General features: G+C 47.6%; 1 long non-coding RNA gene across 9 annotated transcripts; it reads left to right on the top strand.

Moving 5' to 3' along the window:
* Positions 1-7,392: 7,392 nt before the first annotated feature.
* On the top strand, positions 7,393-45,095 carry LOC113879560. Of its 9 annotated transcripts, none has more exons than XR_003507383.1 (4): positions 7,393-7,558; positions 39,966-40,078; positions 43,999-44,144; positions 44,562-45,095. It is a non-coding gene; the product is annotated as an uncharacterized LOC113879560 (long non-coding RNA). The 9 variants fall into 9 exon arrangements; XR_003507381.1 differs by having other exon boundaries at positions 43,995-44,144; XR_003507380.1 differs by lacking the exon at positions 39,966-40,078 and having other exon boundaries at positions 7,396-7,558.
* Positions 45,096-63,195: the final 18,100 nt, after the last annotated feature.

Below are 63,195 nucleotides of genomic sequence, written 5' to 3'. Positions count from 1 at the left end.
TCACCCTTTCTCTTTATCCCTCTCTCCTTGCCTTGACACTAAGAAGGGAAGCCGGCTTGTTTAATAACCACAGTAATACAGTGGTTTCCAGACAAAGACAAAATTCTATTCTTTATAACCACAACATGATGAGAATAGGGGACTCCTCCTTTCTCTATCTCTCTCTTACTCCCTCTCTCTCACTCACACTTCTGCTTCTTTCAATAAGCAGTTTAGGAAACAATCTGCATTGAACAGAAACTGCTTCCTTCTTGAAAATGACACCTTTTCCACCTCCCTGGCTCTCTCTGGGCCAATCCCCTTGACTGCCTGGTGGCAGTCTGCCTGTCCTTGGTCCTGGCAGGGGTTGGGGGTGCCTATGGAGACCTGGAGCATCATTAGAAAGTGGGAGGTCCAGTTCACCTGTACCAGGCAGCCGAGGCAGGGCTGCTGGCAAGTTCCAGAGGGGAGCTTGCTAATTTATTAGATAGTTCTTACTTCCCCTTAGCATCTTCTCTTTGCAGACACCCCAGGTTCTGAAAAGGAGGGGGGTGTCTGAGGTTTTGTGTCTGTCCACCCAGCCCAGCCCACCGCCGCCCACTTCCTCTTCTGCTTTCTAGGCTGGGCAGCTCTTGGCCAGCTTCATGACTGATTTGAAACCCCTGTGGCTCTTGGGATTGTGCAGGTCAGTCCGTGAACGGCCATTTCCACCGGGATGGGGCATCCAGAACCTCCCCGCTTCTCCAAAAGAAAGGCTCTGAACCCAGGGAAGGGATGGGACGGGATGTCATTAGCCTCCCTCCAGAAGCCTTCCTCTTCCTCCCGGGGTGGAGAGGGACCTTTGCCTGGACTCAGCAATGTGGCCTGGCTGCGCCTGGGCCTCCGCTTCCACCCTGCCTTGTGCCCACCCCCATGCCGTGGCCCTAATTGTGAGGAAGGTCTGGGAAGCATTTTCTCTGTGCTAATTTTATATTTCCCCTTTCCCCCTCACAACATTAAACATAATTTTGTGCTGTCAGTGTCACTAAGATTGCGGTTTGTTGACGTCTCTACTTGGAAACACGACCCCTCCGCCTCCAACGGGGAGTCCTCCCTGCGTAGCCTCTGGGAGGCCGCTTCTCCATCGAGGCTTTCAGGGTTTCTGGAACACCCTGAGAGAGAGAGAGAGAGAGAGAGACTGCAATAAAGGCCATAAGGGTCCCTACCAGAACCCCGCAATCATTTCAAATCCCCTCTCCCTGTGACAGCAGGAGCCAATGTGTTTTTGATGTGCGTTTGGTTGTTGGCTTGTTTGTTTAATAAAATCCCTGTGTGTGTGTGTTTTACTGTCTCAGTGTCTGTGACGTGTAACCACAGCCACTCTACTTTAAAAATTTCCCTTTGAATTTCTTTTCTGTTGGTCTGTTTTAGTCTGTCCTCTGCAACTTCTTTCTGTTCTCCATCCCTGCCCCCTCCCTCCCCAATATACTTCCTTGGTCTCAGCAATAATCCTCTGGCCCACCGGCCACGTTCCTGGAGATAAAAATCCATTTATCCCTTGTGTTGCTTCACCGAGGCCCAGTTATCCAGGGTTTTTGGAGACAGAAGGGAGCAAGAGAGAGGAAGACACTTCTTACTTTGCAGGCCCTGCTCCTTTCTTTTATGTGCCAGCCTGGAGGGGCTTGGGACTTAGCAGATGCACCTACGGTCTGCAGGTCTGCCCTTCATGCCTGGCCGTGGTTCTGGTGGCTTCTCCTCTGTTTTCCTTTTCTTTGGAGGAGCTGCTAGCTACTCTGCCCTCTCCACAACAGTGTTTCCGCGCCTGTGTGCACCAAGGCTGGTGGGTTTCAGGGCGATTATCTCATTGCGCTGGTGCAGAGTGAAGCGCCTTGCAGCCCCTGGGTCAGGCATTCAGCAGAGGGCCCATGTCACAGACCCAACCCAAAGGTTAATTTTCCCTCATTAGCATGTCCATAGTTTGCTTCTAGCCCAGGAGCTCGGGCCCTCCGTGTGTCACCTCCCGGTTCCCTTCTAAAAGCCTCTGGCACCTTCGCTCTCTCTCCTGGACCTCTCTTCACAACCTCACGTTCTGCCAGGTTCCTATTGGGTTCCTGGACTTTAATCTCTGAAAACCCATCTCATGCATTTTTAGACAGTTTGCCTATTTTCATCCTAGAGCCCCTAGCTTCCACCCGCCCCTCTCTTTGCCCCCCCCCCTTTCCTCTATGCACCTCATTTACAAACGGATTCTGCTTTATTTGAATTAGTTCACTTCTCCTCTTTTACTTTCTCCCCCTCCCCTTATCCTTTCATTCAGGGCTAGTAAAAGGAAAAGATACAAAATGGCAAAGTTCAGCTGCATGTGCGTGGGGGGAGCCAACCATCCCAGCCACCTAGAAAGAATCTGAAGGTTTGTAATGACAGAGAAACAACAAAGAAAAGAGAATTGCATTTGCGGCTTAAGTGGGCAAGTGTGTTTGTGTGTCTGTATCTGTGTGTGTTTTTCAGATTTCTTTGAACTGCTTTTGTGCTGACTCGACAGAGACATTTGCTGAAGCTAGTCAGAGTATAGGAACTTTGAGTTAACCTCTTATATCAAATGAATCTTTTCATTTAGAGACCAATAAATCTCAATCTCTAGCTACCTTGTGTAGACCCAGCCTGAGCTCAATGAGACAACACTGGGGCTTATAATAAAGACCAGATAAAGTTTACCAAAAAATTTTTTTTTCCTCCCCCCTCTCCATTTTTTTTTTTTTTAAACCAGCCTGAAAAATTCCCCCATCTAACAAATAAAACTTCAGGGAAGTAGCAGCTTTTCCTCAGCAGAAGGTTGGGGATTTCTTTACCTTCTCGCAGCAAGCCTGTTGACTGAAGTGGTTTTCCAAGCTCAGACACTGAAATGATTTATAGTTTTTCAACAAGTCATTATTTTGGTGTGTTGTTTAGGTGGGGTTGAGACAATCTAATAATCAACCTAAGATGGGGGGAGGGGATTGCCAATGACCAAGAGGAGAGTTAACATCAGAAACATGAAAGCCAGTCCAGTCTCCAGGGATAGAATTTGGGAAAGAGCCTGCACACGTCTGCTCCTGGGCTATAAAGAAATACATTGTTAACAACAACAAAACAGACAATGCCCTGAGCTCTGCCTTGATTCAGAGCTGAGCTACTTTCAAGATTTTTTAGCAGCACTGTTCATTTTGATGGGGTTTCTGGGCCATTTGAAATTCAACCTTTAGCCAGCCTGCTCATGGGGTATGGTTACAGAATTCATTTTCTGATTTACTATCCCTCCTCCTGTATTTTCTTTATTTCCTGATGGCCTCCCATGGGGATAATCTTTTTTTTCCTTTTCTTTTATATTATCCAGTTTTGTTCTCCCCACAAACGATTCAGTGTTTTTCCTGTTTCTAGTGATCACTCATTTGCTTCCTTTTTCTCTTTCCTTCCTTAAGAGACAGAGGAAAATAAAGAGCATGGGAGGGGGATTTCCAAATCATTCCTAAGTGTTATTAATTACTGTTACAAGGCAGGCGATTCTTAACTAATAACAAAGTTGTAAATTACCCCTGACTTTCAAATATTTCTCATTTGTCAGCTCTGATTGATTTGATTAATATTCTGTCCTTTGGAATAATTTTAGCCGCACTTAAAATCAGCTCTACTCATGAAGCAGGGAGCAAATCATCACACTCACAGGACCTCGCCCCTCTGCTTTTACTTTTTAAGTGAAGTTTTGGTTTCCGTCCTGAGGTCCATGATTCTGACTGGAGAGCAATGATGGAAATGCTCATAGGCAGTTAAACCTGCGTATGTCCAGTGATTTATGTGTACTTTTGAAAACATTGTTGAGGAAATTAATTTTATTGAGACAACCAAACAGCTTCATTTCCTAGTTCTCCTAAACATTTTCCCCCTCCAGATTCAGGCTGAAGGAATGGGTTTCTATAGGATTCCTAAACACAGGACATTCACCCAAGCCAAGCCCAATTTCTCCTTATTTTCCTCTACATCTTTTCTCAGAAAGACCTGGTCTACCCCGTCTACCCAATCAGAGATGGGGATTGCTGCTGGGGGGAAAAGGTGTATGCTGAGCGTTGGGGGTCGAAAAGGTCAAAAGGGCTGCCCAGAAGAGAGCACCCTGAAAACCCCATCCTTTGGGAAGGGGTTTGTATTTTCCAAAAGTCCTTTTCCCTTCCATCATCATATTCAGAATGCAATTTCTGAAGCTATCAATACCCGCTGCCTCCAATACCTCCAGAGTTTTCATCTTAATTATATTATTAAGTGAAGTACTGTGCTGTCAGGGAATTGAACATGATTTATGACGTCTGCCTATTAAAGGATCGATTGTGAATATCGCTACTATCATCTATCAATATTCTTAGGCCGGGGGTATTTCTCGCTCCACGGTTGTTACTTGTAATACCAAAATGATAGACTGCAGGATAAGACTATTTCTTCTTCTCAGGACTAGCTTTCCAGGTGCGGCGGTGAGTCAGCGTGGAGAGATCGGAAGCTCAGCGCGCCCCACCACGTCTCGCACCCAGAGAGGGTTTAAAGTTTGTTTTGTTTTGTTTCTTAATGTGAATTTTCCCTCGGGTCTAGTAGAAGAAGCTAGAGTCGTTTTTTAGAGAAAGAAGTAACCTCTGCTGGTCGATATCAGGAGCCGGTGTTTCCCTGCTGCCAGGTGATTCGCAATGAGTCCAGAAGCCAAAAGAGAAAAAAAAAGAGAGAACAGGGCGCCCTTTTATAGGAGGGTGGCTGGGTGGGGGCAATCGGGGCGGGCGGGGGCAGACTGGGTATTTTGGGAGCAGGTACCCGGGTCGTGCCGATGCCCTGGGCCTCGGAGGTGTTCCGTTTCTGGGATCAGTCGGGGCTCTCTACCCCGACCACCCCGACCACCTGCTCCGCCTAGGTGGAGGCGGGTGCGAAACGTGCTCCAGCCGAGCCTGCACGCGGAAGCCTTTTGTCTGCAGAGCGCAGCGTCTGTTTTCTACCACCCTTGCGGGGCACGGCACGGGGTCACCGGCGAGTCTCAGCCCCTGGTTTGGTGGGGTGAGAAGGGGAGGCCGTGCAGGGGGAAGCCAGAGCCCTCTTTCCCGGAGCCGCCTGGGAGCGGAGGCCGGGGCGCCCCGGCGGGGTGGGGCGTGGAGAGCGGCCGGGCCTGCGCCCCGCTCCGACCCCTGGGCGCGCCTGGGGCCGCGAGGAAGGCGGAGGCCTCGGAGCCGGTGCAGCGCCCGCGGCCCCGCGAGGGAGGCGCACCTCGCTCGGAGCGCCGCCGCGCCCGGGGCCTGGGCGGCGGGAGGAGGCCTCGGGCCTGGTTGCGGGCCTAGTCTCGGCGCGACCCGCGCTCGCCCCGGGCCTCGCGAGGTCTTCGCCCTCCTCACGACCCAGTCGCCTTGCCTCCTGAATTCCAGCAGGAAGAAGTGGGCACATCAGTGGAACTCCTAGCCCTCCTTCTCTCCGGCCGGAGGTTGGGGGCCCCGCACAGTGCGTGGCCGCGCGGGGCCGGTCGGATGTGGAGGACCACAAGCAGGGCGGGAGGCCGGCTGGGCCCCGGGCCTCGCTGCCCCGCGCGACCCCTCCTCTCGGGCAGAAGACGCCTTGCGAGGCAGGAACCTCTTATCCGCCGCCACGGGCTCCCACCTCTCTGGCTACCTACCTGCTCCCTCCCTCCGGGCCCCCCTCGTCTGCGGCCTACCCCTGACCACTGCGAGGTGTCCCAGGGGAAGGACACAGTGTCTGGTACATAGTAAGCACTCAGTAAATGTTAGCTGTGGCTCTTAGCATTATCAGGCACTTCCGGTTCCTCCGTGAGCATCACCTCTCTCATACACGTTTATTCTGAATCAACCACAGTACAGCCGCGGTCCCCCAGCCCCCAACTCGTACCTAGATCCCCAACAGCTGCTTCCGGCCCCTCTGAGCCCAGAGCCACAGCCCTCCACCCCTAACACACGGGAAGAACACCCGAGGACCTCCGCCCTTCCTCCCTCTCCGAGTGTGTTTGTCCAGGTCTGAACCACCGTGAACCCAAGATACTGAGGCCCGAACCAAGTGTTACCCGGTTTCTTCTGAGCTCTGCCCGGGTCAGCGCCAGGAGATGGGAACTTCTATTAAATAAAAACTTGCTGGGAAAGGTGGGGGGGGGGGGTGCGATTTTTAAAGCAAACAAGAAAAAATGACGACCTTCAGTGTGGGGTTTGGGGGGGAGCAGGGGCAGGCCGAGACAGGAGGAGCAATAATAGCTGAGTCAGAAGCAGCGGAAGGACACCCTTTTCTTCCAGAAACACATTCTTGGGTAAGCCTTTCATCGGCCTGGGCTGAGCTGTCGGAGACCTGCCACTAAATATACATAAGACACCTTCAGGCTGGATTTCATCTTAAGACCTCAATTAAATATCACCCCGCCTTCCTGATTCTTATTATCAATAATACCTCTAATATTCTTGTTATTATTTTGCAAACGACGTTTCGGCGGCGGATGTCCCCTTGGAACTGCAGCGGGAGCCACGCCCAGGAGGGCGCTCACCTGCTGCGCGGAGCCCGGGACTTTGCCCCATCCGCGTCCCTTGCCTCTTCCCCACTCCCCCTAGGCTGATGGATATCCTTGGATGTGGAGCCCTTTAAAAATGACAAATGCCTTGTCAGTACAGACCATCCCTCCCCTCCTGCTTTCTAATCTTTTTTTTTTTTTCGGAGCAAGGATGGACCCAGACTCAAGCCTAGCGGCGCGGATTACATGGCCTGCGTTGTACCGTAAACGCCAAAACCTTGGCCTAATTTACAGCTAATAGATCTCAAGCAAGGGAGTCGGGAAGAAATCAGTGGCCTAAGGAGTTAGATTGGGGCTTTGGAGGGATCGGAAATTAGGGACTGGAAGTAGGATGTGATTCACATTATTCACCGCTCCCCCCAACACACACACACACACACACGACCAGGCGCCTCCCGGCTCGGCCTTCGCGAATGCGGCCCTTGGTTCTCCGCGGCCTGTGTCCCTGTCGCTCGCTTCCCTCCATCGGGACCACACTGAGCGTCAGGGGCGCCTGCGATGCGCTCAGACCCCTCGCCCTCCTCCCGGCTTCTCCCAGCCCCCGGGAGGAGGCGCTGGCGCCCGGGTCGGCCTCTGGTCCCTCCTCGTCGGCGTCCCCGGAGCCCCCATTCACAAAGCCGCGCTTGGAGGAGGCGACACACACACACACACACACACACACACACACACACACACACACACACACAGACACGTAGACACACAGACACACACACACACACCCCGAAGAGGGGAGCTTGATCTTGTCTCATTGGTGTCTCGGGCCTGAAAGGAAAATCGTTTGGGTAAACAGCCAAGCTTCCAGGCTTAGCGCCCGGCTCCCGCCCCCGCCCCCCGCCCCTCCGCCTCCCCCACTCCCCTTCCACCCCGCCCGCCACCCACACTCCGCTCCGCAGCCGGGCCCCGAGCGAGCTCCGCGCCGCCGGCCGGGAGTCCGGGGCTCACGAGTTCAAAGGGCCGCGGCCCCGAGGGGATGCCCTCCTCGCTGTGCCCCGGGGGGCAGAAGCGGACCGCTGGTCGGTGGGACCGGCCCGGGCCACGGTAGGAACCTCGAAACCTCCCGCTTCCCTAAGTAGAGCCGGTCTCGGGGGAGGGCGCCGGGGAGTTCCGAGCCCGGAGAGACTGTTTGGCCAAGACCGAGCAGAGGCTGAGCCCCGGGCCCGGACGGGCCGTCCCGGGCAAGTGTGCAAGTGTGTGCACGACCGCGGGCGAGGGCGGTGAGCCTCCGCAGGCCCCGTAGCGGTCCACACACTGCGGGTTGATTACCGGGTCCCCACCTCCCTCAAGCGGGGCGGCTCCTGGAAAAGCCTTTAATCTGATATTAAGGGTTTTCCGAAGTTTGATTCTTTCCGGAGGAGAGTTCTTCACTTAACTGACTGTAAACATAATTAATAGTTATTTAACATGCAAAAACAACAACAACAACCACCTTTATGGTGTTTAAAAGGATATTGCTCTCTCTAGTTCACACTCTTAAAATCTCGAAATCCGAAAATATCCTGATGAGATTATTAGACCTGATTATATGGTGACACTCCCTCCCCTTTCCTCTAATGAAATTCCTCTCCTGCCTTCCTCTCTTTTTCTCTCTTTCTCCTTCTCCAGTCTCAATCTCTCTCTAATCCAGGAGTCATTAGCAACACCCTCTGGCTACATGTTTTGCATCAGTGAAACACCGTGACATAGTTGTAATACAAACTCTGCCGCCTTGCACTGCATCTTGCGGTAGGAAGTGTAATAGCAATAAAAATCATTTTTCATCTCCAGGCATTATTCGACGTGGGGGGGGGACAGAAAATCTGAATGTGAGAAGCTGAGGGGGAGGAGAGAGAAATGAAGAGAGGGAAGATAAGGAGGGAAGGAGAAAGAAGAAAAAGCTTTCCAATTTAGAGACTTCTCAGAATTAGAGGTACATAGATTCAAGCCTATCATTTTCTCTGCTTTCTTCTCCTCTGTTTTCATCCTTGTCCCTCGGTGGACCCCTGAACCCTGATAGGAATTATCTCCTAGTTCCCAGGGTCTCTCAGCTACTCCCTTCTACCCCAACATAGCATCCCTTCTGGTGAGGAAGCCCCAGAACTCCCAGGGGCTGCGCCACCCTTTCTCAGCTGGCTGGGGTGAGGAATTCTCATTCAAGTCCTGCTAGGAAATTGGGGCCTCTTTCCCATCGGGTCTCTCAGGAATCTTTCCTGGTTTGATGGAGAAGGAACAACCACCCAGCAAGCCAACGTGGCTATTTTCCTGATGCAGCCCTATAATTTTCGAGCAAGGGCCCTCAGAGAGCCCCCTAATCTTCACTGAGGAGTGCTGGTTACAGGGAGAAGGAGCATTCCCTCCTTGCCTGCCAGCCCTTAGAGAACTCACCCTGCCAACTCAGAGAGGGCAGAGTTTCCGGGAAAGGCTCTCCATGTTGCTTTTGCTCAGGCAGGGAAATGCCAGGGCTCACCCACCACCACGAGCACAGTCTCCCCCAACCCTGTAGTCCCCAGTCCAACCATTGTTCTATGTGGGAGCCACCGAGTTCCTTTAAACAAAAACAAACTTGCAGTCAGAACTAAATTAGAGAAAGGTTCTGTACCTGCCTCAAAACAAAGAAACCACACAAATCTTCACAGGACCCTAAAGTAGATACTCTCTTTTAACAGGAAAAAAAATCTTGTTTTGTGAAATATCTTACTAATCACCCCTAAAGTAGATACTCTACTTTTAACAGGAAAAAAAATCTTGTTTTGTGAAATATCTTACTAATCACCCCTAAAGTAGATACTCTACTTTTAACAGGAAAAAATCTTGTTTTGTGAAATATTTTACTAACCACCTTGTGTCTGGGGCAGTGCGCTTTGAAACAACAAATTGAACAAATACACATATAAGTGAGTTAAATTTTCTGTGTATTTTTAGTCGTGTGAGCTTAAGAGTAGGACAAAACAGTTAAGTTACCAACCGGATAAAATAAGGTCAAACTTGCACCTTGAAGAGAATTGCTGTGTGATTTGTACTTCTTGCCTTTCCTGTTTTCACTGGCCTACAGGTGTACAAGTTAGGGGCGGCATTTTGTGGTTATTTTGTCGGCAGAACTGAAGGTTGGGGGGGGGAGGGGACAAGGTCCCAGTAGGCTGGCGACAGGCATGGCACAGCCCCTCTTTATGTTCATCTGATGAGAATGAGTGGATATGGGTGGAAATCGTAATTGGGAAGGTCTGACTTCATAAGCACCCGCCTCCTGGGAGATATTCGCAGCCGCCACAGCTGAGTGGCCCTGGAACACACGACGGCCCAAATCCGTGGCCTCCAAGAAGACACCGCTCATTTATGTTTCCTATGAAAGCAGCATCACCACTTAGATTCGGTATTGCTGTAGCTGTATATTTGCTCCTCTTTCTCCTATGATTTGCCCTTTCGCCCAGTGCAGACATTGCGGGGTATATTGGTCACAGATCGGTGGGAAGAAGGCCTGTGCGTTTCGGCTTGTCTTCAAGTTTAGATGATGCAAGGAAAACTCTTGACGGTCCAATGAGGCGGGAGGCTGCGCGGGGCGGCCGAGAAATTCCCGTTTCCGCAGCGAGGTGGCGCTCCAGGGCGCGGCAGAGCGCCCGGCCGTCCGCGCCGAGAGCCGCGGCCTCGCTCCCGCAGAGACCGCGGCCTGCGAGCGTCACTCCCGCCGCCTCCCTTTCGCCTCGGCGCCAAAAGGCGGGGAGCGATCAGACCCGCTCGGCCTGCGGGTTCTCGGGGTGAGCGGAGGCCCACGGCAGCGACCGCGAAGCTGGCGGGGTCGGGGAGCGCGGCGGGGCCCCGCCGGGGCGCGTTTAGAGCGCCGTGGTCCCGGGGGCTGCGAAGTTCGTATTCGCAGCGGGACCCGGGCGGGGCCGGCGCGGCGGCGCAGGGTCCGCTGGCCCGGTGAGCGCGCGCGGGGTCAACTCTGGCCCGGACACTGCGGAGGGTTAGGCAGCTCCTCCCCGGGCTCGGGAGCCTTCCTTCTCTTTTTCTTTTTCTTCTTCTTCATTTACACACATACATATATTTTAAGAAAAAAAAAATACAGGAAAGAAAATGTAATGCACTCCTTATTGGTTTGTCCCCAAACTAGGCAGTTTTCCAGTTTGATAGGTTTTTCTTTTTCCTTTCTTTTCCTTTTCTCTCTCTCTTTTTAAAAAAACTTTTCCCCTCTGTGGTGTTCCCCCCTCCTTTCTGTGTTCCCTTCTTCCCCCACCCCCAACCTATTAATACTTCTGAGAGCTGGTTCCTTGTGAATTGGTGGGTGAGAGAGAGATTAACACTAGCTCCAGAAGACCCAGCATTGGGCAAATGACAGCAAAATGGAAGAAGAAACTATTTCAAATTATTTAACTATTTCCATCCACACGATTTCGTTTCCACACTTGCCTTCCGTGGGTATCTCACAGCTCTAAGTCAAAGACGACGGGCAGGAAATGCCTTTCACCCTGTCACGCTCAACCTGCGGTTGTGGGGCCCATTAGAACCAGTTTGGAAACAATGTCAGAAATAATAATAGTCATAAATAGTCACGGTGAACAGAAATTCTATCCTGCGTGAACTTCCTCTGCGGTTTGCCCCCGGCTCTCTGGGACCCGGGCTCCACGCGCAAACATCAGGCTGGGCCCTCTTTTCAGCATTTTGATTCCCCGGAGCCCTGCCCCGAGCGTTGCCCCCTTACCTAGGGGCTTTGGGTACCTGGCCTAGGCCCTCGCCCCCATTGGGGAGACTGTTGAAGCTGCACGCGGTCGCCGACTTGTCGCCAGCTGCACTTCCTTTAGTCCGTATTTCCGGCTCCCTCACCCTCCCTGACATTTTCTGATATAAATGCAGGAAATTTCGGTCCGATTTAGGAATCTACAGAAATTCAGAGGGTCAGGTCATTAGAATGTTAACGTGGCGACCAAGAATTATAAACATGATCTAAAAGTCTCTTCCAATTCATTTCTTCAAGTATTTATTTGAGTTAAGCGATGAAAAGTGACAGTTGTGAAATAGACAGCTTTTAAAAGTAATGAAGTCAGATGAGGCTTTAACCTGTCGATTGCGATAAATCAACTTTGAAAATGACGAATGAATAATATTACTTGGGCGCCTAACCGCCAGCGTTTGCTGGGCAGGCTGCAGATTCTGAAATCGGCCTGTGATTGCCCTGTGAGCCGTGGCCTGGTGAGGCCCTGAGACTGAAGCTTGGCCCTTGGGTGACCCAGCAGTCCTGGCACCCGCGCTGCCTAAAGGCAACACTTTGACGGGGATGGGTTTCTCTTTCCGCTTAGACTTGGGCAGATTTCGGCCACCGCAGTTTGTCTGGGCAGGTGACTTCAGCCCTCAGCACGGTTAGAAATTCAGAGGGGCCACCACCCAGGGGACTAAACGCTATGCGTGAGAGAGATGTGTGCTCAGCCCAGCTCCCCACCCAGCTGAGGGTTCCAGCCGCGGTTCAGAAAGACCAGGGCCTGCCTGACCCCCGATATTACTAACCCTTTGGAACTGGTAGCAGAAGTTGGAAGGTGAAGAAGAGCAGAAAACTAAATTTCCCAGGGGCCCTGGGTGGGTGGCGCTGGGAGCGCTTCCGGTTCTCACTGACATCAAATGGCCTTATCTACGAGGGAACCTGGAAAAGACAGAGCCCCCCGGGACAGGCATCCAGTGGTCTTGCGATGGGGAGAAAGGTCTTAATTCTTCACCTCCCCCAGTTAGAGAGTCGGAGAGGCGGTTCTAAGGAAGGTGAACTGGTAGGGTGTTTTAAAAGAAAGTTGACACATTTTCTTGGACATCTCAAGTTCCCTACAGTTAGAACTTTGGGCCCGGGCTTGGGAGGATTGGTTCCCTTCCCAATGATTTCAACCCCCAGTCCCTATCCCCGCCCCCTTAAAGTCTGAAGGAGCATGCCAGGGGCTTCCAGCTCTCTGGGTCTGCCAGGATCTCTTTCCTCCAACAATTCTCCCGGGCGAGGAGGGCCCAGAGGTTTCCCCCGTTTCCTTTGCCCCTGTCCCCCCGGGAGAGGCGCCACTCTGAGGGAGTGCCAGCAACAGGTCCCTGCACTTTGTCCCCCGAACTCGCCTCCCCTTGCTCTCTCCATCCTCAACTTCTGGGGTCCACTGGGAAGCCTGGGAGCGCCTCTCCTTCTCTCTCGGGGTCATCGGGGGCAACTCAAGGCCAGTGAGGAGACAGCGCCGGAGTTTGCGGGCAAGTGCGGGGAGGGGCGGCTCTTAGACCTGTCTTGTGGTTCCCCGCTCCCCAGCCTACACCCAGCTCCAAATTCCAACTCTAGTCCGGAGGCTCCGACTCTAGTCTGGAGGCTCCGACTCACACGACTTTGAGGATGAGACCCAGGGGAAGGGAGAGGAAAGGGACCACGCCCTTCCCGGGGACAGTCACTAGCGACGTGGGGGCCACGCTGGGCTGGTGGCTCCACGCTGCCCACCCGAGCCTGAGACGCCCCCGCCCTCCGCCGCCAGGGGCCTGCTGTCGACCCCGTGCAGCGTCCTCTCCCCCTTCCCGTCGCTTTTCCTTCTCTGCAGACCACATCGTGGGGAAGGAGGTGCCCCAACCCGGGCGCACAAATCTCGGGCTATCCTCGCGCTTGGCCCGCCCTCCGGGTCAGCCGAGCTGGAACCCGGCGGCAGGGACCCCGCCGGCCACCGCCCCTTGCCCGCCCCGCTGGCGCCAGGGTTCCCGGCCTCCCAGGCTAGGGCTTCGGGGGCCGCGGGGGCGCCCGGCCTCGCCGGGGTGGGAGGGTGGGTAGCGGGGAGAGCAACTCCCAGTTTCCGGCCGGGCGGAGGGGGCCGCTGAGACTCCTCCTCCTCTCCGCCCCGAGGCACCGGGCCGCTGCTCGCCGCGCGTCTCCGCCCGCCCGAGCGTTTCCATAAATCAGGCCGCTGGCAGGCTGCTAATTAGCTCGGGCCGAAAAGAATAGGCAGAGGGAGAGTCCAGGAGCGCTAAGGGGGGTGCGGGTGCCAGCCCGGTAGGTGGGAGATCAGAATTTCCCCGGGACCAATCGAAGGCTCCGCGGAGCACGCCAGCAGCCCCCGCTGAGGACCCCTCACATTGCTCCTCCCGGCCCCCGCCAACCCCCTCCGCCCCCCCCGCCCCCGAGCCCAGGCCTCCAAGCTGGGCCCCCAGATCACAAGCACCCCGCACCGAGCGCATCCCCGCGTTCGACCCGGCCCGCCCACCCACGCCGCCGCCCGCTCTCCCACTCGCTGAGCCAGCCCCACGTTAATTAACTCTCCCCTCACCCCCTGCAATCTCACAAGACTTTTCACAACTCATCCCAAGTGTTTCCTCCTTAAGCCCGCAGCCTCTGGCGGGGAACAGCCGCCGGGCAAAGAGGGAGCTGGGTCTGGAAGGAGGGTCAGTCCGCCTCCAGGCTTTTGGGATGAGGGGGTGCTCCCAGGGATAGAGGATGCAGTGTGACCCTGGACTAGTTCCCCTTCCCCAGTGACAAGGCTAGGCAGGCCCTTCGAGATGAGAAATAATAACTAAAGTTGGAATATTGACGGCCGTGTAAATTCAGAGCAGAGCACGCGGCGAGAGAGAGCAACTGCTGTTTATTTTCCCTCTTTCCTCCCCCACCCGTCTCCCAGGCCTCCTGGCTCCGCTCGCCCCCGCCTCCCCCAGTCCTCCCCGCCCTCGGCCTGGAAGGGACTCTACGATGACATCAGCCTCCCCGCCCCCGGCCCCGGGACCCCGGAGCGGAGATTGACAGGTGTCGCTCGCAAGGACAATGCCTTCCAGGTGTCACCGTCGCCGTCTCAGCCCTCCCCCCCAGCCCTCTCTGCCCCCTTCACTTCCAACTCGCCTGCCCCCTCCCCCCCGCCCCCGTTTCTCCTCGGAGGGAAGCGCTCTCCTCACCCCTCCCCTAGCTCCGCGCGTCTGGGCCTTGGGGCCTCGGTCTGTACGGGCGGGGGGTGGCGGAACTCCGCCTGCTGCCTGCGGCGGGGCGGCCGGGAGATTGCCCCGAGCCCCGGAACGGGGCCAGGCTGCTAGAGGCAGCTCGGGCAAAGGCGGATCCGGCTCTGCTTTCCATCCTCATCTTCGCCCCCACCCGAGACACTCCACACGCACACGCGCACACACACACACACATAACAGACGCGAAGATAATCCTGCCATCTGGCAAATCCCAAATTTGGCGCCCGAGCTCTGAAAGCCACGGCGAAGTGGCATCCGGGAGTAGGTGGCTGGCTGAACCTGCCCTGCGCTCTGAAGCCGAAGCGAGGGCACTGAGCTCCGCGCCCGCGCCTCGGCTGGATCCCCCATCTCTGCCCTGACCCCTCGATTTCGTGAGGTTTTGCTCTTACAGTAGACAGAGGCTCTGGGAGTCGGGAATGGGGACACAGGAATTGCAGGGGGGGGGGTGCGTCCCAGTTCCCACCAACACTGCCTCAATGAGCTAAAACCCAAATTCGGCTTCATTATGTAACACCAAATGTAATTTATAGCTGGGCGGCCTGTCGGCAGCGATTTAGATCATTTGGTGATAAGGATCACACTTATTAGATTTCTTCAAAGCCAATGGGGGTTTTCTGTGTTTTTTTTTTTTTTTTTTTAAGGAGGGCATTTGTGCTAAATTGCCCAGTGCTGGTGTGATAACTGTCAAAAGTTTGACATCAAAGGAGCTAATATTATTCAGTTACTAGAGACGCTGTCTGTCTAAATAAGAATATCTTAATTACTGCATGACAAAGGTAGGAAGGGGTCGGATCTGAAAAGGGGAGGACATTCAGACACTCCTTTTGATGCGCTATCTATATTAGACCGATGCGTGGCTCTTAATCAGGCTTCCCCCCATTTCCTTTCCTCTCCCCTGTCGGTCCTCTGAACTTTATAACTATATGTAAACACGTTGTCAGTGGGGACATAATCTTCTCGGGTTCTTATTAGAAGAAATTTCCATCCTTTCCCGTTCTAGATTAGCAATGGAGTCCGCTCCATCAATGAAGGGACTAAGGTTTCGTGGACAATAATGTGGCAATTGTTGATGGTTTGTGACCCATAAAATGTGGAGGTGACTGTTCTGGCTTTGGTATGTAATTATGCAAAACACTTTCCATAAAGACTTGCCATTCGATCTAATGGCAGTCCCTGCGGTCTATTTCAAATAGGGAGGGTCTATGTACAGAGAGAGAAAAGTAACATTTGTTTTAACACAGGTTTTATGGGGGGGATGAATAAATACAAACACATCGTAACTGCCGCCCAAAGTATTTTTTCGAGTCGAATTAAAATAATTACGAGGGGGTTTAATAAGTTAATCATAGCAACACGGCCTATCCAAACAGAGGGAGGGGCGTTCAGGCTCCAGCCCACCACCTCCGCGACCTGGGACTGGGCTTGTGGGTGGCGATTCAACCTCCCGCTTACGCAGGGTAGGGTGAGTCTCAGTCCACCTGAGTGCATGGCTGGGCTTTAAAGCTCACTCTGGGGCTGAGATTGGGGGAAGGGTGGGCAACGTCCCCATCCCAAAATCTTATCCGCGGAATTATTCGACAGAGGGAAGTTTAACAAAGCAATCGTCTCCCAGGAAGCCCTCCCCCACACTCCCTCTGCCTCTAGCACCGTCGGACCCCCAAGATCTGGGGCCCACAGAGAGCCTGGTGGGAGGGGGTGCGGGGCCGGAAGGAGTGCCCGCATGACTGGGGTGAGCTGTATAAACTTGGCCCCTGGCTCAAGACGCAGCTCGGGCCCGACTCCCAGCGGTGAAAGCACCTTTCCATGCCACCTGAGGCTTTGTTTTGAGAAAGGAGAAGAAGAATCATCTAAAAAGGCTTGAAGGAGGAGAGGTGGAATGAGACACGAGATGGTCAGCGGGCCCAGCCCAGCCCTGGCTGCCGGCTACAAGGCAAACGTTTCTCTGTGACACCGCCGCCCCCCACCCGTCCCGGAGAGGTGCCCCCCAGACTCCGATCGGCTCTGCGTCCAGCTTCGCGGCCTCGCTGCCCGCCGCACAGTGACGTGGCAGTGTGAGTTCCGCAGACGCAGGCGACAGGGGATTTTTTTTTTCCAAGGGGGAAATGATGATTAAAAGATAGAATCATCTAAATATCAAAGTGACACATGGGGAGATCTGGAAAAAATATTTAAGCTAATGAAAAGCAAATAAAGAAGCAGACACTTAGGCCGGGAAATTAAATATTATGTTTAAGATGGTGCTTTTCTGCGGGCTTGAAGATTTCCGATTCATGTACACATAATAAACACTCAGGTTTGTCATCTGGAGGTGCAAATCTGAAAGATATTCCAACAAATGAAGTGCCGACATAGAGAGGAATAAAGAGATCGGCGCCTGTCAGGGGTCAGGCAGCCTGAGATTGCTTCTAGAGATCTTTTGAAAATTTCACACGATTGAAGGCTTAGGGGCTTCACTGTGCTTGCATTTCAAACTCAGATCAGTGGGATCACAATCAAAAATAGAGGTCTGGAAAAATTTGATGCAAAGATGGCCACGGGCTGCAGGGTTTCTCTCACTAGCTCACTCTTTCTCTCCACCCCCCCTCCCTTTTTTCTTCCCAAGACAGACACCCTGACATAGCTGTGATCCTTTGGATGACAGAGTTGTCAGAAAAGAAAGAGAAAATTGCATCTTGTCTCGTAACTTCTTTTCCGTCAAAAGGCATTTAGGATCCTATTTCCAATAAAAGAGAGGAAAAATGACCATTTTCTGGCAAGCATAGGACCCTAGCTCAAGAGTTTTGGATTTCATAATTAGCGATTTACTCCTAGACATGTAGGTCTGGGTCTTCTCTTCATTTATCCAGATTATTAAGATGATTTCTCATTCAGCTTGTGTCCCTACATTACAGTAAAATTTCTTCCCACTGTCAACCTTATGCAAGTTGGGGTGGATAAACATAAGTACACACTTACACATATACATGTATATTCACACAGAACTTTGTTAAACCTGGAGATTGGCCTGGCTGCTTCATATTTTGTGGGATTTCGTGCTCACTCAGATTTAATCCAACCCCTCAAGATGTCAGCATTTTCTGGTTCAGGAAAATCAATTGTCTCTCTGATTGATCCATGGCTGGTGAAGGGAGAAAATAAAGGAACAGGGACGGTGGATCCTATGAGAACAGTTCTAAGGAAGTCTGAAATGGGACCAGGCTGAGTAGAAGAAGCTGGTTCGACAGTCCCAGCTGTAGAAGACTGTGAACAAGCAGAAGTAATGCCAGTTATGCTAAAATGGGAGTCATGTAAAATGAATTTCTATTAGTTTGGCCAACTTTAGGAAGATCAAAAAAGAATGGCTGATTCATCATCAATTTGCCAGTTTTCCTATTTACCTAGCTAGCGTAGACAAACAACAAGGTACTTTTGGGAAATAATTTAAATCATGGTTGGGTTTCATTAAGTCTGAGACCAAGATGAGCAGAAGTTAGATGCCTAAGAACTTCTCTTAAGTGTATGCGTTAAGAGCAGTGACCTCACAGAGGAGGAAGAGGCCAAAGTAAAGAATGTCTCCTGTTCTCTGAATTACCAAGTCAAACGGTTTAAGAACACGTGTTCTTTAACAGGTGGGCAGAAAGGGAAAAGTGTTAAGAGTTGCTCTAACTGGTTTTACAAGTTCAAATCCTTGACTGCTCTAGCTTCTGTCCACCCGAGCAGCGGCTGCCAGCCCCTTCTAGTTGGGGAGCAGGGGCTGAACCGGGGTGGCAGCTGGGGAGGGAACCAGGCTTCAGCTGTGGCCACTGTCTCTCCTGTACCAGGCCGAGGCGGGGGGCGGCGGGGGGGGGTGGCACTCGGCTGCGGACCCCCTGGATTTGGGATTCCGGAAGAAAGGCGGGGGAAAAGTAGAGTGCCCCTCAAATCTCACATCCAGACCCTTGGCAGACACTCGGCACCTCCCGCCCCGGAGATTTGCGAGCCAGTGGCCTTATATCTACAGGGCAGCGGCTCTTCTAGATCGGCATGTCCTATATATATATATGTCTGAATCTTTTCCCAGACCCACAGGAAAGGAATAGACAGCAGCCCTGAGTATAACTTCTAAACACTTGACCAGAGATGCAAACGAAGGGGACCCTTTTCATTGCAAGAGGGCCACCCCCTGGGCTCTCAATCTGCCCTTTCTCTGTCTCCTACGAGGGACTGAGGCTCCCAGCCGGGCTTTAAAAGCGGGGGTTTTGTGCCTTGAATACGTCGGGGCCTTGTCCTGGCTTCCAGGAGAAGCGCTGGAAAAAGGGCCGGCGGGCTAACGGACAGAAAGCCAGGGAGGCTGGAGAGGACCCTCGGCCGAAAGGAAACGGCGCCGCCTCTGAGCCGGAGCCGCGCCCGGGGCCCGGCGGGGCGAGGGTTAGGCGGGGATCAAGCCCACGGCGGGCGCGCCGAGTGACCGCCATCCCCGCTGCACCTGGGCCGGAGAAGGCTAGGGGCGCCTTGACTGGGACGTCGGGGGTCTTCCCTGCAGCCTGCAGAGCTGGCAGGAGGCTCCATCAAGAAACACCACGAGGACGCGGTTTTGAGGACTTCCCGCTTTGCCCACCACAGAGCGCCTGGAAGGGAGCTGAAACTCCCGAGTGCGGGCCCCGCCAAGGACCCGCGCGGAGTGCCCCTTCAGCAGCCTATTAGACAGGGACTTAAGGGATGGAGAAGAGGGGGTCGCTCCAAACCACAGGCTGCGGGTGACTTCCAGGTCCCCACGTTCTAAGGTCTCCAGCCCTGGGAGCTATGACAGGGGAAACCCGTCCTGGTCTCGCCTTGGGGGAAAAAAAGGGGCGGCAGAGCGGAGAACTGCAAAGTGCAGGTCAGAGGCTTCAGGGAGAGGGAAAGGAACCCGCGCCTCTAGGTTTTAAAGTAAACAAAGCCGAAAACCACCCCAGAGCCCCTGGTAGCCCCTGAGCCAGATCTCGAGACGTTCAGGGTAGCGCGTGCGCCGAGCACCCTGCTCTGGGATCATCCCCAGGCAAACCCTGGGCTGGGCCCCCCGCGCTCCTCGGCCTGTCCCGCCTCGAGTGAGGAGACCCTGAGAGTGCACCCCTGTTCGCAGCTGCTGGACCCTTCCGAACAGGGTGGCCGTGGGGGGCGCTGACCAGGGCAGGGAGGGCTCGGGGCTCAGAGAGGGAGCCCAGCGGCGCTGGAGGCTGGCGCGCACGGCGGGGCCCCATTGCGACCCCTCTGCCAGGCCGCACGCTCTTGGCATTCTCCAGGAGTGAAACTCGCAAACCTTCCCGAGAGCTGGGTAGGGAAAAGGGGAGCAACCAGAGGCATCTTCTGGCTGTGTTACCACGAGCTTGGAAAACTCGGCGTTTCCACTGTTGGAAACCTCCCGTGGTGGCTGGGAGAGGCTGGCCCCGCGGGACGGGGAGAAAGCACTCGAATTCCCATGTTGCCGTCTTGGCCTTTTCTAAAAATGATTTAAAAATATATATATGAAACTAAAAACTCCAGGCGAGGCAACGCCTTTCTGCCTCTTTTGATATGACATCCACTAAATAAAATCCGCTTTTAAGCTGTCTGTACTCTAACTTCAAAGGAGCAAATGTTAATTTTACCTTTATTTAAATGGTTGCCAGGCTGCCTTGTGAGGGGTTCTCCCCCTCCTCCGGCCCTCCCTCTAGATTTTAACATATGGAGTACTGTAATGATTTAGCGCCACTCCGGAAAGCAGGCAGCTCTTCCCGCTCGCCTCCTGCCTCCCCCAACACTTTGCCTCATTTTTGTTGATATTGTTAATTTCATGGACCGCTCCTTAAAGTTTAGCCGGAAATACACGGTGCCAGGGCACAAATGGCGAGTGTGTGGGTTGTCTCCAGTGGCCTGTAAGTGGCGACACACCAGCAACAGACCCCACGTCTCCTTGGGTGCCTGCAGACCATGCCATGTGGGATTTCGTGGGCACGGCTCCTCGATCTAAAACCAGACATGAATATTTTTACTCCACACACGCACAGGTGACCACACTCCCGGCGGTTCGCCACATGCGCCTGGAACTCTGTTCCTTGAAGGCAAGGCTGCAGACCTGTAGGGAAACGCAGGGAATTTCAGGTGGTCTTTTTGATCCCACCTCCAGTTTTCAGGATCTCCTGCCAATTTCTCAGTGTGTTTCTGTCCAGATAGACTAAGCTCTTTGGAGTTAATTAACCTGTGGTCCAGCTATGATGAGTACACAGCGAAGAAAAGGCGGAAAGAGAGGATATTAGAAAGAGGAGAGGGAGATAAATAGCGTACGTTTAGCCCCATTCCTTTACACGCCTCGGCCACAGTTCGTTACCGACTTCCCAGCTGCGAGGACGCTGCGCGCCATTTACGGTAATTGAATTGCTGTTATAACACCTTTCAGGGGGACGGCAATGCGTTTCAAAAAAAAAGTTGCGCGCGGCCTGCCTGCGGCTGCCTTTCCTACTCTTGCTACCACCGGCCGCCCGCCGGGCAGAGCTGCCCCTCGGGGACTGGGGACATGGGAGATGCCTCGTAGGTGGAACAGGAGGGACCCGGGCCCTGGTGAATCCAGCCCAGGCGGGGCACCTCCCCAGTCCAGCGAATACTCTGGGGTTGCTGGGGACCCGGCGAGAGCCAGAACCCGAAGCCTCGTCTGAATAAAAGATCAGGACAGGACCTGGAACTGTAGAAACTGGGAAAAGCAACATGCAATCCAGAGTAATCCGAGCGTCACCAAGGCCTCTGCCTTCACTCTTCCACTGGATTCGGATTCTCTCGCGCTGCCTGCAGCCAAGGGTGGTTCAGACAGCACTCCCTTGGCCTGTGCCCTTCCCCCAGCCTTGGTCTGGCGTCTCTGGGTACCTGCTGCCCTGAGAAAGAGGAAAGTTTCCTGCCCAGGGCTAGGCACCCGAGTTTGGGGACCCGTGCTGAGATGCCCCATCGTGTGTTCCCCCCACCCCTACTCCAAGGACCTCCCCAGCCTCTGATTTTGGCCATGTGGGGCTGCAGCAAAGCCTGGGAGGCCCCAGGATTCATCACCTCCCTCTAGTCTCTTGGTAACAGCCCTGGCCTCCTTCCTCTTCCAAGGTGTATCCCTCCAACTCTTCTCCTGTTTCTCCTACCCTGCAGCAGTGGCCTCGCTGAGACCTCAGGGCCAGCCAACTCTTTCCCCTGGTACCCTTCCCTCCAGGCTGACTCCTCTCTCGAGCAGGACACAACTTTCCAGGTGGAGAGAGCAAACTTGATTAATTGGTTTTTCCCTCTCTCCTCCTCCCCACCCCTTTCTGCTCCAGGACAGCCTTTGGCTGTGGCCTGGGCAGTAGCAGGTTGACAGAAGTGTGCGAAAATGTGTGTGTGTAGAAGGAGTGCAAGGGGATCTCCCCACCCTTACCCACCATGTAAGACCTTTATGGCTAGCTTAAAGAAACTACGAAAAGAGAAATGTGAGAACTAGAGGCTGGGCTGTGTTTCAGCAGGCCCGGGGAGGTGAGCCCAGTGTGGCTGGGAGGGACTAGCGCACTGGGCTGCTAACCCAGGGGTCTGAGCCTCATCTACCCAGGTCAGCCAGAGAAACTGAGATGCTAGTGGCCACGCTAGGCTCCCCCAACCACCCAGTGCTGTGCGCGGTAGGAATCAGGCTGAACGAACTGTCCAGGAGGAATTGGGACTGAAACCAGCGGGCAGAACAGTGTAGAAAGAGAAACTGCTCCTGGGGATGGAGGGAGAAACAGTGCTGTGGGGTCTGGCGCTGAGCCACTGAGTGGGGAAAGTCTTATGGCCTTAGTTTGGGATTCACCGAACAGGGGCGTGTGTGTGTGTGTGTGTGTGTGTGTGTGTGTGTGTGTGTATGTTTGAGGTGGTGGTGGTAAGAAGGAGCCGCGGTGGGGGAAGGGTGGTTGGCATCTATCTCACTCATCACTGTGGCTTCAGTTAACCTTCTCTTTTCCTGGGAAATCTTCAGCGCCCCCCTTAAGTCCCCCCACCTTGGTAGACTCAACGTTTCCTCCGGAACCAAAAATCTAGTGCTCCTGGAGGCATCCAGCCCTGGGATGTGCTCTGGGGTCCTGCAAGGTGGGAGTGCATTCGCCTGACCCTGCCCCAGCCACACACAACCCTTAGCCGCCTAAGTCTACTTTTCGGCAGAACCAAGTTCTTTGGCTCTCCTGCGTGGCCAGGAGATGGGGTGGGGGTGGGGGAATGCCATGCCTCCTGGTCCTCCAAGGCCTCCTGAAGCTGAGATCAGTTTGGGATGGAGTTGGGGAGGGGATAAAAATCTACACGAACTCGGTAAAGTGACTTGATGGGGAGGCCTCGGGAGTGTTGGGAGTAAAGGGACTCAAGCTTCAGTTGAGGGCAGGAGAAAAGAGCAGGTTCCTCCTGTATCTGTAACCGGTACCCAGTGTTCTCTGCCGAAAACTACGGGCTTTTAGGTTTGCGCTTCGGCATCTTGGAGACGGAAGAGGTGCGCCCCTGCCTCCTTCCGGTTCGAGGCGAAGCGGGGGCACTAAGAGGGTGCGCGTCAAGGGCGCTCGTTCAGCTCACCCAGGGTCGGTAGCAAGGTCGGGGGAGGGGGGTGGCTGGTACGAGACTCCCCTTCACCTGGGAGCGCAGTCAAGGCTCGGTTTGTGAGCGATTGAGTTCCCGCTGCATTGTTCGGCTCTATCTACTCTCGCCGCCCAGTTGAAATATCTACTTTGCAGGTTTGACCCTCCCATCTCTAGACTGCTCAGGAGTGATTTTCCCCGGATATTGACCTTTGCGCAATAAAGTTGATTGCCAACAGCTAGAAAGATTCTTTAGGAAAAGGCATGGACCTACAAAAAAAAGAAGAAATAAGACTGAAGCGAGCCCTGAGCCCTGCTCGCGGCTAAGCACCGCACCTTAACATTCCCACAAGCCGCCCCACCCCACCTCCCCACGGACTTAGGAACTGCCATTGTCTCCTCTTTGCTGCTAAAGAAACTGAGCTTCAGGGAAGTTAAGAACCTTACGTTAAGCCCACTAGCAACAGACCAGGCCTGGATGGAACCGGGCCAACTTGTTGGAAGTCAGCTTCCATTCCACACTGGATTTAGGAGAGAAAGCTGCTCACTTGGAGGGTAAATGGAGCTTCTCCCGGGGAAAAAGTGGTGCTTCCCCGGTCATCTGTCCTTGCCAAGGGGGTCAGGAAAGGGTTTTCTAGCAGGCTCTAGCCCGTGGACCCTTCAGCTGACAGGTAGCAAGCTAGTGGGCCAGCGATTCCCCTTCAAGGCACAGCCTGCTGCTTCCAGGGACGGGAGACAATATGCCTCTGTGCTTTCTGATTTCAAAGGTGAATCAGGGGGTGCTTGCTGTGTTACGTGTGCCCACAAAAGAAGCTTGGGACCTTATCCCTTTTAAAGAGCTTGTTAAAAGAGCACTTGGATTTGTCAGGGAAAGATGGGAGGGGGAAAAGGAAAAAAAGCACCTAAGATACTTGGGCATATTCATCTTGGGAGCTGGAGCACAGATTGATGGAGGCCAAGAGTAGGATTTGCAACATCGGAATAAATAGTTTCATTTCAAACATTCTGATACGCTCCCTGTTCTGATGGGGAAAGACAGTGATGTGAACACAGTCACGAGAACTTCCCTCTTGCTAAGAAGTCCCATTTCCTCATGGGATCCCAGGAAAATGTCCTCAAGGTATAGCAGAGAGTTGTCTAAGACTCGATGAACATGAGTTTGGGCAAACTCTGGGAGACGGTGAAGAACAAGGAAGCCTGGAGCGCTGCATTCCACGGGGTCACAGAGTCCGCACCATTTAGTGACTGAACAACTGCAAGTTACTAAGGAAAGCATCTCACCCATTTTTCCTTTTAGTCTATCTCCACGCTCTTTTTGTGGATTTCATGAGGAATCAGACTTTAGAATTGATTATTTTTTTCATCTAGAAAAACATACTATGCCTTAAGCATAACCACAACAAAAACTATAAACTTTCCTGCCAAATTGGTGTGGGTAGTATTTGACTTCACCTTTTCTGCTTTTCTTTTTCAGATTTTTCTGTTTGTTTGTTTCTCAGTTTTCTCATGAGGATGAAGTGAATTTAAGAAAATACTCAGCTTAATCTCTCTCTCTCTCTTTCCATATACACATACAAGTTACATCCCCATGAGTCTAAGCATCCAATATTTTTAATGTCGATGTAGGAAAAAAATCAGTGTACCGAGGTAGTCATTTTTAAAAAAATTCAAAACAGAAAAAGGACAGATAGTATTCACATCTTCAGCTTGTAGGAAGGAACCTCCCGCGTATGTGTTACTTATTTGGAAGGAGATGGTCAGCTTGGGTCAGCCAGTCCTAGGGGAATATTGTTAAGTCAAGATCAGCTGTGCCTACCTGTTGACACTGCAGGCTTTCTGGATTTACAGTTTCCTGCATTTAGAGCTTCCTGGCTTGAGAAGTGGATCGTCAGTGTTGGGAGGAGGTGGAAGCATGGGTGGGCTATGAGTGTAGCATGAAAAATACAGGAATCCAGGAGGAGGAAGAGTGATTATCTTCCTGCTCACCATGGAGACTTTCTCACTTTTGCATTTACTTAACGCCCACTTATTAAGCAGGTAGGATGTTCCCAGCATGGTATGAGGCACTTGTGGACACAAAGATTAGTAACTCATGGGCCCTGGCCTGGAGGAGTTTTTAAGTTTGCAGCACGAGCGAGGCAAGCAAACAGGGCATAATACTCTCTGACAATGTGAACAAGGGGCTTTGGAAGTTTGAAAGAGAACTGCTTGGGACAGATGTCCAAGATAGGTGATTTCATTTGGTATTCAACAAGTATGGGAGGTAGGACAGAGCAAGGAGAGGAAGGAGAGAGAAATGGGAACTTCAGCTGGAAAGAGGCACAGAGTAAAGGTAGGGAAGGTCAGACCAGGGTTCTTATTTCTCTGAGGGACACTCAGGTTCACTGTTCCTTGATTATTGGGGCTTGTATAAAGAAGCTGGAGGTTTCTCCCGTAGTTCTTATGTAGAGTGTGTCTTCTGCCTCCCTGTCATTTTCATGGGGGGAGGAGTGGATCTGAGATGGTTTTCTTTTTAGTCTAACTGATGAGCCACATTTAGATTCCCTTCTGGAGTGAATAAGTGGAACTCCTTGTCCCTTGGGCATTTACCTGAAGGTTTAAGATAGAGAGAAGGACACACAGACATGGATAGGGTTGTGGAAATATCAGAGGACATTAGTATAAGGCGGATAGTGACCCCCCCCAAAAAAATCCTTCCAGAATGAATTCCTAACTTTGCGCGAGTGCCAGAAGTATGGGTACCGTCGGCTTCCACTTCAGAGCTTCCACTTCTCTCAGAACAGATGAAACATGCTGTTTTGGTTAGTTCTCTGTGTCTCTCTCTCCCTTGGGGCTGGAAGCCCCTCGGAGGCTGGGAGTTGAACTGTTTCACTTACTTCCCAGCTCCTGGCACAGCTCCAGGCACATAAAAAGAGCTCAGTCCATTCTGAATGAATGAACGCTGCAAGTGTAAGGATGTTGGCTTTTAGTTTGTGTTCATGATGGAGACTCTGAATATCTTTTTAGGTTTATCATTTTGGGTTTTTAATTGTGATCGCACACAGTAATCACTGGAACAACTAGTTCTGATAATAACTTGTTTTTATTCATGGTAGAACTAGCCTGTTGAAGTGAAAGATTTGAGCACAATAGTTATGAAACTGTACCCCCTGCCTTGACCTTGGACGCTCACTTACAAGACACTCAAGAGCCACAAATTGAAAAACCACTGTACTAGAGGCTTCACATCAGCGTTGTCCAATTTGTTGCTCTCCTTATTCTCAGCATGATGCTTTGACTTAACTGTTCTCTCTGAGCTGGTCTTCCTACCATTCAGAGTCGTGGTGGACTTTCATACAACCAAAACTCACTTTTGGCATACGTTTTGCTGTTGTTGTTTTCGTCATTTCATGTATGACTTGTATATTGGCCAAGATCCTTTCATAGCTGGACTAAAGAAAGGTTAAGATACCTTCTTCTTCCCAAGGCTTCTGTATAACTTTTAGATGACCCAAGGAATGGCAGTCATCTGGGTTCTTGAAAGTCAATATCTTATGGCCATTTACTCAGGGAGAGGGCAAAATCTAGGTTGGAAGAAGGATTAATCTAAGATGTTTTGATGCCCTTCTTTTGCTTTGCTGCTCTGTGTTAACATTTTCCAACATAGGCACCAATTAGGTCTTGGAAACAAGCATGAAGAAAAGCATAAAATGAGATCAAAACATGATCAGCTCCCTCTGAATTCTACCTTATGTTTTAGCCCGTCTATTGGCTCCTTGGCTTGGAGTAATTTCAAATTCCCACTGGCTTAGTGGCAAGACATCTTCTCATTCTTTTCTAAATACACTCTTCCTTTAAAAAAAAAAAAAAAATTCCTCCCCACCATCTTCTGTCTTGTGAATTCTTTTTTTAGGATTCAAATTGCAAAGAAATTCGTAGGTGAAATTGAATGCATTTTTGAGCACTATGTTCATTGTTGTTCCTAGCTCAATGGGGCAGTAGAATATTTCAGGAAGGAAGTTTATGGTTTTTTTTTTTTTTTTTTGCTTTGAGTTGAGGAGGCTGTTCTATCCTTGATAATCATCTCAGTGATACTGTGTCTTGGTACCCAGTCAGCTGAGGTACAATACAAGTATCATCCAATCTTGATTACATTGCTCATAAAAAGGCAAAATTTTGAGGGCTGTGGACCTCTCAGGGCAAGGAGAGTGTCAAACTTTCCTATTAGCAGTATCAAAATATGATTCCAGAAAACCCATGATAAGAGATTCAGATGGGATTATATGATACAAATGCAAAGGATGGGGAATCCAATTTTAGGTCAGTTGCCAGCCCTTGGCATTCTGGTGGCTCTGTGAAGATTATAGAAAGTAGAGACTTCACTTTTGAGATTCTGATAGGAAACCAATATGTTACAGTAACCTCTTCCATCTTAGAAAACTGTGTTCATATCCATATGCCTACAGAGAGGAATCTAAGTAATTATTACAACTAACATATCAATTTATTATTCTTGATGTGTGCATTCCTAAGAAATAACAAGAAAGGAAATTATAAATTTATAGATTAAAAAGATAAAAATCATTTGAATTTAAAACTGGAGATGCTAGTACATTTCCTTTTGTTTAAATTGTGGCTGCCTCAAATGAACCCATGTCTCACAGACATAGAGAGCAGACTTGTGATTGCCAAGGCAGCTGCCTGGGGCCAGGGGCTTCTATATTTTAAAAGGATATATAAAGGCAAATTTAATTTAGAGATTTTTGTTTAATATCTATAAAAACTACACTCCCATGTAGGGATCAGGAGACTTCCAGCCATATTGCTTTTTGAGTTACAGTGGAATTTTGATGAAAAAGTGAGCTGCACTCATTCTGTGCTGCAGGATCGGGGGAGTTGCCAGATGGGGGCAGGATGGGGGGAAATGAGCACATTTTCAATAGGTTTCCCATATTTGTCTACATTTGCTCCTTTTTGTCCCCCTTCTCTACAAGGATGGTGTTTTAAAAAATTAATGCACATTTATTAAGAGGGGGCTGAGAAGAGCTGAGAGTTTGAGGTCAGAAGGTGCAAATTATTACGTACAGAATGGCCGTACTGTATAGCACAAGCTTCCCGGGTGGCTCAGTGGTAAAGAATCGGCCTGCAGTGCAAAAGGCACAGGAGGCTTGGGTTCGATCTCTGCATCAGGAAGATCCCCTGGAGGAGGGTATGGCAACCCACTCTGGTATTCTTGCCTGGAGAATCCCACGGGCGGAAGATTCTGGTGGGCTAGAGTCCACAGGGTCACAAAGAGTCCAACACAACTGAAACGACTGAGAACTCACTGTATGGCCCGGGAACTGTATTCAGTATCCCGGGATAAATCATAATGGGAAATAACAAAAAAGAATGCATGTATGTGCAAAACCGAGTCACTCTGCTGTCTGGCAGAAATTAACACAGCATTGTAAATCGACTAAACTTCAATAAAAAAATACATGAAGAAAAATAATAAAGTATGGCTGCCGGTGCTATCTTTACTTACATGAGAAGGTCTATAATAATCTTCCATGGTAGCCAATGAAAAATTTCTTCCCATGCTGCCAACTTGGTGAGCATAAATTACTGGGAACTTTATATGGAATAAATTATGTTCTTAAGCCTTCTCAGATGTGCAGCCAATAGAGATTTTAAAGCAGAAAACGAAATGCAAAATTGAGCTCGAAGGGGTATTTGTTGTGTTTGGAACCCTCTCTGGAGTAGCTTCCTCTTTAGCTCTGGGAGGGGATTACGGGCGCTGCCTTCCAACCCCAGGCTTTCTTAGCCACACGCGGCTCTTCAGAAACCTGCGTGTGGTTTGCTTCTTCGATTTAAATAAAGCGATGTGGACTATTGCAAATGCTGATGTGGCAGTGGGCCATAGGAAAACAAAATGAAGAACCCTGCTCAAGTGACAGACAGGACAAAGAGGGAAAGTGTCACTGACCCCAAATGTGCCATTGCCTGACTTGCGTGCTTTTGTTGAGAACCCTGTGCTGCCATCTTTTTTGTACGACCACTGTAAGTGCAATTCATGGGTACTCTCAAATCCACGGTGAGTTTAATTGATTTGTGGCTTTCCCCACTGCTGACGATGAAGTGGTGCTTTGGCTGTTGAAAGGTGAGGGGAACTTGATTTCAATGCAGAGATGAAATGAGATGCAGCATTCTGTAAACTGACAGATGGAAATTCTGCTTCAGAATTCATTATTTGACATGGAAGATAATGGTGAAAATTTAAATCTTTGAAAGAGTGCAGAGGGTCAAAACACAGTCAGACCATTGAAAAGTTAAATGAATTGCACTTGGAAATACATTTAGATGGCAGCTTCTAGGTTCCCTGATGATCTTTCTGATAGATTTTTCATGTCATCTTGTTTTCCTCATTCACTTTGAGCTATTAAGGTGCCTAACTAGAACTTTGGATGCATGCATGTGTGCTAAGTAGCTCCAGACATGTTTGATACTTTGTGACCCCTTAGACTGTGGCCCACCAGGCTCCTCTGTTCGTGGGATTTTCCTGGTAAGAATCCTGGAGTGGGTTCTCATGCCCTTCTCCAGGAACTAGAACTTTGGGTCTGTGTAACTCCTGACATGTGAATGGAAAATGATATTCTTCATCTAAAGATACAGATATCTTGAGGGATTGATGCTTTATGGGTCTGCTATGAAAAGGTTGAAACTACATGGCTTTATGATCCAGCAATCCCGCTGCTGGGCATACATACTGAGGAAACCAGAAGGGAAAGAGACATGTGTACCCCAATGTTCATCGCAGCACTGTTTATTATAGCCAGGACATGGAAGCAACCTAGATGTCCATCAGCAGATGAATGGATAAGAAAGCAGTGGTACATATACACAATGGAGTATTACTCAGCCATTAAAAAGAATACATTTGAATCAGTTCTAATGAGGTGGATGAAACTGGAGCCTATTATACAGAGTGAAGTAAGCCAGAAAGAAAAACACCAATACAGTATAGTAATGCATATATATGGGATTTAGAAAGATGGTAACAATAACCCTGTGTACGAGACAGCAAAAGAGACACTGTTGTATAGAACAGTCTTATGGACTCTGTGGGAGAGGGAGAGGGTGGGAAGATTTGGGAGAATGGCACTGAAACCTGTATAATATCATGTATGAAACGAGTTGCCAGTCCAGGTTCGATGCACGATACTGGATGCTTGGGGCTGGTGCACTGGGACGACCCAGAGGGAGCGTATGGGGAGGGAGGAGGGAGGAGGGTTCAGGATGGGGGGAACACACGTATACCTGTGGCGGACTCATTTCGATATTTGGCAAAACTAATACAATATTGTAAAGTTTAAAAATAAAATAAAATTAAAAGAAATTACATGGCTATATCTAGTTTATTAGCAGCAAATTAAGTTACAAAATGTCACATGTTAATTGTAATTAGTAAAAAAAATGAAAAAGCTATGAAAAAAAATTTTTTTTTAGCAATTTCCTTTCTAATCAACTCCCCTCCATGGTTTTCAAATTGTATACATGAATTCTCTGATGCTTGTCTTTGAAGGATGGAACCTATTTCCCAGAAGTGACAAAGAACTGCTTTGGAAATTAGGTAATAAAAAGTAATGGTGGCTTCTGATTTGGGTGCAGGCTCTCTCTCTTTTGGATCTCTGGCTCTGGGAAGCCTAACAAAAAGGTCCACAGGAGTAGGAACTGAAGTCTCTGCCAAGAGCCAGTGAAGCACTGAGCCTGCCAACAAGTAGGAGAGTGAACTTGGAGCCAGAGTCTGCAGCTCCAGTCAGTCTTAAGATGACCTGAGCTCCAGCCAATAGCTAGACTGCATCCTCACAAGAGATCCAGAAGCAAAACCACTTCACTAAGCTGTTCTCAGATTCCTGAGTCTCAGAAACTGTGTGAGATCACAAGTGTTTGTGCAGCTTGCCAAGTTTGGGGCTAATTTTGTACAACAATAGATAGCTTGTACGTCACTCAGAAGTAACTTGCACAGTGTCTGGTGCTGTCTAGGAGGCTAAAAAATATTTGTGGAGTGCATGAATTAAAATGAATAAATGAAAAGTTGAATTTAGATCCTTCCCTAGCAGTCCCTACTATTTAACAACCTTTTAACTAGCTTCAGAGTGTTTCTAGGAAAGGGTCTCTTCAGTTATTAAAAGTTCAGTCATTCAACAAATATTCATGGCTGTTTGTCAATGAACAACTCTTCCACTGTGGAATATTGTGAGCCCACTGGAGCATCTGCCAAGCTTTTAAAAAGAAGTAGTTATGGAAGCTCTCTCTGTTTAAAGCAGTTGAAAACTAGGTTTGGGGTTGGGGAGACACAAGTCACCAAGAAAAGTGAAGGATTAGGAGAAGGACAAAATTTCTCTCTACACTGACAAACTCAAGGTATTCATAGGTGAGAATGAGACCATCACTGAATCGAGGGATATAAATAGTGTGAGACGTTCAACAGTGAGTGTGGACAGTGAGGGGGAACGTGGCCTCTCATCCTTTCTGGGGTGTGATGTGTGCCCTGAGCAGCTGCCTTTTGGGTCAGATCATCTGGCTCAGAACCCCACCTATTCCATTTACCAGTTGTGAGAACTTAAGGAACTCATTTAATCCTTTGAAATCTCATCCACACATTAAGCAAGCAAAGAGTATGATGCACGATTTTAAAACAGATGAAACTGGTGAAAGGTTTAGTCCACTTCCTGGAATGTAGTAAATCCTTTAAAAATTGTTATTTCCTTTCCTTACGACGAATTGTCGTGTCTCCTACGCGGTTAGCCACTTGACTGCACACATGAACCTCCCTATGAGGTTCTTTACCATGTGTGACATGTTGAGATCATCTGAAAATACGGAGTCACAGAGTATAATTGGGACATGGTTGGATTCATCTGCTGTTCTAGGAGGAGCCTGGTAAGATGAGATAAAGGGAGCATGGACACGTCTACAGTCTTTGAGGATGGACACTGTGGAAGATGCTGAACACTCATGCTACTGTGCTTTCTGCTCCATGTGGCTTTCTGCTTAGGTGTTCTTTCTTCTTAGGTTCTAGCTTTTGACTGGCTTGAAGAGACCAGATGCATTTGGAGGCTCCTCCTGCACCATCAGTGTGACCTTGATGGTTGGTCTTGCATATCTCTAAGGGCTAACTCTGAGGTTTGAGCTACCTGGGCCATTGCAGAAATAGTTCAGCCAGAAGATTTCAAGGCTGTTTACTGAGAGACAAGTGAAGAAGTGGTTCACTCACCGCTGGCTGCGTCACCTCGTCTTGGCCATGCTTGATATTGTATGCGTTTGCGTGCGTATTCTCTTCTCCTTTTCTCTTTATCTTGTTAAGTTTTGTCACTTGGCCACTTCCTTCTTCTGGTCTCACCCGTCCCTATAATCTGCCTCAATTTCCCCCTTCTCTCCTCTCCTTCTCTCTCCTCCTACTCCGGGAGGAGAGAAGAAAACCCAGAATGGGCCTGGAGCTATGCTGCTTCCTCCCTTGCTTTTCTTCTTACTCACGTTGTGTGATTTCATTGTAGAGGCACTTTGGAGTTTGCCCAGCAAGTGAGTTCATAGGTAGATCCCACTAGAACATTGGGACCCATCTGCAAATAAATATGACAAACAAATTAAATGTAACATCTAATGATATTAAAGCTACATTTCTGTTCTGTTCACTATTTTTTGTTTGTTTTTTTTGTTCTGTTCGCTTTTGTATTAACGTGTCTTCCAAGTTTGACTCCCATTTGTTTTTGATATTTAGTAAGATAAAACACACCTTTTAACTTTTTAAAAGTCCTGGTGGGAGGAATTGGAAAGCATAATCGAGAAAATTCTGTAGAATGCCCCCTCCTAGGGGCAGAGAAACTCCATGGAGCTTTTCCTTATCTTTATATCTCTATCTCTCCTTGCAACTTATAAAGAAAAATATCCTAGTAGATCTGTGGGATTCATTGCTTCTTTTTGCTCTAAATCCATTATCTCAGCATAGAAAACATATTGCATGGCAATTGTATCAATAAGAGTTTAGAGAAAACATGGAAATTATTTTATTTGTAAGGATAAACTAGATTATGCTGCTGTAACAAATTAGCAGTAGAGTATTAGTGATTTAACAGAATGAAGGTTTTTTTTTTTCTACATATCAGTGGCAGGTTGGCAAGGGGATTCTGTTCCATGTGCCTGCACAGAGCCCAAGATGAGGGCGGCCCTACTATCTGTTACTGGACCACCCTGAATTAATCCCTGGAGAGGGGAATGGCTACCCACTCCAGTGTTCTTGCCTGGAGAATTCCACAGACAGGAGTCTGGTGGGTTATGGTCCATGGGATCGTAAAGAATTGGACACCACTGAGCGACTAATGCTTTCACTTGAATTAATGGCGTCCTCTGTGGCTGCAGCAGGGGAAGAAAGTACTCAAAGGCTTCATGACCAGAAGCAGCATTGGTCTTTCTTCTCATACCCTGTTGGCCAGAACTAGTCATCTGGCTAAGCATAACTGCCAGGAGTCTAGAAAGTACAGTCTTTTGTGTGGTTGGAAAGCAGCGGAAAGCCAGATACTGGTGAGTGCCCGTGTTGTCTCCCACATTACAAATTTAATCCCTTCAGGAAAACCAAGGGCTAGAAGGGGCTGTGTGCTAGGCCACAAAATAAGCCAGTGACAGAGTCAGTACTAGAACTCAGGTCTTTGGGTACCAGCTATTATTTCTGCGGTTATTTTTGCAGCAGTTAACCCCTTCCTCTCTGGGAAATGATGGCACACGGATAGGTGGCAGTAGTGGTAAAGAACCTGCCTGCCAACGTAGGAGACGCGGGTTCGATCCCTGGGTCAGGAAGATCCCCTGGAGGAGGGGAATTCCATGGACAGAGGAGCCTGGTGGATGACAGTTCATGGGGTAGCAAAGATTTGGACATGACTGAAGTGACAGCACATAGCATATGCAGAATAAATCATCAGGTGTGAATGAAGAATGATGACCTTGCTGTGATCTTTAAATTATCCTTTTCAATCATATGCCAGGCAAAGTTTATTTTCTTCTTGTGGCTTAGAGGAGTTCCAGGCCATATCTCACTAGTAGAGAGTTTTCTTTTTCTTACTTAAGCAAAAGCTACTTTTTTTTTTTTTTACACTCAAGTAGTAACAATATTCTGTATGTACTTAGACAGAAACTTCTGAAGTCATTTTCAGGTATCTTTTCTCAAGTGCTTTACACATAATGTATGAGAAATAAGGAGGTTGCATGTCACTGACTTAATTTTACAGGTACCCAAGGCGATGAGAATATGCATACAAGCTCACACAGCCAGTTAGTGGTGACCCTGGGACTAAAATTCAAAGCTGTGATTTTCAAAACTGGTACTGAAGCACAAGCTGGTTTGCTTCCATTCTTTTTCCTAGCATTGTGGTGTAAAATAAATAGTTAGGTTACTTTCTCCAAGCTTCAGCAGCTTTTCCGTGGTAGGGGGAGGAGCATAATTTGACTCTTAACCTTGGATGCTTTTGCTAGATTCTTATGTTGAGAAAAATATAACACACTTTGACATGTGGAGGGTGTTACATTGAGGCTCAACTTATGTCTCCAATACTCTTCTGAAATACAAAAATTTTTTTTTTGCTCTTTATGTTTTCCTTAGTTGGGAATAATAATATAACTAAGACATGGGATTAAAAGTATGCCTCTCAAATTCCATATACTATACGCATGTTTGCTGTTACTTATTACTCAATATTCTGTGATAATCAAGAGCAAAGAGGAATATGAAACAAACGGAGTAAACTCAGCTCTACAATTTCTCTTTCTATATCTACTTTCTATTCCTTAGAAGCTATCAGAGTACTGATAGACAGTATATGTCATACGTAGAAACTTTGTACAACTGATACATCTCCTTGGGCTAATGGTCGCAATTAATAGAACCTTGGGCTAATGGTTGCAACTAATAGAAATAATAATGCTTGCTTCCAGTTGCAGCTAATAGAACCAGGGTAGAAACTGGCTTGATCAAAAAAAGAATATATTACCTTTGGTAATGGAAAAGAAGAGGGAAAAGCTAAGTGTGCAAATAATACCCCTAGGAAATTATTTTTTTATCTTTTGGTTCTGCTTTGTATTGATGTCATTCTCAAGTAGGTTCTTTTCAAGTGGCAGCAAAGATGGCCACTAGTACCTCAAAGATTATAGCTTTGTAATTTAGCTTTTTTTTTTTCTTGGTAGTTGTTGCATCAAACATTTCAGGGTTAATAACCATAGGTTTGATTGGGTCTCATGCCCAGCTTTGGAAAAGTCACCATTGTTTTGATTGATCAGGTCTCAGTTATCATTCAACTGCTGGACCCAGTGGGTGGAGTCAGCTCTATTTAAACCTTAAGCACTGAGATACAGAAAAGAGGTGGTATCTTAACAGAAAATCCACCTTCTATTACATAAAGAAAGAATGGATGCTGGGCAGAGAAAAATTACAGATATCTATTGCAGTTCTCAACTATATTCTCAAGTACTCAACAAATGTAGGAGAGAAAAATAGATGATTACCACCATGGGTGTTATTTTATGTTGAAAGCAAAGAGAGCTAGGATGCTAAGGACAGGTGGAAAAATCTGACAGATGAAGTCAGATCTCAAGTTACCTTCTTCTCTTTAACACTACAGTTTCCCAGAGCTTTACACATGTAATAGAAGTTGATAATAATTTTCACAATTTTTTAATAGAAAAATATATTGGGGGGGGGTCTATAAGCTATAAAACAAAATTTTTAAAGTTTGTAAATGATCAGTCTTCTCCAGGTAAATAAACATGGAGATGCTAGTCTATTCTTTAGATAAGATCACGTTTCAATCCCCAGGATCCCTGTTATTCAATTGGATTTACCTTTGCTTAATTTGTAAGCAGCTCTGATCCCAAGTACAACTGCCTTCAGAAGAGGAACCTTATCTTTGATGTTCTAACTTTCAAAAAATGCCAATTACTGGTGCCTCAAGCCTGGAGTGCAGTCATGGGACAACCAGTTCCTTCTACAAATCATGTCCACTTATCTCTGTGGGCTAAGACCATCCTTTTCATCTGCTTGTCATATCTGGTTTTGGTGGAACTCATTTGCAACCCTCATACATAAAATATTCCCTAAATACCAACTAAATCAATACAAATCCATCAACAGGCTATGCTTGTAAATAAACTATCAACTGATGCTTGTATAGCACACCCCCGCTTCCCAAGTTCTTGCACATAAACCATCTCACTTGATCATCATGAGAGCTCTGGAAGGCAGGAAGGACAGATAAGAGTATTACTTCTCTCCTGTCAAAACTAATGAAACAGAGACTCAGTGATCTGCTCAAACTGATGACTACTGTGAGTTTTTGGAGTCCAGACCTCAGGTTTTTCTCACTACATCTTGCATCTGAATTTGGGTGAAGGCTGTAGTGTTCACTGGAAGGTTCAAGAAAAAACTCAGGAGTCAAATGAACAAGGGTTTTAAGACTGACCGCTGATTGTTAGTTGTATGACTTTGGGCAAGTTTCTTTATCATTTAGCCTCAAATTATTCAACTGTATTGTTTTAACCATTGCATACCTCATAGGATTCTTGTGATAGAATAATACATGGACAGTGCTTAGCAAAGGCTCTGTATGTAAATTCATGCTTCAATAGTCTAGGTATTGTTCTCATCATATATCTCTAAGCACTTACTTAACCTTCATTCACAAAGAGAAATAAAGATTTGAATCATTCATGTGGATTGCTCCACGCTTATGTCTCTATTAACTACATCTTTTAGGTATGGGTAAAACGTGAGAGCAAATTGCCTGAATCAGTCTTTTACCTCACCATGCTTGCATCTAATTGCTTGATCTATCTTTTTTGCATTTCTGATCATCCACTATAAAGCCAAGTGTTTGTTATTTGTACTCAATAGATTATAAGGTTAATACTATCCTGCATATTCTAGGAGATAAGTATAAATTCTGCAATATGATTAAACAGTTTAGACTAACGTAAACAACACTACCACCCATTGGAGTCCTGTTTTTCAGACTAAACAAACCTCAAAGAAAGTTATTTCTCCCCTGTTACTTTGTTGTGAACTTTTCCCAATTCAGGCTGCATTATAGATTTTCCCAGTGTTTGTTTTATAAAAGGTAGGCCAATTATTTCCATGAAGCCCCAGCATGGTTCTTCTGTAACACTGGCTTTGAATATGATAGCCAAAACATCCATTTCTTTTGAGCAGAGCCTCATCAGTGAGTGATTTTGTAGAGTAAATGCAAAGGGAAATAGGAAGCATGTTCCTGAAAAGGGGCAGGCTTTCCTGTTGGTCTTGATGCTTTCTGTGGCCTCAGTGTGTCAGAACTGGAGCTCAGCGACGAGGAGCACTGCTCCATGGCGGATCCAACTATCTGCCAAGGCGAGTTTCTAGTGTAATGGTGGAGGCAGAGAGTCAGCAGAAAATAAGAAGTGGTGACTAAAAGAGGGGGGCTATGAGCATGTGGACGGGAGCACCGAGCATAGACTTGGCATGGGGGCGATTCTCCAGGATGATGACATCCAAGGAGAGGGCTGGAGGATGAGTGTGAATCAGCCACATCAGGATTTGGTGGGGGAGAAAAGAGGCAACTATTCTGGGCTCAGAGGAGATGCAAGGACTGTGAGGAGTGAGCAAATTTAGCAGGATTAAGGAGCTCAGAATTTAAGGAGCAAGCCGGCTTCCATGGTGGCTCAGAGGGTAAAGCATCTGCCTGCAATGCAGGAGACCCAGGTTCAATCCCAGTGTCAGGAAGATCCTCCGGAGAAGGGGATGGCAACCCATTCCAGTATTCTTGCCTGGAGAATTCCATAGACAGAGGAGCTTGGCAAGCTACGGTCCATGGTGTCACAAAGAGTCAGACAGGACTGAGTGATTGATACTTTCACTTTTCACACTGGCAGGAGAGAAGGCAGAAAAAAGGGTAGGGACCAGAATGAGGAGAGAGTGTAACCTTGGAAATTTCTCCCATTCCTACACCCAACTCCACAAAGGAAGAAATGACCTCTGATGTCCCATTCTCTCCCAGGGGAAAGATTAGTGAAGTCAAAGTCGCTCAGTCATGTCCGACTCTTTGCGACCCCATGGACCATAGTCCATGGAATTCTCCAGGCCAGAATACTGGAGTGGGCAGCCTTTCCCTTCTCCAGGGGATCTTCCCAACCCGGGGATCAAACCCTGGTCTCCCACATGGCAGGAGGATTCTTTTCTCAGCTGAGCCAAAGGGGAAACAGGGGAAAGATGATTCCCTTTAAAGCCCAGATTTTCAAGGGATTGAAAGAAAATTACAATGACTGGGCACTCTGATATACCAGGCACAGTTTTAGTTACTTTGCATCGATTTAAACAATCCTGTGGCATAGGCAGTACTGTTGTACCCGTGTTATAGAGAAGGATATTGAGACAAGGGGAGGGATATGACCTGCCCAAGGCACTCAGCGGATGGCTTCCTTGGGACTGAACCTGAGGGAGGCTGGCTCTAGGGAATGTCCCCTCCACAAGGAGTGCTTGGAGCAGGAAGCTGTCCCGTGAGCCGATTCAGGAATTCCTCTAGAGCTTCCAACAGTGCCATGGCAACTATAGAAAACTCTCCTGAAATTCATATATGGCATTTACTCTTTCATTGTTGAAACTTTGGGGCAGGATAATGTTTTAATAAGACATGGTTATGAAAATAATGATGTTCTTAAGCTCAACTTATAACTACCATTGCAAGTTATGGAGGTTTATCATGAAAGAACTTCCAGACACCTTTTATCTTTACTTCTTTTTTTTTTTTTTTAACATGAGTAATGAAACTAGACAGGTCACTGTCCGTTAAAGTCAGTAACATTTCCTGGTTTCCAGGAGGTGACAACAATGACTCTTCTTTGCCTTTTCAGCACGGCTACATTTTGTTGAAATTCAAGATCTGCTTTTAGTATGACTTATTCAGGATTTTATTTTACTTTGCAATTTTTATCACAATTTCACTCTCTCTCTCTCTTTTTTTTTTTGTAGATTGTATTACCCTCTTTTGTCCCCAAATGAAAATGCAGGCTCCAGCCATACTTCCAACAATGGTTTTTTGGGTGTCTTGTTCAGAAGTTCATATGTTAGGGTGAATACGACTTTTGATACATCGGTTGTAGCAAAATGTGAAATTCTAGAAAATACATTACAATTTCAAGAAAAAAAAGTTTAAAAAGTGGAGCAAATTCCATAAAAAAAGAAGCTAATTTTAAACTGAGATGCCTTTATCCAGGGGTTTGTTACTGATCTGCTACAGGACAACCTCAGAATTAACATTGCCTTGCTAACATTTCTAGTGTATGTATAACTTCTGACTAAACTCTATGCTCTATTGGGAAAAAGAAAGTCATGCTTGCTAACTGTTTTCAAACTTAGCAGATTTACTCTGAGAGTACTAGTCAAGCAAATCAGATTCAAAAACAAAAGCATCATGTCGTATTTATAGTATCACAAAAATGTTTTTATGAAAAATATTTTAGGAATATCTATAATTATTTCCTGGAATAGTTTTTTTCTTTTTCATTGTTTAATTTTTGGTCCCTGTCAACAAACATTTGTCATATTAGATCAGGTCATTTGAGCTTTGCATCCTATTTCGACATTTCTTCTAGGACATGTGAGCATGGGCAAACAGTTTTTAATTATCCTGATCAAGTGTGGGGGACATCTTTTTGCTGACCCCACTTGTAATCAACTGTGATCTTCCAGAAGCAGGCGAATTGATTGCTTTTATCTTCCCCAACTAGTCAGAAGAGTGGGTCATATATTATTCTACCCTTTGGAAAAATGCAACCCAGTGATTGATTTTATGACTGCCGCTGGCAGCAAATTCCTCAGAATGAATTCTACTAGGTGAAGAAGTATTTCCTCTAACTTGCTTTAAATTTCCTTAGCATAAACTTCTCCGAGTGGCCCAGTCTCTTATGGGACAATGTAATAAGGATCTATCAGTTTTACTGCCCAGTACCTATCTTTAATGCCTAAGTAAATCTCTCTTATTTTCTAGCCCTGACTCTGTAATTGTAACTTTCGAAATCTCTCGTCATGGGTGAATCTACCCTGCACTCAATTTCTTGCCCTGCTCTGGAGCACTGCCATCCCTAAACTACATACTTGCAGGTGAGAAAGTGAGAAATAGAGACAGTGACGCAGATGAACATGTATGACTCTCCTCCATAATGCTGTGGTACTGTGCTCTTTCATATCTATCTTCTCTGCACACAAAAAAAGGGAAATTCATGGAAGACAACAAAAAGTTGCTTTGAAAAATTTTTATCTAGTTCATATCCACATACAGTGCAATATTCTCTTTTATAGCGTTATACACCCTGGGATTTTTTTTTATCCTATAAAGAATGATCTAAAGGGGCTTCGACACATCTTTGTTCTAATTTCTACATCCCATGGTGGCGGGGGGGCGGGGAGGTCAAGCCTTCTTTTTATTTAAAACACTAGGCATCTATTTCTTTAAATAAATGGAGATTTCAAGTATTAGTCACTCGTGAAATCAAATGATAATACAATATCTAACTATTCAAACTCCACATTTTTCTCTAGATTTTTGCCAGGATACACCTCATCTTCACCTGCACCCCCAAATAATATTATTTCTAGTGTCTTAGTTTTGTAATGCCACTATCAAATTGGACTTACCTGATGACAAGAAAACTTGTGTAAGACTTTCAAACCTTAAGTGAAAAAACTGTATCTTAACAAAATATGTTTTGTCATTTATTTACTGAGGTGTATATGAGAGAGACAAGATGCTTTGTGCTTGTTGAATAAATTGGCTTTGAAATTGTATGTTTAGATCATGGAGGCAGGACCCAGAAGGACCAAAAAAACCCCACATCAAATTGGAGTACATACTGAGGCAAGGATGATTTTACTTTTGCTTTACTTAATGGTGTTTCCATGATGAGAATATGACAGAGGAGGAAGAGGAAAAAGACAAGGGGGGAGGCTGTTAGCAGGAGATATGACAAACCAGGAATGCCCCTGCAGTGGTGCTGTTTTGCCCCTTCTCTCACATTCTTCCCTCCCTCCTTCCTTCCTTCCCTCTCTTTGTCTCTCTCTCTCTTTTCCTATCGTCTCTCTCTTTTATTTCCATCAAAGATTATTGAGCACCTACCACATGTACTCATGGTCCTGGGTTCTGGGATACAATAGTAAAACAGAAATAGTGTCTGAACTCAGAGCAGGAAAACTGCACTCAAGAAGCAATTGCATGAAGTGCCTGAGAGGTCATCGTCCAGGAATCGGGAGCATGGGTAAAGAGCCACTGTCCGAGATGTGAAGACTTGCTCTGGGGAGCTGTGTTCAAACTGATGCTCAAGGGATGCGCAGGAGCGAGCCTGAAGAAGATGGAGTTAGGAAGAGAAAAGGTCATCTGTAAAACAGACGGAGCTCGTGGCAGACAAGCTGAGGGAAGTCCGGGTGGGCAGGAGGGCTGGGTTGCTGCAGGGCAGGGTTCCAGGGAAGAGTTCACTGGTGAAGAAGGACACCAGGGCTCGGGGGAGGGGGGCCAGCTACTGCTTTGGAAACAAAACTAAAACAGTACCTGGGAAGCTATTTGGGGTAAAGAAAGTGTTCTTTCCCCTAAATCTCATCAAGATTAGTTTGAGTTCAAATAATTACAATAAAGTCTTTGAAGTAGCTTTGGAACTTCAGAAAAGAGGACATTAGACATTCAAGAATATACCAAACATTTATATCCATGCATCCCCCTCCCTAGAAAGGGACCACAATATGGGATATGGGGAGCCTGGCAGACTAGCTGGGTGTAATGGCCTTTACTCTCTCTGGAAACTAACAGAGGCTCACCTGGGGCAGAGAGATTTTTTTTTTTTTTTCTTTAAGAGCACTCCTTTCAGCATCAGGCACATACAGCTGAGAGATACCACAGAAAACACCTTTCCAGGTATGTAGTACTTTTCATTCTAACTTGCAAACTTTTTTTTTTTTTTTGCTGGTAAAAGCCACAACTGTCATAAAAATTGATGTTTTTGCTTTCCTACGCAGGGGGAGTATCAGTCTGTTGATGAGTGGAAATTAACGATCAGAGTCAGGAGCACATTTGAGTCATCTCTAATGAGGCGGATAAGCCTAGAGCCTATCATACAGGGTGATGTTAAGTCAGAAAGAGAAAGACCAATATTGTATATTAACACATATCTATGAAACACATCTAGAAAAATGGCACTGATGATCCAACTTGCAAGGCAGCAATGGAGATGCAGACATAAAGGACAGATTTTTGGACACAGTGGGGGAGGGGGAGGGTGGGATGATTTGCGAGAGCAGCACTGAAATGTATGCATGACCATATGTAAAATAGAGAGCCAGTGGGAGTTTGCTGGGAGCCCAAAGCCTGTGCTCCGTGAAAACCTAGAGGCATGGGGTGGGGAGGGAGGTGGGAGGGAGGCTCCAGAGGGGCGGGAACATGTACACACCTATGGCTGCTTCATGTTGACATGGGGCAGAAGCCATGGCAGTATTGTAATCATCCTCCAATTAAAGATAAAGTTTAAAAAATAAAGGTCAGAGTCAAGATCCCCCTGCCCATCCTCCTACTGGTGCAAAAAATAATTGCCCTGACTGCACCTGAAGATTAAAGGCCCTGTGCAACTCCATCCGTCCATCCATGTCTCCACGACTGACAGGAGACAAGGGCCATTCAGCTGCAAGGAAAAAGACACCTTGCTAGACTGGGCCTCCTGGGAGCCCAGCACAGTTCTGCCATGTGGAGCTGTGACTTGCTGGACATCAGGAAGGCCATCTGAGCCCCCATCCTCTTCCACATACTCTTCACGAATGAGCTCAACATCTCGGTTTACCGACCTGCTTATCTACCTTAGTCGATGCCCTGATTTTGTTTTTGTTTGGCCTAATGAAGGCAAGTGGTTAGGAGAGATATCTAAGATATAGGTTCTAGTCTGCTGATGTAAGACTATATTCTGAAATTTGGTTTGGAGAGTCAATGTAGGGTCCTAGACCACCATTCAGTTTCTGACCTTAATATGCTTTTATACCAAAAATATTAAACATTGATGCAGAAGTTATATGCCAAATCATTAAAGAGGCATGACTCATCCATGTTCTCACTGAAGCTGACAAATACTTTGGGTACAGAGACAAGCAGAATGGGACCAGGATCAACCATGGTCCTAAATGGGATCAACCATGTTTTAGGTTAATACAGTGTTTAAACATTTGGAACCCTGTTTTCCTCAAAGGATATTTAGGAAAAAAACCTCTTTTGCTTAGACATATTTAATGCAGTTAGTTGATATTTAAATTTTAACTTACAAGGGATTTTAAACTGAAATTTTAAATAAATAAAACTGAAATTGTTTTATACTATACTAATACTAGCTATAATACTCTACTATACTTATGATTCTAATACTATACTAATGGGCTTCCCTGGTGACTCAAATGGTAAAGAATCTGCCTGCAGTGCAGGAGATCCAGGTTTGATCTCTGGATTGGGAAGATCCCCTGGAGAAGGGAACAGCAACCTACCGCAGTATTCTTGCCTGGAGAATTCCATGGACAGAGGAGCCTGGGCGGGGGCAGGGGAGGGTGTTCAGTCCATGGGGTCGCAAAGAGTCAGACAAGACTGAGCGACTAACACTTTCACTTTTCATACTATATCTATATCTATCTATCTACCTATATTTGGGGGAGAAGGAGAATAGGGGTCAGGATTATGTGTGTGTTAATTCAGATTCAAAGAGGCTAATCTGATATTTTGAAAGACTATGTCCAATTTCATCACTAACTGGACAGGCACATTTGTTAAATACCCCTTTGTGAGGCAGGAACATTACTATGTCCCTTGGATCCCAGAACACTCCTAGAACTTTTTCCTGTATCTTCTATAGAGAAGGAACTCAAAACACACTTGCGGAACTGAATTAAATAATGGAGCAGCACAGCTGGTGGCATCTAAGGATGCTGAAATGCTCAGCTTGTGAGTCCACGCCTGAACCCTGCTACTACTAACTTCTTTCCTGCCTGTTTCCTGTTCCAGATAGAAAGGTGTCCATAACTGGGGTAGTTGACTCAAAATAGCAATGATGACAACAATAGTGTGGTAACGACCTAGATTGAGCACTCACTATGCATCAGAGACCTGGCCACCCACTGTGATTTTCTGTGATCCTTACAGCAGCTGGAGGAGGTACGTTGCTATTATTATTTCTGTTTCACAACCAAGAAAGCCCAGGCTTAGAGAGGAACTGCTCAGTGTCATGGGACTAGTGCGGGGTGGAGTCAGAACTTCAAGTTGCTTTCTATGGTCTGATTCTTGATACCATGCTGTTAATCATTTCCCAAACTCACCAGGCCAGACCTTAAAGCACAGAAGGTTCTAGAAAATCTAGAAAGATTTCCCTGCACCTCAGAACAGCCAAAGCAAATTCAGAGTGGGAGACCTTTCCTTGTGGCCAATTCTTTCCTTCTTTCCTTTGTTCTTCCTTTTCCTCATGACTCTATTAAGCTCTACCAGGCGCTGCAAGACACTTGAGTGGGTGTGGGAGGGCCGATTGAGAAAGACTGCTCGTTCTGATCTTCTGCCCTCTTCCTGTTCTTCCCACAGGACTGATGGGCTAAACAGACTTAATGCTTGGCTGTCAGCATCCCTGTGGAAGACTCCAGCAGACCCACATGTCCTACGGTTCAACTTTTCAAACCTACCTCTTTGTAATTCCTAAGTAGGAGTCTGAGCTCTGTTGTCATATTTCAGTTTTACAGTTACTCTGAAATATTTTGATCCAAATATGCCCTTAGTGTCATGCTTTATTAATGCGATATGACTCATATTAGTGACTGCTTGTTCTTGAGCCATATGCCCTGAATAAGTTATTGGGTTTCACTGTTTACCCTAAGTTTAAAAAAAAATTCCATGCGCTCTGACCTCGTGACACCTAAACCCTGCTCATGCAGTTAAAACAGGAAAACTAGTTATCTGATATCATGAAGGCAAATCAGCTTGTAGAAGCCCTCAGATGTTTCCATTCCCACTGGTGGGAGGGCATTGTGGGAGCCATGGATTATTCATCAAGAAAGCACAGGAGAGAATTTCTTTTTTGTTTGTTGATTTCCAAAGTAAACCCAAGTATAAAGAGATACAGCTACGGTGCCTTTATTTTTCATTGTTAGCACATATCATTATGTCATCCTGGAAGAACTGCCCAAAGAAATAGAAAAAAGAAATTACCACGTGGATTGCTGAACGGCTCTCCTCCTGCCTGCCTGCAGAATTGTCTGAGAAAGGAAAATACACACGCATTAGTCAGGCCCTCGGGGTTACAAGGCTTCTCACCAGCAGCAGTGCCAGGTTAGCCTGGGAGTCTGCGGAGCAGGCTTTGGCAGGCCACCAGAGAGAGGGCATTTCATAATCAAGAACTTACCCGAGAGGGTTCTGAGCCAACAAGACAGTGTTGGGAGTCAAGGGCTAAGGAAGAACGAGTGGATTTATTCTGTGGACCAAAACCTCTGCACTTAAAGACATTTCCTTTCTAGTTTTGATTTCCTTGTATTTTAGCTGCTGCACATTTTTTTTTTTCGCTCACCATATTTCACAATATATCAACTGTTCTGTCTTTGGTGGGCCTGGCTGAAGTGTTACACAAATCGTCACTAAAGAATATACTGGCTATACATTGGGTGATGGTGGTAGTGATGGAAGAGACACTGGTTTTCCTAATAAGATATAGGAATAACGAACATTTCTTGAGCACTTTTACTAAGTGATACTAAGACATGCATGAGATAGCTCAGGTAATCCTCTGAACCCTAGCATTTGGGTACTGCTGCTGCTGCTGCTGCTAAGTTGCTTCAGTCGTGTCTGACTCTGTCTGACCCCGTAGACGGCAGCCCACCAGGCTCCCCCATCCCTGGGATTCTCCAGGCAAGAACACTATTACCAAGTTAATTTCAGTTGAGGTAACAGAAGCATGGAAAGGTTAAGTAACTTACCTGAAGTCACAGAGCAAGTAAGTCACAAAGGCAAGACATGAAGCCCTGTAGCTCGATCAAGTTCATGGTCTTAAGAGAGACTCTTTGTTCCTCCAAATGGTCCCAACTCTTGCCTTGGGGTCCACCAGGAGCTGTTGGCAGTGCCTAGGTCCCCATGTTTGCTTAAGGACCTATTATGTAATAGGACCTAACTAATATGTCATTTAAAACTACAAGAGATGCATTGGGTTGAAAGACAGTTTGGCCATTTCTTATAAAACTAAACACACTCTTCCCATATTATCTAGCAATGATATTTATTCACATGAGTTGAAGACTTATGTCCACACCAAACTTTGCATATGAGCGTATATAGCAGCTTTATTCATAATTGGCAAGACTTAGTCCTTTTCAAGTTGTTCTTCAGTAAGTGACTGGATAAACACACCATGGCACGACCAGACAGTGGAATGTCAGGCGACAATAAAAAGAAATGAGCTCGTAGACAGACATGGAGGAAACTTACATGTACTGTACATAATTCCAACTATATGACATTCTGGAAAAGGCAAAACTATAGAGCAGTAAAACCCCCAGATGTTGCTAGAGGCTTCATGGAGAGAGAAGGATGAATAGGTAGAACACAGTTTTGTTTTTTTTTTTTTCTCACTTTTAAATTACTCATTTTTAACTGAAGGATCATTGCTTTTCAATATTGCATTACAATATTTCTGCCATACATCAACATAAGTCAGTCTTAGGTAGACATATGTCCCCTCCCTCTTGACCTCCCTCTCACTTCCCACCCTTCCCATCCCTCTAGGTTGTTGCAGAGCCTAGGTTTGAGTTCCCTGAGTCATACAGCAAATTCTCACTAGACATCTATTTTACACGTGGTAATGTATATGTTTCCATGGTAATCTCTCCATTCCTTCCACCCTCTCCTTCCTTCCCTCCTCCCATGTCCATAAGTCTGTTCTCGGTGTCTGCGTCTCCAATGCAGCCCTGCAAATAGGTTCATCAGCACCATCTTTCTGGATTCCATGCTGCTGCTGCTGTTGCTGCTGAGTCACTTCAGTCATGTCCGACTCTGTGCGACCCCATAGACGGCAGCCCACCGGGCTCCCCCATCCCTGGGATTCTCCAGGCAAGAACACTGGAGCGGGTTGCCATTTCCTTCTCCACTGCATGAAAGGGAAAAGTGAAAGTGAAGTCGTTCAGTCGTGTCCGACCCTCAGTGATCCCATGGACTGCAGCCTACCAGGCTCCTCCGTCCATGGGATTTTCCAGGCAAGAGTACTGGAGTGGGGTGCCATTGCCTTCTCCATAGATTCCATATATATGTATTAATATGCTATATTTGTCTTTCTTACTTCACTCTGTATAATAGGCTCTAGGTTCACCCACCTCACTAGAACTGACTCAAATGTGTTCCTTTTTATGGCTGAGTAATATTCCATTGTGTATATGTATCATGGCATCTTTATCCATTCATCTGTGGAGGGACATTTAGGCTGCTTCCATGTCCTAGCTATGGTAAACAGTGCTGCACTGAACATCAAGGTCCAAACACAGGGGATATTTAGGGCAGTGAAACTATTTCCTATGATGCCTAATGGTGGATACATGTCTTTATACATTGGCCAAAACTCACAGAACATACAACACTGAGTGAAGCCTAATGTAAACTATGATCTTCAACTAATAATAATGTATCAGTATTGGAGCATCAATTGTAACATATGTACCATACCAAAGCAAGATGGTAATAGCAGGGCAAGGTTGGGAAGCGATATGAAGGGATATACAGAAACTCTTTATATAGTTCACTCAAATTTTCTATAAATCTAAAATTCCTCCAAAAATGTATTAATTTAAAGAAAGGATTTTGGTGAACTTGGATGGGAGGGACTGGGAGATAGGTGGAAGTGTTGTTGCCCTTTCCTACCTTTTACATGTCTATTCAAGGTAAATTAAAATTTAAAAGCCAGTAAAGGAAAGAATAGGGGCTTCCCTGGTGGCTCAGACAGTAAAGAACCTACTTGTAATGCTGGAGACTTGGGTTTGATTCCTGGGTTGGGAAGATCCGTGGAGAAGGGACATTATCCACTCCACTACTGGGTCTCTAGAATCCCATGGACAGAGGAGCCTAGCAGGCTACAGTCCATGGGGTCACAAAGAACCGGACACATTTGAGTGACTAAGGAAAGAATTCTCAACTTTAGGTATGATCCTGAGGCTATGGCCTATTTTGAATGGTGGAGTCTTGGTCTCCTGTATTCTTGATGCAACAGAGGAGCCATGCTCAGTTTACCACCTGCTTGGTGGCTGGGGTAGAGTCAGAAGACGTTAGGTTGGGAGTGATGATAGGGCTTCACGCTGCCCACTCGGGCCCTGCTCAAATCTGCACGTTCATCAGAGATTTTGGAGAGCCCATTCTGGTGGGCTAGTTTGTATCCTGAGCTTGCTGAAATAAGACAATGCTTGGGAGAAAGAGGCAAAACAAAACAAAACAAAACAAAAAAACAACAAAGTGGGATGGGAGGAGAAAAGAACAAAGAAAGAGAGAGAGGAAGGAGCAAAGGAAGGAAGGAAGTGGAAGGAGAATGTAATTTTGGTGGGCCATTCTGAAGGCTGGTATAGCTTCCTACTAAAGGTCTGGTCTTGGCAAGTGATGCTGGAGAAAGGAGGGGTGCCTTCAGATTTTTCTAGTAAAAAAGAATGGGGCTGGAATTTTTCCTAATCCCTCTCAACTTCAAACCTTGGAAGGACCATTAAACCAAAAAGGGGACAAGCTCATGTCTGTCGCCATCTCCAGCATCCTCACCACCAGGCCTGGTTGATGCCATTAATCATACAAGGCGTCCATCTGTGTGCCTGTCACTTGAGCTGCTCCCTATGGTCAGAAAAGCAGATGACAGGCAAATGCCAAACTCTTGCTTGTGTGGGTGTTCAGTGGTGACTCTGGGTGGAGAACTCACTTCCCTCTGCCTACATTTTAATTTTCATTATTCATCAAATTTTCTCATTTGCTTTCCAGAAGGAGGCAGTTATGTTGGAGGGAATGGAATCAACCCAACTCCATTTGGCTCCTTGCTGAACTAAAGACATCAGAGTTTTAAATATCACTGGGCAGTTGATACAGTAGAAAAACACACACACACACACCAAATCTCATATAAGGATTCAAGTATAGGGGCTATCTGAACAAACTGGTTTTCTATATAATCATTTAAGGAATGTTTGGTTTTATATATAGAATCAGCTAGGACAAGGATTTTATTTAGTTGTATTACATGTAAATGATTTACGATTGGAAATTTCCAGTTCTTACCACTCCCCATCTTTCTAGAAGATTATACCAATGAACTCTGAGGTGTAAGGGAATCTTGCAAGCTATGGAATATTATTTTCAACATGAAATTTTATTTCAATATATGGGTCCCCCAAAACCCTAATAGAATTGAATTATTGACTCAATGGGCTTCCCAGGTGGCTCAGTGGTAAAGAATCTGCCTGCCAATGCAGGAGACACAGCAGACGCGGGTTTGATCCCTGTGTTGGGAAGATCCCCTGAAGGAGGAAATGACAACCCACTGCAGTATTCTTGCCTGGAAAATCCCATGGCCAGAGGAGCCTGGAGGGCTGCAGTCCATGCGTCACTGAGTCAGACACGACTGAGCGACTGAGCGGTTGAGCACACACACGCACATTGATTCAACGTGATATTCCCAGAAAACCAGCATTGATGACTCCTTCCCAGGCAGTTTTCTGAGAACTGCCTGACTCTTTCTGCAGCTGCTAGAGGCTGCTGGCTTCAGAGTTCCTTTGGGTTCTTTCAAGATGAATCTTTAAATGGCACCTGGGTCCATCCTTACATGCAAGCTCAAGAAAGGTTTGATTCTATTTCTAGAAGTGGATTAATATAACCATAAGGAAACAATACGTTCCAATTCTACAATCTCCTTCAGATTTTGAGACTCATTTTGGATCAGTGAGGCAACTTCCCTGAGTTTTATTTCATCCACTTTCTTCATCAGAAGAGGTAGACTTGAGCTCAAGTCCAGTTGGTACAATTTCTGAGCCCAAAGCAATGGGTCAAAATGAACTAAAAATTAATGTCAGATTTGCAGAAATAGTTCATTAAGAAGAGAAGGGAAAAGTTAGAACAAGGAAAAGGATTAAAGAATCTTGCAACTGGAAACCTAAATTTTAAAGTTTGGAACAATTGAACATTCTTACTGATAAAAATTACCCCAAATTAAATGTAAATCTCCAGTATCAACAACAGTGGCTTTAGTCTCATAGTCTGAGGTCTTTTAGCTTTTGTTTTCTTTTTTAAAAATCTTATACCAAACTTTAACTTTCATATTTGTGAAATTAAAGGTTAAACAATAAAAAACATCAGAGTTTGAAGTATTATAATGATTTTTTTCTTCAAGAATATGACTCATACACTATTTTATAATAACACTCAGGAAGTAGAAATTATTTTCATGAACAATAGGCATTATGTGTGGAAGTGAAAGGAGAGATAAATACTTTTATAGGTTTGAGAGTCTTCACTTAGGTATAATACAATAAAATATAATATTATCCACTTAGGACAAGAGCAATACTTCCTTCTTTGAACCAGGTTCTATTACCTCACATTCAGTACCAAACACATGCAAGTTATCTGACCTACAGAGGAGGGGGTGAACAAAAAAAAGATCCATTTTGTCAAGAAAAGAAAGATATACGAAAGTAATGCTTACTTAACAAAGTGTGAAAAAACACAATTCTTGGCTCATTTTACTTGTTGAGACTGATAAGAGCGTCCTAAGCATCTTTCATGGATTTTTATTTGTGCACTTACAGCACAACGTGGTAAAGCACAAGATAAAGCTGAAGAGATGCAGTTGCATATGGCGCCACTAGGAACCAAAGGGCTTCAGCCAGCTTACGCTCACAGACTTGAATCAACCTTTCCGCCTCCAGCATCTCCATTTTGCCCCCTCCCCACCCATGCATGTGCAGGCATCACAGGCGGGAGGGAAGTTTATTCTCCATAAACAATTCGCTCTTTGGCCACTCTTTGAGCGTGCCAACCAGGTTGCCAATTCTGATGTAGACACCTGTCCATTTGGAACAGGAATGAAAACAGCCACTCATTTCCTAGAAACCATCAAACACCCTGTCAGGGAACAACAGCTCTCTGCTAACTGCAATCTGGGCAAGACATGAACGGGTCACGTCGATAGCCAATTACCAATCCTCTGAGCCATTCAGCTTCCTTCAGATTGATGAAAGTTCCTGATTCCTTCACTGCAATATAGTTTCAAGAGGGTTCTCTTATAATCACTGTGATACTAAGCTGCTAAAACCTTAATTTCTCTTGAGCAACAGGCTTTTTAAAACACTGCTAAGCAGAACCTGCAAATAGGGGTACAAGGCCAATCCATATTTTAAGGTAACTGCCTGAATGATGGCATCTTCATTGTTCAAACAACAACAAAAGTGATTTTTAACTGCATGGCTATTGGACTCTGGAAATTTTGCATAATTTCAAATACAAGCGTGGGCATTTTCCTCTGTGTGTGTGTGTGTGTATTTGTGTGTTGGAGGGCTCTCAGCCCTTTATCTTGTTCTTTGTCCTTTGTCCTGTTAAGACACTGGCTTGGTGTCTCTAAGGACAACACCTTCATGACTCCTGGATGCAGAATATTTTAGGTTAGTGCTGCCTACGACTTTCTGATGAAATGTCACTACTGAAGTGAACTTTTGGAGAAGCCTGGGTCCCGAGTTTACGAGCTCCTCCCTGGCGGAGGCTGGAGACTAATGTGGGTTTAATGTTGTTATGAGCCAGGCGGCTGAGCCGGGTAACAATACGAGTCTGTTGGACATGTCTTCTGGGTTGTCACGTTCAATTTGCACATGACCTCCTGGCCAAAAAATGGGAAAGAAGTGGTAGAATGTGGGACTGAAAGCTCATATTATTGCTTTGACAGCTTCACTCATCTAGAAGTAATGCAAAATGCAATTTATATTTATACACTCTGACCTCCTGTGCAGAGAGGGAAAGTATCTAATGATGGGCCGAGGTACTGGAGGAAGAAATAGATCTCAATACAGCTGGAATTTGTCTACATTTTTGCTTTTCAACCATTCAATTACAGTCAAAAGATAAATGAAACACGAACAGCGCACTGGTGAGGTAGTGACACAATTATTTTATAGTGACTGGGTTCTGGCTTTGAGTCTCGGCAAAGGTGGCCACAACACGCCTTATTTCACTGGAGACAGATAATCTGTCTGCTCCCACTGGACAAAGGCCCTCTGCTTGTAGGTGCGTCATTATGCCCATCAGAGAGGAAAAAAGACACCAGCGAGTCAGTGACACTCCAGATCTGCATTTGGAAATTCTTGAGAGGGCCTGACACGTTAATCCTATTAACCAAGATAAATCAAGTCAGGCCTGGTAGTAACTGGGGCATTATTCACTTTCGAGTGGAAAGAGGCAGTAGGCAGAAAGCACCATTTTCTTTTGTGCATCGGGAAATTTACTGGCTTTTACATGCCCTCAAATAGCTTCCTTCTGAATAGAGTCCACGAGCTAACTGGGGAGAATGGGACTATAATTGTCAGGATCTTCAAATATGTCGAGGATTTCAGAACAGGGTTTTAAACCCATACTGTTTCCAGGATCTACGGCCTCATAGTCTCTCTAAAAGTAGGACACACAAGGAAAAGGAGTCTGGCCCTGTCCAGAGATGAAAAGGGACACTAATCATCACCTTCATAAAGGCAGCAGCTCCTGCCTGGCTGAGGGCAAACTACCACTTGAACATGTTTGTGTCAAAGGTTATACGAGAGACCCAGAGATCAACCTCGAGAAATAAACAAAGAGAAATGGGAGACTGCAGTAAGCAGTGCACTGGAGTATTCCTAAAATGACTGCTAAACAATTGCATTTGTCTATATTTTTGCTAATTTTTTCTTAATTTTTATTCTTTGGGGAATAAAGGGCTGCCACTGCATAAATTTTCCTACATGTGTTAAACTTCTCCCCACTGTGTCCCACCAGAAGTTCTGATGCAGAAGACAGGAATGCATTTTTTTTTTCTTAACTGAACAGAATGTTCTGTGTGGAGGAATATCAAATAACATAGACTCTCAAATCAAATCTTTCTACTTTCCCTCTCTTATCACAGTTTATGACACACACTCTCCACCATTACCTCCACCCCTCGGAGAAAAAAAGGGGAGATCACTTGCAGAGTTCAGCTGGTCAATTTCCGCAGGTTTCTTTTAGGGAACAGAATGTGGTTTGGGTTTTAAGATATTGTTTCTAAGGTTTTACTAGCTTCTCAGTACAGAAAAAAATTAGCAGAGAGGGTGTGAATTGGAGAGAGATGGACACAGGAAGTCCGGAACCTCGGTCATACGACAGAATCAGGGTATCAGTCTCTTGGGGATGCTCTGAGGAGGTAGGGTACCACACCTGGAGTAAGTCAAGTATAGGCTGTTTCTGCTTTACAACTGGATGAGAATAATCTCACAGCACCTCTCCAGTGTGGGTCTTTGAAGAAGAGTTTTGGGGTTGGACATAGGGCCCAGAGGTCACAGGGGAGACCATGTCCATGAAGACACCATCTTTATGAGGAAACTCCTTACTTCCTTGTTAAACAAACTCGGGACAAAATGGCTTCCCTGGTGGCTCAGCTGGTGAAGAATCTGCCTGCAATGCAGGAGACCCAGGTTCAATCCCTGGGTTGGGAAGATCTCCTGGAACAATCCTCTCCAGTATTCTTGCCTGGAGAATCCCACAGACAGAGGAGCCTACGGTCCATGGGGTCACAAAGAGTTGGACGCGACAGAGTGACTAACACTTTCAGGACAAAATAAAGCACCAGGAAGACAGCTGGTCGGTTTCTGGTTTGGTCCCCTTTCCCAGGTACCTGCCCCCTCCCCACACTGGCTTTCCTCCTGGGTGCCATCACAGCCATTGATTCTCCTAGGACGAACTGAAAAATGGCTGAAGACACCCTGGCTCAGCACATGAGGGTATTCCAAGGTGACTTTTCCGGGGGTAGGCAGGTAAGAAACCGGCAGCTCTTTCTAAACACACAATGGTGGCAAAGAGGGGTGTTCCAGAGATTTGAAAAGGATGGGAAGCCAAAGGTCTCCTTCAGGGGCGCTCATCCTCGCTTGGAACTCCACGGACCTGGTGGCCTGCGGGACACAGGACACGCCAACTCCTTGCCCTTTGCAGGTGGCGGCGGCTGGGGGTGGGTGGTGCAAAACTGGGTCCTAGGGGAGCTCCTAATTTCTGCTGAGATGAAATGGCAATGCGTGTGAACTCCTCACGTTCACCGGCTGGAGAGGGAATCTCGAATAAATCTTTCCATTTTGATTTCAGGCTTCTGAAAACAGTTATGAGACTGACTAATTAAAGACATGATTTCAACCAGTTACATAACCAGGCTCGCGAAAAGCTCATGGGAGGCTGACGGAAGTGACCTGGGTACCATTCTATCTGTTCCCATCCTGTTCTGTTCCTCCCGGCAAATCCCCCTTCCCATGAAAAAATGAACCCCAAAGTGCAACAGGGCTCTTCTCATTTTGAGGAACACGCCTTCGCAGCATGAGCGCGCAGCCCCCAGACCCAGAACTTTCTGGCAGAGGCGCGGGGGGCCGAGCCCGGGAGCTGGGAAGGCGGGTACCCCCGGACCCGGGTCCTCGGAGCGCATCCACGCGGGGCCCCATGTCCCGGGGCCGGTCTCGCAGGAGTTAAACCCGCAGGCAGACAAAAGGGAGGCGGCCGCGGTTCCTTCTCTCGGCTCTCAGTTGGAAATAGAACGGCTGCCCTCTGGACTTTAACTCCCGCCAGAAAGGGCATTTTATTACAGGTTATGACAAGTTGCCGAGAGACACGCAGAACTCAATAAGAAGGAGCGGCGAGCGGAATCAAAGATGCTCGAGATGTTTGGGAGACAGAGCGGAGATGGCTTCAAATGATAGGTGTTAGCAGGGCTGGAGATGGAATCTGAGGGGCCGGCCGGGCGGGAGGAGCGGCGCGGGGAAGGGGAGGTCGGGGTCCCCGCCTCCCGCGCCGCCCGAGACCCCTGCGACCTCCCCTCCGCCTCCTCGCGGAGTCCTGCCACTGCTGCGACCGACCTTCCCAGAAGGTTCCCGCCAGCCCCTCCGCCCAACTTGGCTACTTTGCGTTTTCCGAATCCATGCAGGGATATCTACACTTTCCCCCTCCTCCTCGGGTTCTGTTTCTCTGAACCTCTGGGAGAACAGGGATGTTCCTCTGAGAACCTGTGTGGTGCTCCATACACTTCCACTTTCGGTTTTTCTCGGAGTTTACCTCTTCCCATCTAGTTAAAACAGAAATAAAGGACCTCAAACGGAGTGTTCTAATTTTTTCTGCCAGGTGGGAGATGCGCCTTTTGGGGTTTCTGGTTAAGTCAGCCCCGCAGTCCTAACAGCTGCTCAGGGTCCCGCTGACCCGAGCTGATTCTGCAGAATGGGGAACACAACCCCCTTCTCCCCGGCCGCCTTTCAGATGCTTTTCATCAGTCATCGCCCTTGGAAAATAATTCTGTCTTCGTGAGTGCTCAGACCTGCAGAGCCTTGTCCAGCTCTGAACTCGTGGTGGAATGGAGGACCTCCATCAGAACAGAAAACTAGCGCCCCGAATGGAAGCGGCGCTTGCCAGATGTGGGTCGGTCTGAGGGTGGCGGCTGATCTCCAGGAGGGGCAGTTATCTAGAGAATTGCAGGAGGGCAAGAGTGGGGAGGAGGGGGCAACGTATTCCCAGAAGGGAGAGAAGTTTATCTAAATTCCATCTCTAGCACTCAAATCTAAAGAAGACGTGGTTAGTAGTTTCAGAAGCAAGCCTCCCTACAAAGTGCGGTAATTTTCAGGATTTGAACTCAAAGCCAGAAACAAACTTTCTGGCAGAAATACGTAGCACACTATGGCAGATATTTAAAATGAACAAACTTACAGATCTTTTTCTTCCCCTTTCCCCCTCCTGCTTAAAAAAAAAAAAAAAAAAATCTAAGGAAATAAGAAATGGAGGACCCTCTGAACCTCTGTTATTGAGGAGGTGAGGGAGCAGATAAACCACAAATACATACCAAATATGTAGCTGGTATCCCTCACCATTTCCCATCCCCTGATGGAAGGCTGGGTCCCCTCAAGTGAATGAAAAGTAGCTCAAGTGCTTGCCTGATGGTCCAATCAGATAAATGTAACAACCTCTTAAAATTGTAGAGAGGCAGTTTCTTGGGGTGATGGTCTTAAACATACATGCCTCCTCCCCCCACAGCACCCACCCCGTGCCACAGACCTGTGCAAACCCAACTTCGTTTTTCTCACCTCGATCCAATCTTTTACTGGAAGTTTCTTGCAGAACTATTTTTCTTCCTCATGTCAGTGTGCCTGATTTTTAGAGACTTTGCTTCTTGACTCTCCCCTGGAACTCTCAGTAAAGCCTCCCCACTCCCCAACAACTTGTTTCGGATGCACAGACAGACCTCTACCTCAAATTTGTGACAGAAGTTGGAGAAAGATCATATGAAAACAGCTGAGCCTGCAGAAAAAGTCCTGGGTGCTCATCATGTGCAGAGGAACTGCTGCAGAAGGCTCTTTACAAAGTTGAAAATGAGTGGGAAAGGCCCCTGGAAAAGAGAAAATTTGTGGGACATGAAGTCACAAGATGAATAGAATGAGAGATGCTAGTCACTTTTCTGTCATCATGAGCCATAATAGTACCTTGAAGATAAAACCATATTTCCCCGGAGATCTATTCATTTGTGTTATTTTTGTTTTAAACTTCTTCAGAACTAAAAAAACAAATAGAATTCTTGTTCTTCAAATAACTGTCCATTGGCAACTCATCAGCTACACGTTTTACGGAATTGTAGGACTCTTTTGGTAAAATATTAACATATCAAAAAATTTTAGCCCTCACAGTGGAAAACCTTCCTCTAGTGTTTTGGTTTTAAAAAGATTGGGAAAGAGAAATTGTAAACGAAATCACCCCTTTGGCTTGGTCCATGTAATTTGGGAATCCTTACAAAAATGCTGGAGGGAGAGGAAAAATGCAAACTGAGCTCAATACCCATTCTTGCATTTGGCAAAGTTTTAACAGATAAGGATCACTCCTTGTTTCTTTTTTTCTTCTGTCTTGCTTTCTGGAATGGGGTTATATACCAATTCATCTTTCAGAATCAAACTCAGATATGCTTAAAACTTCATGGATTTTTACACATTCTCATCTTTTCTGTATGCTCTGTCCCCTACCCCCTTTCTGAAAACAGCAAATTGTTGAGAATATAAAGAAAAACTGCACATCTCAAACTTTCCCGTACACCCTGCTGAAAAGAAAGAGGATAGAGAGATTCAAGTAGAAGGAACATTAAGATGTCTCCAGCAACACCCCAGAAAAAAAATTATAAAAATAAGAAAGGTCATTGGTAAGTAAGTTAAAGCCAGAGCCGTTACCTGTAAGTGAAACTGCCCTGCAGAGGTGTTCTGTATTGTGGCCAGGGGCCGGGAGAAAAAAAGAAAGGAATCGCCCCTTGGGAGTGAATAAGAATGAAGTTACTGGCGATGGGGGACAGAGGACAAATTTGTAAGAAGAGGTTACCTAGGGATATTTTTTTGTACCTGTCTTCACAAATCACTCTAGCAGCTTGGAGAAGATCTGGAAAGCGAGGGGAGCAAGGTGAGATGAGGAACTCAGAGGGAGGCTGGCACGGCTTCAGCCCCTTTGTGAGATGTGCAGGGGCATCTCTTTTTACAGTTTTCCTCACTTCTGAGGCTGGAATAATAAACTCAAGTGCCGCCCCTCAGCTCCTGTCCATCTTCTTTAGTAAACCTGACATAGTGGAAGAAATATGACATGTGAATTATTAAAGAGGAGCCAGTTGACTTTTAACCCTGATTACCTTTCTCAGACCCCATTACCTGAAAGTTTATCTAGCAATATACTGCCAGAATTACAGGGCGTGCCAGGCGGGGGGAAGAGAGGAGAAAACAAAGCTGGGATCTTGTGCAAATATCAGGGAAAAGCAGAATGCTTTACCTTCCTATTTATGTCACTTTAAGGGATGAGTACTATGTTACAGGAAACAAACCACTCCTAGTCCAAGAAAAAAGACAATTTCTCTGAACCTGAAAGAGACAACATTTAAAGAATCCAGGATCGCCCCTCCTGATAGCCCTCTGATTCTCAGTTCCTTCTGGCGAGCTTCCCAGGACTTTAATTTTTGTTACCTTTAACCTGATTTAAATGAAGTCTTCACTTTATGAACAGTAATCATATAACCAGCTCTTCTCTGAATCCTCTTCCTCCTCCCCCTCCTTTTTTGGATACAACTCCTGTTTTTGCTCTGTTGCAAACACTTCTCAAAAGGGAAGCAACATTGTTCTATATGCTTTTAAAGTAGCTCAAAGACCCTAAATTGAACTCTTTCAAAACTTTAGAAAACATCCAGAGACTATTTAATTTAGGCAACTGATATTATAAAAATCAGGAATAATCGTTCAGGCGTTCAAACAAAAGTTTCTCCGTACTAATTAGGCAACCATTATTCTGGGGGGCTTGAGTAACTCGCCAGCTGTTGTTAGGCTAAAACAGGAAGGAATTTTTGAACACTTAGGGGTGTCTTCTTCTTTTAAAATGAACAAGAGAAGAGTTGGAGTCAAAATAATAATAATAATAATGATTGCTTAGTGCTTTGGGCATAGATTTGTGTATCCTGTTGCCAGGGTGAAGGCAATAATTGAATCTATCCCAAATCTGAGTGATGGAGTAGTCAGAAATGACTCTACGTGACAGAAGAGCCAGGAGGCAAGTGATGGATACTATTGTCCAAACGTGACCCTCCATTAACACCACCTATCAGCATCTGGATCCTGTCACTGTGTCCCATCCCAGAGCCAAGAGGGCTGCCTGGCATATTCCTAGCGCTTCAAGCGCTTGCAGGGTGTGCTCAACCCCGCATCAACTAAATGGATGGGGAGACTGACCCAAACCTTGCTCTCTCTATCTCCAACTCGCCTTATTACCCCTCTCCAGGCCCATTGTTCGGCAGGTGCTGGCAATTTGCTCCTTATCTCGCCTCTGTTTATGAGGGCTTTTTATTAATAACAAAGGGAGAGATGGTATTAATATTAATTAACACAATAAAATGAAACAGTTTTGAGAATCCACCAAACGAATCACCTCATCCTCTAATTGGAGCTGGAGAGAAAAGGGGAGGAGGAGGGGAGCAGGGAGGAGGGGAAGGGGAGGGGGAGGGGAAGATACAGATGACCTACTGGGTGACAGGCACAGGTTGGAAGGGTGACATTTTATTGTAAGCCTCCCAATGAAAGGAAGAAAAGGAAGGGACCAGTCAATTTAATGCAGGGACCAAGAGTGCAAGGGTGTTGCTAAGAGACAGGGATGCTGCTAAAGTTCTATCAGAAGCACTACTCTGACCTTATGCAAATAGAGGCGGCCAACGCTTTGTGGAGCGGCTGAAAATTCCACCCCCTGTGTCACCAATACCTGGCATCGAGCCTTTTATTCAAATGTTCTCTAAAAACACACACAGAGGATGTGACAAAGCATGACACATTTAGGGGCTGTAAAAAAAACACAGAGAGAGACAAAATGGGGGGGAATAATCATAATAGCCATGATTTTTAAAACCAGGGAGGAAAACCAACATCAGATCTTCCTGCAGAAATGTCACCCATCTTTACCTCCTGACACTATCATTTTCCTTTAGCTGAAAAGTAACCTAAAGATTCAGAAATTGTCTTCTCTTTGCAGAAATGAAGCTTATTAAGCACCACCCTGGCTCTCAAAGTAGTGTCTTAATTTACACCCCAGGGGTGTGGGCAGAGGATGGTGTGTGTATGTGAGGGGGTGGGCCGGGGGTGTGAAAGCCCGGTGCAGACTGGAGAAACTGCATCGCACGCCCTCCTGACAACTAATAAAGTAGGCATGCTATCCCTTCCATTTTTACCATCCACCCTAGGACAAGTGTTATGTGCAAAAGGCCAGAAGTTTGGAGACCAGTTGGGTCTTCCAGGAAGTTGACTGTCTTTGCAGTTGTATAAAAGGGGAATTGCAGCGGGTGTCACTGGGGCACCTGCGGTTAATCGGCCAAGGCAGGGTGGGCATACATCGCACGCCACACCCCCGCCCCAGGCGCCCCAAGAGGCGGGACTGGGCCCGGATGCGGGAGAAGATGCTGGCCCGCGGGGTCAAGGTCGCGAGGCGCGCAGGTGCTGGAAGGAGCGGCTGCGGTCGCCCACCTGCCCCCGCCGCTCCACCGCGCGGCCCTGCAGAGGCGGGGACGGAACCGGCCCGGGAGGCAGTGCGGCCGCCGCGGGCCTCGGGTTGGCGCTTCTCTGGACCACTGCAGGCGGCTGGACCCGGGGTCCGGTTTGTGCAACAGCACACGCAACGGCCCAGGCCAAATTCTCCCTCTCCATCTGCTTTTCTCTATTCCTCTCTTCAGTCCAAATTAGCATTTATCCTCCCCAGCCTGGTCACACACAAACATGAGGAAAAGGAACCTCGGTTCCCAAGCCAGTGGTAAAACCACTGACCTTAAGGGTGGCAGTCCTGAGAAGTTTCAGACAGGCGACTCTCACAGCTCTTTGCGGGGACTTTTAGTTCCCTGGGGCCACCGCACCCCCACAGCTGCAGCTTTGGGAACGTCTGGGGCTTTGGGCTGGTGGGGACGGCAAGCTGGTAGCAGAGAGCCCCCCAGACACCCGGGCCAACCCTGCACCCTCCCTTCTCCTAGGACTGGCTGCAGCCAGAACCCAAAGCCATCACCCGGAGACTCCTGCTGATTCCTCCCTCTCCTGCTCCCCAAGAAGGAAAGAGGCAACTGCGAGCGAGGGCAGAGCACCAACACACACACACACACACACACACACACACACACACCTTTACAGATTCGATTTAACCAGCGAGCTTTTTACCCACTCCATTCCCTCCCTCACTGTTGACTTCGATATTGATAAAATGCCCGCCCGTTCACGTCTTTCTGGGAATAGCTGCAAATGAATACATTTAACGACTCGGGGGGGGCGTTTCCAGGCTTCTGCGGGCGGTAACTTCCTAGAGTAACTTCTCCTTAGGACCCTCCCACCTCCCTTCTTAATGGTGGGCCTTTTCATAATGGGCACACTACTATTAAAATTTCATATTAGCAGTGTGTATGGTGAACTTTGTAATGGGAAATTCAATAGCTGCTGTAAATATTAATGGAATATGAAATGAAGCCACAGCCTCGACCAGCCCTGGCAGTAAAACCCAGCGAGCATGTGGCGGCCCCGGGGCGAGAGGGGCCTTTCGTCTTGTCGCGCTCCTTTTATGACATTAGCGCGGGGCTTCCCGCGCCGGCGCGGCCTCAGAAGCCGAGGTGCTGGGTCACCCTTGACAAATGTCCCCGTGTCTCGCCAACAGACCCCCGCCCGGCCCTACCACTCCGTCTGCCCAACAGGCCCCGGGAGAGTGCTTGCGGGTGTCAGTTTCAGGTAAAGAGCTCTGGAAAGCGCCACGTCCCCCCCACCCCCAAAAGATTACAGGATTCCAGCGCCTCCTCCAGCAGGGGCAGCCCCGGGTGCATCCAGTTCAGGACGGGCCCCCGCCCGGAGATGGAGGGAACCCCACGCAAATTTGGGGGGATGGAAATCAGGGTCAAGGTTGGCCGGATCCGTACCTTCCGTCCTCATCCCCATTCTCTCCCCACCTCCCGCCCAGAGGACCCGGCTCAGCAAGGGAACCGCGGCTCGGTAGGGCGTCTGGGAAGGGACTTGGGGAAGCCAGTCCAGGCCGCGCGTTCAGGTCCCGTGCGTTCCCGGAGTCTCGACGTGTCCCCACGTGCGCTCGAGTGGCAAAGGCCGCCAGGGCTATCCAGCGACGTGGTGGGGCGGGGGGCTCAGGGGGCGGTCAGTACTGATCTAAGGGCGCTCGGACTCCAGGAGCTGGGTCGCCAGTACTGCCCCCGGGTTCGGGCGTGGGTCTTGGGCAAACCGGAGGAGAGGGAGCGCGTGGACGCCGGAGCAGCTGCGCGATCGCGGCGGCCGCCGGCGCCCAGGTTGGATCATTTCCGAGCGGCCGTCGCCACCGAGAAGGGTCCCGGGAGGCGCGACGCGCTGACAAACGTGGCCGTCAACACCTCGGGCTGCCCCGGCGAGTGATTTCAACAGGCTGAGAGAGGTCGGCACTTTGAGTGGCAGGCGACGCCTTTCCTCACTCTCCGTATTTAGGGTGTACCGACAGCACTTCGGAGAGCTTAGTTGTAGATGGGACATTAATCTTGTTAAGAGATAGCTTGTCAGCTTCGGCCCGGGCCTTTCCCTCTCTCTGGCGACCCCTCATCCTTACCCCCCAGGCACCCCGACACTACCCGCCTGGCCCGACACAGGCGCCGGGGGTGGAGGGTCCACGCGGGATAAGGGGACGCCCCGGGGCTAAACGGGGGCAGGGCGAGACGCCCCAAGAAGGTTCAAGTCAAAATCGACTTAAATGACAGCCAAGCCTGGGTCCTGGCACCTTCACCGCCCCCGCCCCCCACCACTGACCCGGTCTTTTTTGCCTGTTTGCAACTGGAGAGAGGGGAGGACTTGATCAGGGCGGGGAGCTTGTTCTCAAGTCACCAAGCACACAGGCGAGATCCCCTGGCTGCGAAGAACTCCGGGCAACTGTCTTCCTATTTTCCTTCGACTGACCCCCAGGTGTCATCGCTGTGGAGTCTTCTATCACCTCCCCCCTTACCATCAGCCCTATGGGATCACTTTTATCTCCCGTTCCCCACTTTTAAATGATTTCCTCTCCAGTTATTCCCCCGCCCCCCGCCCCAGTTAATCCAGGATAGTTTCTCATGCGCTCCAGATGCAACAAACTGCAGAGCTGAAATGAACTGAAATAAGAACGGAATTGACATAGCGTGGGTTGGTTTTGCACCAGGGGTTTCACTGCGGGAATAGTTTCAACAAGGCATCCGCGTTTTCCAGATCCATCGAAAAGCTTCAGGTGGGGTTTTGCATTCTCACCGAGCCTCTGAACAGTTCTCCACCCTCAACCGCTGTTCCTTGTACCACCCCCGTTCCCTCTCACCCCCACCCCACCAAGTTAAATAGCCGTGCCTCACTGTTTCTCTTCTTAAATCTTCTTCCTTCCTCCAGGATAGTGCATCTTTTTCCTTTTGCCCTTAAAAGAGTTGCACTTTAAAAAAAGATTAAAAAAAAAAAAAAAAGACAAG

This window comes from Bos indicus x Bos taurus, chromosome 21, assembly GCF_003369695.1.
Source record: "Bos indicus x Bos taurus breed Angus x Brahman F1 hybrid chromosome 21, Bos_hybrid_MaternalHap_v2.0, whole genome shotgun sequence".
NCBI classification, from domain to species: Eukaryota; Metazoa; Chordata; class Mammalia; order Artiodactyla; family Bovidae; genus Bos; species Bos indicus x Bos taurus.
Note: the sequence above shows the minus strand (reverse complement) of the source record. Positions and strands in the feature narration are given on the sequence as shown.